The sequence below is a fragment of the Typha latifolia genome, chromosome 12, assembly GCF_019914945.1.
Source record: "Typha latifolia isolate L0001 chromosome 12, TyphaL0001v2, whole genome shotgun sequence".
NCBI lineage: Eukaryota > Viridiplantae > Streptophyta > Magnoliopsida > Poales > Typhaceae > Typha > Typha latifolia.
In genome coordinates, this window is record NC_133097.1 from 5,265,270 (window position 1) to 5,322,547 (window position 57,278).

Consider the following 57,278-nt stretch of genomic DNA (forward strand, 5'->3'; position numbering starts at 1 on the left):
TCTGGCTTGGTCCAACTTGATTCAGCTTGACTTTAATGAGGCTTGATAATAGGCTCACTTCAGACTTGGGTTCAGTATGGCTTGGCTCGAGTTGAGCTGAGCTGAGCTTGAGCTTAATTCTAAGGCTGAAAATTAATTTCGAGTCGAGCCTGAGCCGAGCCTTTTGTCGCTGATGTTAACGGCTCCTTTGTAATCACGGCTCTCGAGTAATGCAATTTATTTTCAAAAAAAGTATTGAAGGTGGGATTTCCTCTCTCTTTCAAAGTCATTCTTAAGAGTGAAAACGAGTCGAACTAATTTTTTTTTTTTTTGACAAACAAAGAGCTGTGACCAGCTATATATTAATGGACGGTCGAGGCGTTGCGGCGTCGACAAGTAACAGATTACACAGCTCAGATGGAACCTGGGTTAGCCGTTCGGCGTAGCAGAAGCCCGAGGCCTCCCTCGCCTTCGCTGCTGCCCAGTCTGCCACTGCATTGGCTTCCCTCCCTACGTGAGCAAGCCGGACTTCCACGAATTCTTTCGCTAGCTCCGCGCAGTCCTGCGCCAGATTGCGGACTCGCCATGGACAGTGGTCCACCTGCTGCATGCATCTGATGGCCTCCGAGCTGTCCGATTCTATCACCAACCGGCTTTCTCTGCTCGCCACCTGCAGGGCCATTCTGATAGCCCAGAGCTCGGTTTGCAACGCCGAGACGCTCGGGCACGGCTCCCATGCCGCCTGGACTAGCTCACCTTCAGCATTTCGGAGGATTGTCGCTGCACCTCCTTGGTATGCGCCTGGCTTGAACGAACCATCTATGTTGGCTTTTGTCCAACCCGAGTCCGGAGGTTCCCACCGCTTCCTCCTCATCCTTGTATTCCCATGCCTCTCTTCTGACTTGGGCCCATACTCCTCCGCCATCGCGACGGCAGATCGGACGACTGCTAGCTCCGCCCTCCTCTGCCGGCCAAAGACCACTTCGTTTCTACTTTTCCATAAAGCCCACAGCGTGCAGGCTATCTTCCCTTTGATCCGGCGATCATTCTCTTTGGTTGTACACCACTCTCTCGTGATCCAGTCTTGGTCTATCAACGCCGCCTCCACCCCTTCTCTGGACCGCAGAAGCTCCCACACCACTCAACTGTATCTACACGTAAACATGAGGTGGTCCGTCGTTTCCGGAAACAACCCACACATTGCGCATCGTTCCTCGGCACCCACATGGATATAGTGGAGGTAAGCCCTCGTTGGGAGCCTGCGCCACAGCAGTTTCCAGCAGAAGACTCTGATCCGTGGGGCGACCGGAAGCCGCCAGAGGTTTCTCCAGCCTTCCCATCGTTGGTCACTCTGAGGAAGAAGATAGTAGTATATGGCTTTAACCGAAGGGGTTCCCCTTGGGTGCGGCCACCAGATCCATCTATCCTCACTGGTGGCGGCACCCATGGGGAATGTTGCTATTTTGTAAGCCATCTCAGCTCCGGCCTCCCTAGTTAGTCTCGCCGAGGACCATTGCCTACCGTTGGTGATCTCCACCACACGCAGATTTTCTGCCATGACTGTATTCACCCATTCCTTCGGCTGTCTGCACCACGGGATCTCGTGCAGCCAGGGGTCGTAGGCGGCGCTCGTGTTTCGACCATTCCCTATCAGAACTCTGCAGCCCATTCTGAGCTGCCTGGCGGTTGTTGTTAGCGCCCTCCACATCCAGGATGGATTTTTGCTCTTCGGGATCAACCATGGGTGCAGCATCCCATACTTGGCCTGCATGATTCTGATCCAAGGCACCGGCTCTCTGTTTAACATCTTGAACACCAGCTTGCCCAGATGCGCAGTTCGAGCCTCTTTTAGACGGCGGACACCCAGTCCGCCCTGCCTCTTCGCCGTAGTCACCTGCTCCCAGTTCATCAGGTGGAGGCCGTGGCCATCGTTATTCTTCCACAGGAAGTTTCGAGCTTTTTTGTTATCTCGTCGAACCCGTCCGGCACCCACGTGCTTCCCGGCCCGATAAGCCGGGATCGCAAGCAGCGCGGCGTTGATCAGGGTTAGCTTGCCGGCTTGGGAAAGGAGCGACCCTTTCCAGCCCGCAAGCCGTCTGCCGATACGCTCCACCAGCTCCTGATGCTCCTTCACCTTCACTCTTCGGCCTGAGATAAGCGCCCCTAGGTATTTGAATGGCATGCCTGCCACCTGCAAGCCTAGTTGGACGCTAAGTCATGCATGCCTTCATCGTCCCCGATCTCGCTTGCGGATCTGACTCCGATTTCTTTGTAGTTTACCTTCGGTTGGTGATGAGTTCATACCGGCTCAGGCTATCAAGAATGCTGCTGGCATTTGTCGCAGAAGCTTCCGCCATGAGCAGCAGGTCATCTGCATAGAGCAGGTGGGACAGATGCACATCTCCGACCCGATAGCCGCTCAGCAGGCCTCTGTCTACCTTCTCGCTAATGATCCTTGATAGGACTTGTGTAACGATGATGAAGAGGTAGGGAGATAGCGGATCTCCTTGTCTCAAGCCGCTCCGGGGCGTGATCCAATTCGTCGGACACCCGTTGATCAGCAAGGCGAACCTTGGGGACTCAATACACGCCTGCACCCAGTTGCACCACCGCGGGGGGAAACCCATCCGCTGCAGCACTCCGGTCACCGCCTTCCAGCTAACTCGATCATACGCCTTCTCCATATCCATTTTGATCATCATAATAGGGTTTCCGCCCTTGTCGGTCACCATAGAGTGAGCCACCTCCTGAGCTGCCAGCGTGTTATCCTCGATACTTCGGCCTGCCACGAAAGCCGCCTGCTCCGGGCCGATGATGTTGGCCAGCATCTTCTTCAGGCGGCTTACCATGATCTTCGCTATTACTTTGTATATGACATTGCATAGTGCAATGGGTCTGAAGTCTGCCACCTTTATTGGTAGCTCCTTCTTCGGAATCAGGGTTATGAAGGTGTCACCCCAAGCTTGCGGCATTTTTGCATTGCTGAAGAAATGGCGTACTGCCTGGCAGAGGCCACCGCCCATGGTGTCCCAGTACTGTGTGTAGACTTCCGCTTGCATCCCGTCCGGGCCTAGAGCCTTTCCTCTCGGCAGGCTCCAGACCGCCTCCTTGACCTCGTCCTCCGTCACTGGCAGCTCTAGGGCCACCGCTTCGTTGCTCGAGATTTCCGGTAGGGCGGGCCATTCCGCGCTCCTACCGTCAGGCACTTCCACCTCCGCCCACAGGCTTTGGTAGAAAGACGTAAAGGTTTGGTTCACTTCCTCCGGAGCCTGTACCCATCTGTCCTCGCCGTCCATGATGCCAGAGATCGTGTTACGCTTTCTTCGGATTGATGCCGAGATATGAAAAAATTTGGTGTTTCGGTCCCCGTCCTCTGTCCACCTGAGCCGAGATCTTTGCAACCATTTGATATTTAGCTGTCTGTTCAGGGCAATTTTGCAGTTGTATAGGCTTCTCATCCTCTGAAAGTCCTCCTCTTGTAGCTGACCGTTGGCATCTAGCTCTTCTAGGTCTGCCAGCTTGGTGTTTGTGGCCGTTAGCCGCCCTTCCACGCTTCCGATCGCCTCCGGCTCCGGTTGCTTAAGGTTTTTCTCAAAACACTCGGTAGGTGGGAGAACGCATGCATTGGATTACCTCCGGCTTGCCTCGCCCAGGTTTCCTTTACAAGGTTCTGGCACTCCTCATACTCCATCCAGAAGAGCTCGAACCGGAATGGTCGCTTGATCCTTTCCATGGCTGCCGGAACCTTGAAGAGCAGCGGGGCATGGTCCGAGGCACCCCTATCCAGTCTTTGAACTCTGCGGTCCGGTGCTTGCTTACCCACTCCGTGTTGCCTAGGGCTCTGTCAAGCCGGACCCGGATGCGACGGGACCCTTTTTGGTTGTTGCACCGGGTGAAAGGGATGCCTTCAAACCCTAAGTCGCACGGCCCCCGTCTCGTCTACAAACTTTGCAAACGCCTTTGCCTTCGGCCTAGCGTAACTTCAAGATCGCCCGCTTCTCTGGCGGGACGGGTAAGCGTTGAAGTCACCTATGATCGCCCACGGCTTGTCTAGACAGGCCATGTTCTTGAGCTCCTCCCGAGTTCTTTCTGGCCTTCCAGAAGGTTGCTGGCATACACGATGGTCCAAATCCAGGATCTACCCGACGTTAGGGTTATGGTTAGGTGAGCTGCATATCTTGATACGGTAGCCACGTCCACCCAGCCAAGCTCCTTCTTCCATAGGATCAGGATGCCTCCCGACCTGCCTTGCGCGGGGATAGCGAACCACGCCCATCCTCTGCCAATCTGTTTCGCCACCTACTCCGCCTCCGACCAGCTGGTGTGCGTTTCTAACAAGGCCAGCATTTCCAGTTTATGGTCTCGGATCATGATTCTACAACGATCTAGTGCCTCTTTCTTGCGGGCACCTCTGCAGTTCCACACTAAGGTTTTTAACATTGTTAAACCTTATGGGATGGCTGGCCGACAGCCTGTTAGTGCAACCTGCCTCTCTTAGAGGTGGGTATGGCATGCCCGCCTCTGTTGGTATTCTCCTCTTCCAGCTCCGTCTCAATTTCCATTGCCCGGGAGTGTCATTCGCTTTGTTTGCCACAGGGCAAATTTGCATGTATCACGGCATCGCCTTCCTTGCCGTCCTCCTCCCGGTCTTCCGATAGTAGGCACCTCTTCACTCTGGCCACCGTTTTGCCGTGATTCCCCGGTGGGTTAGTTTGTTTCGCAGCGGTCGGGGTGAAGTCTGCTGTAACCAGTCCGTCTTGGACGAACTGCGCCGGATAGCCGTTGGTGTTCCACCGCTCTCCGCCAGCACTTTTCTTTGTTTTGACGTAGGCAGACCGTTTTGCCCTCTGGACTCCTGAGCCCAACAAGACAGTTATCCCTTAGACCATTGCAGTTTTTCCCCTCGCCTCCCCGACACCTGGCGAGTTGGGTTCTCTGCCTTCCGATACCCTCACGTCTGGCATTAATTGTTCTGCATCGGTGTCGTCTTCTGGCTCGTCCACCCGTACTTCCTTTTGCTTCTCATCATTGGCTTTCTTACTTGACGTGGGCCCCGCCGTTTGATTTTTTATTCCTTCTCCACCTGACGTGCATGGCCTCTAGTACGAGGCACCCTTCCTTGCTCTTCCTTCTCCTTGCTGCGCCCCTGCCCCCGTCTTCGTCTTCTCTGCGTGCGCATGGTCTGCATGGTACTCTTGCGTTTGACGGGGGGACGTCTTCCCGTACCTAGACCGGCTTAGGGTTACTTCCTTTTCCGCCCGGCGATGGACATCTCCGTGCTGTCTTGCCCTTCTTTCCTTGCCGTGTCCCATGGAACCCTATGGGAATTGATACGGATCGCCTGGCTTTCTCTCCTTCTTTCTTCTTACCCATGGGTTCCGATCTTTCCCATCGCTTGCCGAGGTACGGTATGCGTAATCAGGGTTGCTTTCCCTGCGGGTAGCTGCCGCCACCGCGGCTTCCTTTGGACGGTGCACCAAGGTCCATAGTATCCATTGCCCCTCTTCCTTGTCGGCACTTTGCCGGTTTGGGTTAGCACTTTGTTCACCTCCTCCTCGCCGTCCGTGGTCACCGCGACTCCTTCTTTGCGTCAGCCGAGAAGCCGCACTCTTGACCTTATGCCCGATCCTCCCGCACGCGGCGCGAATTTAGGGAGACTTTCATACCGCACTCTTTGATCAACCCTTTCTTCCTTTCTAGAGCCATACTGTTTTCGGAGGTTTGCTAAGGTCTACCTCGATGCACACCCGAGCGAACTGGCTTCTGGAGTGGTCTAGGGTTGTTTCATCAATGCGTAACGGTCTGCCAAAGAATGCTGCTACTGGGATGAGAGCCTCTAGTTCCCAGTATTCCTGCGGGAAATTGTGCAGCTGTATCCAGACCGGTGCTGTCGTGAAAGCCTCCGGGGACGGCCGGAAGTTATTTCGCCATGGGATGAGGTTGAGCACTTGCCCTTGGACTGTCCATGGTCCATTTATCAGCACATGGTCCAGGTCCTCGGCTTTCTCGAATCTGAAGACATAATATCCCTCCTCCATGTCAGAGACTGAGAAACCTTCAATCCCTGTCCAGAGTTTTGCTAGCATGGCTTTCAGCCAGGCCAGCGGTAGGCCCTTGCCCAGGAATCTACCGAAGAGAGCTAGTTTCCATCTGTTCCTGCAAGTCTTCAGCACCTCAGGGTCGATCACCACGCTGTCCTCCAGCTGGTCTCTTAGTTTTGCCAGGATCTCTTCCGGTATTGCTCCCGGTTTCCGACGGCCTGATCTGCTCCCCGCCGCTACTGAAGCCCAAGTTCTGTTGGCCTCCTTTGGATTTCTTTGCCCCGCTGCGGGCTGGTTTGCTTCCTCCGGCTCCGACACCTTCGACGATGATGCCCTCCGCTGGTGCACATCTTTTCGTCACGATAGATTTCATACCCAGATCTAGATATAATTGCAAATTTGCTGGCGGATCTAGACACGGATTGAGGTTTATAAAAATATCGGAATCCAAATCCAGATATGGTTATTCATTAGTTAGTCGGATCCGGATGCGAATCGGATATCCATTTACCTGCTTATATATATATCCCACCTGAACCCTACCCTCCAGCTCTCTCCCTATTCGATCAAAAATTGACCGGCCTGCGCATCATTTAGAAACCCTTTCACCGGCGTCGGCGGCCTTCGTCTCTCTCCCTCTCCATCCGCCACCGCCTCCGTCTATCTCCCTCTTTGCTGGCTACAAACCCGTCCTCCTCTCTCCATCTACAGTCCTAGGAAGATCTACCATACCATCGGCTGAAGGCGGAGCTCCTCGAAGATCCCGCCTTCGACTTCACCGATGCGTCCCGTCAATGGATCTACAGGGTATGCTCGCACACGATATCTAAGTTGCAAGCCTTAATCTCCCCCGGCCCCGGCCCCCCCAAAAGCATTACCCTCCCCTTTAGGGCAACAGTCATTACCTCCTCAGCTGATTAGAACGAAAATGATGGACCCATCTCTTCAAGAAACTAACATTTTGGATCTTGAATATTTGGGTTGTTCTTATATTAATAGAGTTTGGATTCTAACAAGTTTCAACAGTTGGTATCTAATTTAATGCTGCTATTTCTTGCTGGATGATATGTTTATGCTAGTGACGACTTGGTAATAGCTTTAGGGTTTAGTCTATGAGAAAGGAGGCACTTAACTGCGACTAGGAAAGAGCATTTCTATAGGCTTTAAATGAATGAGCATTTGTATGCTGGATGTGCTAGATGTTTTGTTTCCTGAACTATTATCTGTTCTGTCTGTTAGACTCTATTTATGTGATTTACCTATCTAAGTGTGTTTTGAGGAACATTAATATTTATATATTACTTGCATGAATTGTGTTTGTTGGAAATATCAGATAGATAAAATATAAAAATTCTTAACAGAGTTACTTAGAGCATCTCCAACAGATGCTCCATTGGAGCATTTATGGAGCCAAGAGCCCGATGCACTCCAATGCATCGGGCTCCATATTTATTAAAATAATAATATAATATACATATTTATATTAGCTATTTTAAATTACATCTTTAAAATAAGACTAGTATCCAATAGTTTTAAAAGTAATTTTAAATTACTAATTTTTTAATTAAACACATCGAAATTATATTACACGAAATAAACATCGAAACATTACATGTCATTAACTAAAAATATTAAAATTATATTACATAAAATAAGCAGAAATTAATATTTCATAATAAAAATAATAGATATTTAATAGTCGGGTAAGTCATCTCCGTAGCCATCGATTCCGTAGCTACCTCTATATCCACCTTCTCTATATTGATGCTACCTTCTCTTTCTTGATTGTATCCACCTCCTCTATATTGATGTTACATCCGGATCTTTAATTTAATTTAAATTAATTGACAAGATCTCTCTATCCTCGCGATCACGATCAATATTCAATATTCAATTGCATAGTTCGTAGCTCTAACTTTTGAAAGTTACCTTCAGAGCTAAGTTCTAGATTTCTCCTCTTTACTTTTTCTCATCACCTATGAAATACAAATTTTCACTCTCTGTGTTGAGATCAACAAAATTTATGGTATTCAACTGCGATCCTTTATAGAAGTTTTAGTTTTGATAATCTAACAAAAAAAAAAAAGATATATTTAAAATGATAGGGTAATATAAATATAGAAGTAGATACTTACAATGTCTAATTCAGAACCTCTGCTTGGGTTAAAACGCTCGATCTGTCGAATACATCTACGAAATTTGCTTATGATCTTCTTAATTGCATTCATACGAGTCCTTTGTTCTTCGTGCGACTCTTATATTTTCTCATGATAAACTAATATAATCCTCTCCTTGCGAGACTTCAAGCCATGATAAGCATAATAGTTGACATATGATAGAATAAAAGATTTTAAATGAAAACTAAGAGTTTGAAAGATGATTTGCAAATGAGAATGGTTGAATGCCACTATTTATAAGAAAAAATTTAGATGAAGTTCTTAGATAGGATTCCTATCTTATCATAAAGATATGATAAGATAGAAATCTCTTTTAAAGATATGATAAGATAGAAATCTATTTTAAAGATATGATAAGATATACATCTTGTCGAAAATAAGATAAGAATTTAATAAAGATCAGATATGATAAGAATCTAATGCTCATAAGATGACAAAACTCTTAAGATATGATAAGATAAAAATATTGTAAAGATAAGATACGATAAGAATCCAATGATAACAATACTGCCTTTTTTATAAATATATCCTCAAACTCTTCTCTCATCAATATGGATTTTGAAAAACAGCCATCTCGATCCTCATCCATGTAAGATTGAGAGCTTGAACTAGAAGAGATAGAGGAGGAAATATTAAAACAGTTTTTCTTGTGCCACCGGAACAAGAGAGGAAGGCGCAAGGCGCCGAGGCGGCCAGTTCTAAAAGGTAATGGTTGCTTTAGAATGATTATTTTTCTAAAAACCCTAGAGGAAAATATTTTGGGTTACCGGGCTCCAACAATAATGTTAATGTATTATAGTCATCTAATTTATTCGATAAATTAGCACAAGTTGTTTCTCCTCTTGCTTTTTATACTATTTTAGAAAAAAATTATGATACTGGTTATTACTTGGCTGATGGGATAAATATATCCCAAATAGTCCACCTTTGTACAAACTATATTCCAACCCTAGAGTCCACCTTTTATTTGATGTATTTCATATTTGATGTATTTCATATCTGATGTATTTTAATATTTAATATTTACATTGAAAAATAATTTTGAGTAATTATATTTTAGTAAAATATTACTTAATTTTATAAATAAGAAAAAAATTTAAATTTAAATTAACTCAAAAATAATTTAATATTAGACTCATTTTAAAGGTCTTGATGAGACCTTTCCAATGATACTATTTTTGTTAAAAATCGATTAGTAAAACTAATTTTGTACTCAGTTTAACTAACTAGATTATTTAATAAAGGATACAGATGGAATTAAAATTTTTGAATGCAATAGTTATTAGGCAAATTTAGAATTTTTAAAATGCTCAAAAAAATGGAGTCGGGCTCTATTTTTTTTGTGGGATTATTGCAAGCTCCAAATTTGGAGCTAGTAATAGAGCCCGATTGGAGCTCCACCGGGCTCCAAATTTCAAATTTAGAGCCCGGTTGGAGTTGCTCTAAATGCTCCATATTTGGAGCTTTTGGAGCATCGATTGGAAATGCCCTAATAGATCTATAAGAGCAACTCCAATCGGGCTCCAAATTCTAAATTTGGAGCCCGGTGGAACTCCAACTGGGCTCCATTGCTAGCTCCAAATTTGGAGCCCCACCAAAATATTGGAACTCGGCTCCATTTTTTTAAAAATTCCAAATATGCCCAATAATTATTGCATTCAATAATTTTAATTCAATCTGTATCCTTTATTAAATAATCTAGTTAGTTAAACTGAGTATATAATTAGTTTTACTAATTAGTTTTTAACAAAAATGGTCTCATCGAGACCTTTAAAATGAGTCTAATATTAAATTATTTTTTAGTTAATTTAAATTTAAATTTTTTTATTATTTATAAAAATGAGTCTAATATTTTATTATTTATAAAATAAATATGTTTGTTTTTATTTAAAATCAATGTGTCCTAAAATATAATTACTCAAAATTATTTTCCAATATAAATATTAAATGTTAAAATACATTATATATGAAATATATCAAACATGAAATACATCAAATAAAAATTACATTAAAATTTATATTCCTTAATTCCCGTGCCTCTCAGTGCATTTCGAAGTTCAAAATGAGCCTCTCTATATTTGAAATCGTTCCGTTTATCCTCAATAGTCATATTGTGTAGTATCACACAACCAATCATGATATCGTGTAATACTCGCTTATTTTAAAATCGTGCTAGTTTTTTAATAATGGCATGATGTCATGTAATACTCGCATATCACAAAATTGTGCTAGTTTTTTAATAATGACAAATTGTGTCTAAAGAACTCTAAATGCTCGCTCCACATCTTTTCGATATCCTTTTTGTTTGGCAGCAAAGTACTGTTTGTTTGGACTCTGGCGTTGGAATATAGTTTGTACAAGGACAAGAGTTACCTTCTCTCTTGATTGATTACTACATGGCGAGGAATCGAGCTTCGGTGCCTTCTTCTTTTGTTCTGGTGGCACAAGATCAACTATTTTAATATTTCCTCCTCTATCTCTTTTTAGTTCAAGCTCTCAATCTTGCATGTAGAGATCAAAGGTTTCACCATCGGAAGAAGATGAGGATTGAGATGGCTGTTTTCCAACATCCATATTTGAACATGTAAGATAACAGTTTTGAATTATGAGAGAAGAGTTTGAGAAGATATTTATAAAGAAGACAGTATTGCATCTTATGAGCATTGAATTCTTATTATATCTAATATTTATTAGATTCTTATCTTATTTTTGTAACATTTTTATCTTATCATATCTTTAAGAGTTTTGTCATCTTATGAGCATTCGATTCTTATTATATCTGATCTTTATTAGATTCTTATCTTATTTTCGACAAGATTTATATCTTATCATATCTTTAAAATAGATTTCTATCTTATAATACATTTAAAAGAGATTTCTATTTTATCATATCCTATCTTTAAGATCTTCATCTAAATTTTTTTTCTTATAAATAGTGGCATTCTGCAAATCATCTTTCAAACTCTTAGTTTTTATTTAAAAGTATTTAATTTTATTCGACTATTCGAGGAAAGACATTCAACTACCAAGAAGATAAAGTCTTATGCTTATCATGGCTTGAAGTCTCCCAAGATCTAATCTTACGTACTAATTAGACGAAAGATAAGTTGTGGGAGAGGGTTACATTAGTTTATTATGAGAAAATAAAAGAGTATAAAAGAGTCGCACGGGAAACAAAGGACTCCAACATTGTTAAAATATCGTATGGATGCAATTAAGAAGATCATAAGAAAATTTCGTAGATATATTCGACAGATCGAGTGTCTTAACCTAAGCGGAGCTTCTGAATTAGACATTATAAGTGTCTACTTCTATATTTATATTACCCTGTCATTTTGAATATATTTAATTTTTTATTGTAGCCGGATATTGTAAATTCGTTGATCTCAACAACAGAGAGTGAAAATTTGTATTTCATTGGTGATGACTAGTCTCCTAGTTCCAACTCATCAAGTCGGCCTATTGGAAGAAAGAAGGAAAAGGCAAAGAGGAGAAATCTAGAGCTTAGCTATGAAGTTACCTTTCAAGAAATAAGAGAAATTTTTACTAATATAAAAGAACAACAAGAACAAACGTGTTTTTGTAGGAATAATATGCAACAAATGATGATGGCTAAATTAGAAAATGACAAAAAAAGTTACTACGAGCTATGCAATTGAATATTGATCGTGATCGCGAGGATAGAGAGATCTTGTCAATTAATTTAAATAAAATTGAAGATCTTGATGAACGTGCTTTCTTTCAAAGAAAAAGATATGAAATTTGTAGAAGAAGCAATATTTATTTTCAAATCGGAGGTTCATCGGAAGATCAATATAGAGGAGGTGGATACAGTTAAGATAGAGGAGGTGGATACAGTTAAGAAAGAGGAGGTGGATACAGTCAAAAAAGAGGAAGTGGCTACGGAATCGAAATCGGTGGCTATGGAGATGACTTACCAGACTATTAAATATCTATTATTTTTATTATGAAATATTAATTTCTGCTTATTTTATGCAATGTAATTTTGATATTTTTAGTTAATGACATATAATGTTTATTTATATGTTTATTTCGTGTAATGTAATTTCGATGTATTTAATTAAAAATTAGTAATTTAAAATTACTTTTAAAACCATTGGATATTAGTCTTATTTTAAAGATCTCAATGAGAGTTTTTTTAACCATAGATCTTTTATTAAAAAATAATAATACTAAGGGGACCTATTAAGTAATTTAAAATGGCTAATATAAATATATATATTATATTATTACTTTAAATATGGAGCCTGGTGCGTTGGAGTGCATTGGGCTCTTGGCTCCAAAGCGTTTTTCTCTTTACAAAGCAATGAATGTATAAGAACAGATTGTTTTTCCTTCTTTCTTAATATGATTTAGTGGAACTAATCATGCACTTTTCATGTTGTATCTGCTTTCCAATGTCTGCTACCTTGAAGATCTTTGAGTTGTGAGTGGGAGAGCCAATAGCCCATGAGATTTTAGATCTTCCTTGCTTCTTATGAGTAATCATTGAAAGTTATGCTTTCTTCTTTTTCCCTTTTTCCTGCATCTATTTCTTTCTTATTTGATTCTTACCTAATTGGGGATGGGGTATTAATAAGTGATTGATAGAGTTTTTTTTTAAGCCAGTTGCATTTCAGCTATATTCGTCCTTTTTCTTCAGAATGAGCAATTATTTCTCTAATGCAGTGGAGAGAACCAACTGTAGTCCAATGCAAATTTTCAAGCTTTTATACGAGCTTAGATCATCGATTTAAGCTTTAACAAATAGTTAACCATCGCAAATCTGCTGGAAGCTCCTTTGTAATTGTGAATCTTTACTAAACTAACTTCAGTAAGCTGTAATGTTGTAATTTTCTCTAGCTACCTTTTGTTAAAATTGCATTAGTAGAGTGAGGGATAGATATGTTTAATTTTTTTTAGACTATTAAAAGACCAGTTGATAGTTGTATCCTGTTGCAATCTAATGTATATCCATTTAAGATATATCTGTTTAGTTGGGATATGTTTTTAAATTTTGCTATCTATGTAATATCCATATTCAAATCCGTATCCGGAGCAAAAAAAAATGATTCAAATGTGAGTTGAGAACTAGTTGATCCGTATCCGATTTATTTTCACCCCTAGGACTCATTCTTTTGTTCAATTTCTCTTTTCAATGATTGAGCTCATTTTTTCCCATCAATTTCTTACTTTGAAGTTCATGATTTCTACTACATTCTCTCAAACAAATTGTTAGATATGCTGAAGCATATGATAGCTTTTCTATAATGAGTTTTTTTCTCTATTATGTAATCTAAGAGATTTGGCAAGAGGATGATAAAAAATAAATGAACTGAATTGAAATTTGATGCTGATTCTTTTTCTCTGTCTTGCAGTTCTTGAGCTTGAAATTGGGTCAAATTGAAAGCATTTCAGTTCAAGCTTAGTTTTAATCATCGGCTCGAAATTAATTTTGAATAAAGAAAACTCCGACGCTTATGGACCTCCCATATGGCGGGGGAAATTGGATGATGGTCCCAAATCCAAGCTCAGCCTCTCAAGACCTCCATGCCCTTCAATACCAACAACAACAGCAACAACAACAACAGCAGCAGCAACAGCAACAGCAACAACAACAACAACAACAACAGCAGCAACAACAACAGCAACAGCAGCAGCAGCAACAACAACAACAACAACAACAACAACAACAGCAACAGCAGCAGCAGCAGCATCACCACCACCCATCGCTTGCCTCTCACTTCCACCTCCTTCACGTATGCCCTGATCAGAAACCCTACCCTAATATGTTGCTTTATGAGATTTTTATTAATTCGTTGCTTGTTTTCTTCAAAGATTAGTATGGAGTTAGTCATAAATGCTTTCCTCTGTACAATGAGGCCAAATTCTAGGGTTTGCTACTGGATATGAAAGGATAGATGAGATAATGGAAAATTAGGAAGAAATTACTAAATTCAAGGAGGTGAACTTTTATTCTTCATAATGACATTATTTTGATGGGGTAAAAGTTAGGATTTTGATGATGAATAAATATTAAGATGCACTTTATGGATCAACTGAATTAATTAAATGGGGACAATTTATCTTTTTAAACAGTCACTTCGGCAAGAATTCTTGGTACTAACTCAGTTATGTTTGATCTATGGACTTTCTAGCTTCCTTGTTGAGGAGAGACATTAAGTTAAATGTTTTTTGTTTTTGTTTTTCTATTCGGATACTTTTATAAACTTTTCTAGTGAATATATATCTTGGTAATTGGTGTTCTCTTAACGTGAATCAGGTTTTGACTGTTGACTATGAGCTTTCCTATGCTTGTTTATCTAATTTTGCTCATTGTTTCCCAGTTGGTTGAAAGTCTAGCGGATGCAATTGAAACTGGGACAAGGGATCAACATTTTGATGCATTGGTTAGAATCTTCTTTTTCCCTCCAGCTTTCCAACTTCAGAAAATGGATTTCCCATTTTATCTATAGACTATAATTGAGTCATTTAGCTTAAACTAATGCTAGCTCTAGGAAATATCTTAATGTACCATACCATACGAAAGGCAATCATCATAAAAAACTTGAATCATGAATCAGATATGCATGCAAGACATCAAATGCTAGATAAGAAAATACTAAACTCTGTACGAGATGCAACATCCTTTAGAATCTATTGTGTTTTATGAAATTTGCTTGTCAAAGGTAGAATTTGCACCATCACAGTAGTTCATTAAAAATGTACTATTAGGTTTTTAATTATTTATAGATATATCTTGAATGAGCGTTATAAATTCTCATGTTCATTACATTGATAATTTAGACATCCTGCTAAAGATTATCTTGGATTAGGTTTGCAATTAACTGTGCTACCACTTTCCTACACTCATGCTCTTTAATGTGGACATCACTCATTTCGTCCTAATATTTTGTTAGGTTGATGAATTGACCAACACATTTGGAAGGTGCCAACAATTACTGAACTCTATATCAGGAACACTAAATACCAAGTCTGTGGTAAGTATAACTAAGATATTCTTTTTAATCCTTACTTTGTACTAATTGGACTTCAAATGTGGCTTCCTAAAAAGGAAAAAAAAATAGTAAATGGAAGCAGTCTTGTTGGCGGTGGTTGCAGACTTGCAGTTATTATTTGCTGTAGATAATCTACTATCCACCTTCTATCAGAGTTGTTTTTTTTTTTTGGAGAGAAGTGAACTTGATAGTATCCCAATTAAACCAGTGCCATTGGGATTCGGATCCGAGAACACTCTTATAATATGAGCCTCTTTAAGCATATGAGCACTATCCCATTGACGATTTGTTGATGTTTGAAACATGGTTCACCATATCGGCTGATCCCGATATGGATCGGCCGATCCAGGCCCGATCCAAACTCTTTCTCTCTCTCTTTCTTACTTTTTTTCTTTCTTTTACTCTTTCCTTTTTTTTCTCCTTACATATAATCATTGTTTTCCTTACGGAGAGATCTAGCTTCGGTGAACTCCGACAAATTCTTCTTCTTCTTTACTGCATCATGGTTTTTTTTTGTTTGATTTTCTTCCACTCACTCTTTCTAATCTCTTCTTTTTTTTCAATTTTTATTGCACCATGGGTTTTCTTTTTTCTTCTCTTATTTTTGGTAAGCTTTTTTCTAAATTTTTAGAAGTTTTCTTGCATTTTTAAATAATATTTAAAATTTTATGTAATTAAAAAGTCCGATCCGATCCAGGCGGCCGATATGGCCGATACGGCCGATATGGCCGATCCGGCCGATACGTATCATTTTTCCGGAAGGCCAATCCCAATTCCGATTCCGATTTTTCGAACCTTGGTTTGAAAAATACTTTTTCTAATTAATTGCTATTTGCAACTTCATTGCCCATATATATTTATATACACATCATATAGGTCTCAATTGTTTGCTTGTGATGATACTAGACAGTTGAAGGACAAAAGCGGAAAGTAGAAGAAACTGAGCAACAGCTGAACCAAAGGAGGTTTGTATTTGTCCTTACTACACTCTCATGTCAAGTGTTAATAGTTTCTACTTGTACTTTTTCTATTGGTTTTCATTGATAATTTGATTGTTTAATGTCAGGGATCTGATTGGCAAGTACAGAAGCTGCGTTGAAGATCTGGTTAAATCTGATAACATTCGATAATTCATTGATGTCATCCTTGATGTTTGTACGGGACTTGGTTTGTCCTTGTGACTTAGAAATTAAGAGTTCATTTACTTTGCCACTTAAAAATGGTTATCTTCGACTTTTATGGGTAACTTCTTACTTCAAGAAATTTCTTTGCTTTGCTCTCTGTCAAAAGGTGTTACATCCTATGTTGTCAAAATGTCCTCACTTGTTGGCTACACATCATTACACCCAAAATCTTGTGATTTTTGGATTTAGGGTTAATAGTATATTACAGTGTCGATGAGGCTTATCGTCTCTCCTTATGAGCTTCTTTATATACAAAAAAAGAAAAGAAATCTAAGTATGCCTCCTAGGTTTACTTTCGTACATAGACATTTCGTACATGTGCAACTATGGAAGTGGTTGTTAACTTGATTTATCATACTTACATGACATGATTCAGTAGTCTTGGGCAATGGAACCGTCTCTCTTTTACTTTCTCTGATTTCGTTGAGGCTTTTTTTTTCAATTTTTGGGTTAATAGTTTGTAATGGAAGACAACTCTGGGTGATGGGTTCTTGAAATTTGTCAATTTGATATGATTTTTAGGTTAAGATCCTATAGCTCATATTCATCCTCCTGCCTCCATTTAGTGACCATTATAGTTAATTTTTCGATGCAATGCTGGATAATACACATTTAATTTCCTATTGATTTTTGATGAACGGAGAATGATGTAGCAGTAAGCTATCGAATTAGACTATAGAGGGTAAGACCAGAAAAAAAAAATCTGGGTGAGATGATTCTACATGGCTGGAAAATGCATTGACAAAATTTGAGCAAGATGACATTTTGCATCATGCACAATGGATTTTCATACTTTTATTTGGCTTCTATTGGAAGATTTGCATTTGCTAGTATATTTTTGTAAAGCTATCAGTATTCTGCAACATCATGCAATGGGCTTGGGTAATGTCATTCTCAGGACGAGCATAATTAGATCATGTATTGTGATGACTACTTGAGATTTATGTCAATCCTGTCACAGTGATATCCCTTGGTGATAGGACTAGAACCTAGGAGTCCTGTTAATGAGCAGATTGCTATTCATATTAACTGATCAGTATCAATAGCTCTCTAACTGCTTGATATTATGAAGATATAAGAACATTTTGGTTTAGGGAATTTTCTAGTTTATTTAAAAGTCTGATTCTTCTCCTAGCATGGTTCATCTCTGATTTTACCCTAATGTAAGCAAGAAAGTATACAAACATATAGGACATTTTAGAGGAAACTGAGGATGACTATTCTACATAATTTGTTTTTAACAAAATCCATATTAGTGTCTTCTTTTATTCTGATAAAAGATTAAGCATGGTGTTGACTTGTTATGTCTAGTTAGAAGATTAACTTGTCAACCTTTTAAGTTCCAAGAAATAAGATTAAATAAATGATTTGGGGCGATTTGGTGGATCTAATGATAGTGCTGAAGAAAATGGGAATATGAATCTGACTTTCATTTTGTAACCAGCAGCCAATAGTAGTATTAAGTTTTGTTTTGGTGGAACATATCTCTCTATAAATAGAGGCACAAAGAGATTTAATGAAGAAAATTTTCCAGCACGAGAAGAGAAGTGGATTCTAAGATTTATTTCCTTTAGGCTCAGGATGTAATGCAACTATTAGGGTTTCAAGATTGCTTTGCTCCAATATAGCAATTACTGTTACTCAGAAAGAGATAAATTTTATTATAGATTCTTGTAGCAAAGATTTCGGGATAATATCATAGGCATGACAGACTTGGGCATGGCAACCCAGCAATCAGTCTTTTTGCAAGATCCTTTGTAGGATGCTTGGTCTTCTTGTTATTCCAAAGTTTATAATGTTTTCACCTTATCATTCTTGTTCTGAAGGAAGAAGCTTTGAAGGATCGGGTGGTGGAAGTTTTTCATTTTCTAATTTGTTCTTTTTATTTTATGGAATTGTCATGTGGTGTAATATTGTTAAGTTGTTTTGGAATTAAACCATTATCTGCTTGCTGTGTGAATCAATAATGCTTTATTCTGAGGGTTTATATTGTTGCAAACCAATCATTTGTTGATGAGGTAGTTCATATGTTTTGAAAGTTTATTCCTGTCTCTTGACATAATCTTATCTGAAACATATATCATTTATATCCTTGACATAATCTTAGCTGAAACATTTACTATTTCATATCACCTTCTAATTGGTCCTTTTTGGATCTTATTGTCAGTTTCATGCAGCTTGGAGAGCTTCCGAGAAGATTGGCTTTTGTTTTGATGGAGAGCCCAAGACAAATGGAGAACCAACTTAAAAGTAAAACAATTCTATTGCCAGGGAGATTCACTTCACATGTCTTCTGACTGATAGCCATTGTATTGCATAAATTATTTAAAATAGTGATGTGATCTCAACGTGTAGATGTTTATATGTATTTTATGTTAAAATAAAATCTTTCTTTTGATTAATTTGTGTAAATTTTTCAATATGCGAATTTGGGATAATGAAGTAATGAACATTATCTCTCTTATTAGGAACTATGGATTCAGCTCATCAAAATCCTTGTCATAGTAGTGGAGAGACTGAAGGACTTAATATCAACTATAAAGCTTAGGCCCTAGATCTTAACTTGATAATTCAAATTAAATCAAATATAAAGTTCACATATGGTGGTGGAGTTTTGGACCAAACAAGCCTTCCTGAAATAGACTACCTTTAAACTTTATACCAAACAGGTTTTTTCTTTTTACTGTAGTTGTTCGTTGAATGTTAATCTAAGAAGAGGAAATGTAACAAATTCAGCATCTTCTTACATATAAGACGATCTAATGAGAAGGAAGAAAAAGGAGAGGGAAATAGTCCACCTTGATGGAGTAGCCCTGTGCCCCTGTGGGCCGACGAACCCTATGACAATCTGGTGGCAATTTTGGGAGATTGTCTACCTTTTTTTCTTTTTTCTTTTTTCTATTTTTTTTCCTTGTTTTTAATCATGCAAACCACATGACTTTGCTAAAAGATAATCTCTAATTTATTCATGAAATATTTTCAGACTTTTCAAGCAACCGCTTAAGCAATAAGTGGAGGTTGATTTGGATGCTCTTTATGGGCTTGACAACTTAAATCTCACTTCAATGGGCTAGTCTTCTTTCAATGAGGTTAAGATTAAGCGGGCCATTTTTAACCTCTGAGGTGGCGAGGCTTCTAGACCACTACTTTCTTCGCCCTCTTCTACAAGCATTACTAGATCGTGATCAAGTAGGATTTGTTACGGGTTATTAACATCTTCACCTCCTCTCACTATCAGGATAGGCTAAGGCATTTCTGATCTTAATCCCTAAATGTGAAGTCACTAAGGAGCCTAGGGATTTTTGACCCATTAGCTTGATTAATTGCTCCATCAACATTATTTCGAAAGTCTAGGCGAATGATCTCGCCTTTTTTTTCTCTTCTTCTGAATGACCTAATTCTACCTAGCTAGTCTGGTTTCATCAAATGCCATCACATCCTTGATAATTTTGTAGCACTTCATGAGTTGATTCACTAGATAAGCCAAACCATGTTTTTTGATCTAATTATCAAACTTGACTTCAGCAAGGCTTTTGACTATGTCAACCACTTTCTTTGTAGCACTTCATGAGTTGATAATTTTGTAGCACTTCATGAGTTGATTCACTAGATAAGCCAAACCATGTTTTTTGATCTAATTATCAAACTTGACTTCAGCAAGGCTTTTGACTATGTCAACCACTTTCTTTTGACGACCTATTAACATTGGATCATTGCCATACACATCTCAGCATCGAATGCAATTCTAGTTAATAGTGCCCCTCTGGCTTCTTTGGCATGGATTAGGGGATATGATAGGGTGACCATTTATTTTCGGTGCTTTTCATCATCCCCATTGACCTTCTCACTCGTATGATCAACCTCGCCTAGCTTAATAGCCTCCGAAGCATTAAGACTAGAGAAGAACATCTCTATTAATCAATTTTCTAATGATATGATTCGATTTTGTAAGGCAGTTTTTACCTCAAGCTCTAACCTCAAAATGATTCTCCACCTCTTTGAGTTTGTTTCAAATCTCAAGATCAATTTTTAGAAATTGACTGTGCTCTACGTTTTGGATAATCCCAACCTCCATTAGTGGGTGGCCATGTGAGGCTTCTCTAAGGTATCCTTCCTGATCAAATACCTAGGGCTTCTTTTAAGGCCTGGCCCCTTCTCGAAGGGGAATTGGACACCAGTGATCAACAAGCTTGATTGGTGCTTTGGAAATTGGAATTCCAAGACTCTTTCAATTGATGGAAAACTAACCTTTCTTAGCTCAGTCCTTGCGACCATCCCTTCTTAATTCCTCCCAATATTTTAGATCCATTCTGACATCTTGTACAAGATTGACTGCATTCAAAGATCCTTCTTATGGCAGGATGGGCAGCATGCCTCAGACTTCCACTGTCTTGTTAACTAAAAAACTATTTGCAAGTCTAAAGATAAGAGAGATTTAAGAGTTATCAATCTTTGTAACCAAAATTTAACTATGCTGAGTAAGTGGTGGTGGAAGATTCTCATCCTTCAAGCTAACCTTATGTTGGAAGAACTTCAATCCTCCACTCCAATAAAGCGCATCCCATTGAAAGAATCTTCATATTTTTCCTGTTCACACTTTTGAAAGTGTGTTACTAAATCCAAAAGAAAAGCTTTCAAATATGGTGTTTCATATCAAATTGGCAATGAAACTTACTCACTTATCTCTAATGTCCCTCTGCCTCTTAGCATTCCAAGCATCTCGAATTCTGGATTCCATTACTGTTGAAGAGCTAAGGATGAGAGACATGTTGAGATATGTTTTCCTTACTTTTGGTATATACCTAGAAGATCCGGTCAGGTCAGGAGCTATCAGAGATCAGAAGCCTAGCCCTTCTTGATAAGCTTGAATCAGTGGAACATATCTTTTTTTCACTATCCCTATACTCTCATGGTGACTAACAGCTTCAACTCAAAGTTGGGATTTACTTCGTTCGACTGCCAATTCGAGTCATTACTTCTATGGCAGACCGAGTAGACCCTCTTCTTCCCTCCATAAGTCTTAAGTGCTTCTCCTCTTTATTATCTAGTGAAAAGTTTAGAAAAAAAAATGCAACAATAGATTCTTCAATTTTATCTAATTATAACACGCTAAGCTTAGTTTAATCTATCATTATTTCATCTAATTGTAATCAATGATAAATCAAAATCACTGTTTTATTATTATTATTATTATTATTATTATTTTCATTTTAGGTAAGGTTACTATTTTATTTGGTCTTCTCCAGTATGTAATGCTATATTATTTTTTAAGAAAATTCTTAGTATTACAACATTCGATAAGAGTAAAAATAAGTAGTAAGCTCACAACTTCTTATTAAGACACCTCGACTTATTATGAACTTACTTAGTAAATTCTAAAAAAAAATTTCTGAGAAAATATATTTATTTAAAAAAAATTATTCATTATTACTTTAATATGATAAAAAAAACTGGAAGAATATTAAGTTTCTAGGAAATTATATATCACACACATAAAACCAAAATATTATTATATAAATCAAGAATAATTTTAATAAAAATTAATAAAAAAAATTCTCTCCTTTTTCTTCCTCAATTAAAAATGACAAGAAAGAAGTGTTTCCCAAAACCAAAAACCACCTTGCAATCTACTTATCATCCATTTTACATTAAAATATACAATTAATTGATGACTGCCATCAAATTAGCCAACAATTATCTTAATTTGTCCACAAGAATACTATCACAAAACCCATCTTTTATTTATCCAGCATCTCTAGGCTGTAGCTCATATATACACAAAGCCCATGCACACACAAACATAACAACGACCATCCTAATACATCCACATGCATTAAAAACCCTGTTACATAACAAAAGATCTACAGTCCATGCACACACTCTAAACCTTCTCATTTTCCTCCTCCAAGATTTTTCTTTTTAGCCATTCACAACCACTCCACCTGCACACCATCAACAACAAAAAATCCACATAAATACATATAAATATATAACCACGTAAGAAACCTTCATCACTGCGCCGCAAAGAATGAAACATCGTTCGTAATAAAAGAAATATTTTTTACTTTTAAAGATCCTTCAACTCTTCAATAAGATTCTATTATAATGTTGGATTAGTAGTATTTCTCAGTGATTTGTGAGTTACCAACTTACCATTAGGGTGGAGGACTTGTCCAGTGATATAAGAGGAATCAAAGGAGGCCAAGAAGACGTAGCAAGGAGCGATCTCTGTCGGCTGCGCCGCCCTCCCCATGGGCACCTCCTTCCCGAAGTTGGCCACCATCTCCTCCGGCATCGACGCCGGTATGAGCGGCGTCCAGACCGGGCCGGGGGCTACTCCGTTGACGCGGATCCCCTTGTCGACGAGCTGCAGCGCCAGGCCGCGCGTGAACGCCACGATGGCGCCCTTCGTCGCCGTGTAGTCGAGCAGCTTGGCGTTCCCTTTGTACGCGTTTATGGACGTCGTGTTGATGATCGACGCACCTTCCTTCATGTGCTTCACCGCAAACCTTCAAGCGAGAGAGACGAGGAAATTTATAAAGAACACCCTCTAGTTTGCAGTTATTATCATATCATATTATATACCCAGTGAGAGATTAAAAAAAACTTAAATATCCAAAATATCCTTTCAACCTGAAATTCCATGTCACCCCTAAATTCTGTTACTTCCAAAAATTAAAAATAAAAAACAAATAAATTGGAAATAAAAATGCCTTAGATCCTTTAGTTAAGGTTAAAATCTCAAGAGGAATAATGTCAGGAGAAAGATAGGATCATTTCAAAATTTTCTTCGAAAACTGTAGAAAAGAAATGTTACTTGGTGACGAGGAAGTAGGAGAATATGTTGGTCCTGAACACGCGCTCGAGCTGCTCTTCAGTGATGTCAGTGATACAGGTCTGCACGTACTGCTCGGCGGCGTTGTTGACGAGAATATCGATACGGCCGTAGGCGTTGGCGACCTCTTCTACCACCTTCCGGCAGTTGTCTTCGAAGCCGAGATCGCCGGGGATGGCGATGGGGTCCTTAGCGTTGGTTCCCCTCTTCACCTCCCGGAGCATCTGGAGCGTGTCGTTGGCGTCCTTGTCCTCGTGCGACTTCACATAGGTGAACGCCACCGTCGCTCCCTCTTGCGCAAAGCAGTGGCACACCGCCCGCCCTATGCCGGAGTCGCCGCCGGTCACCAGCGCCACCTTACCCTGCTTGCAAAACTTAGATCTAACTAACCACGAACCGAATCAAAAATCATGTGAAAAAGAGCGAGAGAGATAGGAAAAAACTGACATGGAGTTTGTTTGCGGGCTTATACTCATGGCTATGGGCTTGAGGAGTGGGCTCCATGAGGTGCTCTTTCCCGGGCTGGGTCTGTTGCTTCTGGGGAGGGAACTGCTGGCCTCCGGAAGCCATGATACTTCGATGTGAGCAAGGTCTGGAACACGATACCTTAAAGGAGAGAGGAAGGACGAGGAGAAGACGAAGAGTGGTAGTAGTCTTAGAAGAGGAGGGTAGCAGTGTGGTCTTTGACGCAAGAGAAGAGAGCATTCAATGATCCTAAGAGGAGGACGGAGAAGAGAGAAGGTGGAGTGAGCACGTGTGATGGTGCGTGGCATCACGATGTTAGACGTGAGAGAGAGATCTACCAATGTATTCGCACGCGTCGCCTCCTCATTAAACGTACACTCTCTTCCTCTTTACCGCTTAAGAGACCCTTCTCATCGGTTTTTTCTTAATCACTAACTTTATTCCTTTATTACGGTTCAAACTAATTAATGTAGAACTGTTAAACTTACCAACTAAGCTCTTTATATAGATGACCAACTTACGACAGTTGAAAGAGTGCTACTTCATGTGTCTTTGATGGAGTAAATGAATTCATATTATATACGTATCCATGTTACACCACCGTTATCATCTTAAAAATAAATTTAAAAAAAAAGGCGAAGTAGTTATCTAGAACTTTTGCAGCTGACATTGTTACTTCTAATGCTCATTTGATCACAGAGACTGTTGACAAGAAATTGATTTTTCTAGGAGGGCATTGTTTGGTTTGAGGTTAAGTGCTGAACTCAATTAATTAGTTTTATTTTTTATTAATATTTTTGAAGAATAAATTTGATTAGATATAAAAAAGATTAAAAAAAATTTGATTACTTAATTAGTTTAGAGGTCACTGAATCAATTTAGGGGGTTCTAAAACTTAAAAGCAAACAATCCTCGAACTTGGTTAGTTAGTCTTATGATTAAATATGAAAAAGATAAAAAGATATTTGATTAGTGAACTAGTTTAGAGGAGATCCCTAAACTCAACAAGACATTAATCTTTATAAAATTAACCAATTCTAGTAAACTTTAGTAGATATCTTTCCCTACGACTAAGGAGGTTATAGGATCAACTCCAATCCTAAATAATTTTCACCCAACCACATTATTTAGAGTTGGAGTTGATCCTATGACCTCCTTGGTCATAGAGAAAGGTACCTACCAACTCTATAAGAATTGATTTTTGAAAAATTTAGATTTCACACGAGCAAAAGTTTTTTCTTTAGAGGGCGCACCTGGTACGAATTAGAGATATTATCGAGGCATCCACCCCATTAAGTTTTGCTATAATCCGGTTGCAATTAAATTCTAAACCTTCTTTTAAGCTTGCTTGCTCTACTAGCTTGAAGGAAGGATCAATGAGTAGATTGCTCAACATCTTAGTCTTAATTCCAAGAGAGCATTAACAAAAAAAATGGGTTGTGGCTTGCCCATCATCTTCCATGATTCATCTTCATTTCCTATGAATAAGGTCAAACTCGGCTAGTTTTCTCCTCATGAACAAATGCTTTGTGAATAATTAAATCTAGGACTATATAATGAACCTTCAACATCATAGGCATTACCATGCACCAAGTTTTCCTCTTCATTTTCTTCTATGGGCAAAGTCTGGTCGCGGAGAGTGCAGACTCATATAAGAGTATATATGCTTTTGTTTTTGTCTCATACCTCAAATATAGTAGAGCTCCAAATTTCAGGCTAGCTATAATAGAGCTCTAAATTTGGAGTCCCATCTAAAAATTTAAATCCCGGCTCAAATACTATTCAACTTTTTAAAATTTCAACTTTGCCCTATAAAAACTCAATCGAAAATTTAAATTATATCTATATCTTTTATTAAATAATTCAATTAGTTAAACTAAATATATAATTAGTTTTATTAATCAATTTTTAACAAAAATAGTATCATTAGATCAAGAACTTTAAAATGAGTCTAATATTAAATTATTTTTAAATTTTTTATTTTTATTTTGTGTAATATATTTTTAATGTGTTTAATTAAAATAGTATTAATTTAAAATTATTTTTAAAACTATTGAATATTAGTCTTATTTTAAAAATGTCGATGATAGTTTACTAATCATATATTTTTTATTTAAAATAATAATAATATTAATATAACCTATTAAATTATAATATATATTATATTAATTAAATAATAAATATAGAGTCCGATGCAAATATAAATGAACCTTATGGGGTGCAATGTTTTAAATTGGAATAGCCAAGCAACCTCCACTTAGGCAATATACATATACATATATATATATATATATATATATATATATATAGAAGAATTTTGTACACGGAAAACTGAGAAATGGACACTTATCTCCATTCTCCACAACAATACAGTTGAAAGATGTAGTTTGATTATGGTAATCGTTATGAAGGGTATATACATATCTTGATATAGAATGGTTAATTTGGAGAAAAAAAGTGTCAAAAGCAAGGAAAGAAAAGAAATGAAAATTACTGGACAAATAGGACTATCATTAGGTTCTATGGCACCACATATATACATATACCTAGTGACACAATAATATGTGGCACACCAACTCCCACAAAGAACTCTTATGCAAAAGCAGTTCAATTCAAGAAGGCAAACTATCACTTCTTTTCTTTTAGTTGGAAAACTTTCATACTTAAAACTTTGGATTGACTTTCATAACACAACAACTTCAATAATATAGGAAGAGGTGATGGCAAAAGAAACATAGATTCACTATCTTAAAGGAACTTATTATTGGAATTGTGAAGTCAACCAATACAGGGATGACAAGAGCAAAAGAAAAGACTAAGCTCTCTCTTCTTCCTAATGCATAAAGAAAAAAACCACCGTGATAACTGATTAGAAATGTGATAATTGATTAGAAATGCTAACATTTATGAGAAAATCAAGATAATTAGGTGAAACAAACTTCAAGACCTTTCCCTCCAGCTTCAACTTTCAAGCAGTGAAATCCATGAGACTCGAGCTCAGCAGTTACCTTGTCCACAATTATGCTTGATAATACTGATTAATGTGTCAAGGGACCAATGAATGTTAAGATGTAGAGCACAGGTAAGATGTAGAGCACAGGAACCTTAGACGAAAAGCAGGTGCAACATGAGAAAAATAAAAAACCTAGTACATACTAGCATCATGATTTCCCATGAACATATAATGGAATAACTTGCCATTTGTAATAACCCAAAGAAAAAAAGATTGATAGTTCTATTGTGCTTGTGCATGCCACATTTAGATGGCACATACATATCAGCCAAAGAATTATATGACTATTTAAAACACATTCATGGAAAGGAAGAGGAGATAGCAATAACTCAATAACAATAGAAATCTCATACCACTGTTCGTGCCTACTGACTACTATTATATAAGCCTTTATATGGTGAAGAGGGTTATGTGGCCATAAATGAACAGAGTAAGAACATATCACCAGGAAAAGGTACTTTTCTGGTTCATATAATATAACTTATTAAATTTTGATCTAATTCATGTGTTAAGATAATATCATGAAAATCAAAGTCATCATGTATGTATACAGTATATCTAGTTAACTCATATTAAATATTCTCACACAATGAAGGATGAGCAACTGAAACTGTCAATAACCCTAGTTCTGAACTAATAACATGCTTTATCAACAAAAAAAAAGAAGAGGAAAAACTAATAACATGAGGAGATGTTAACATGTGGCCTTTTCAAAATGGAGAACATGTTTGTCATTGACAGTTACTTAAGGTGATAGACAATATATATTCAAAAGATTATCCAGTTCTTCATAATTCCAACAGACCAAATCCTTGTGACTGAATCCTCTTTGACCAAAGAATAATTTAAATGGCATCCTTAGAGAATACACTGCAACATACTTACAATCTGCAACATGATCCCCTTAACTAATTTATCATGTTATCACTTACCTCTACTATGCCTATGATTTTTTAAGAAGACAATAATTCCATCTCAGAGTAACTTAAAAAAATTAATAAAGAGCTTAGCCATCTTGCTAGAATCAAATGAAAGCAAGAGGAAAACAGTAATTCAAATTTGCAAAACAGTTCCTTCTCCTCTATATTTAAAGTATATACAGAGACCAACATCCAACAAAGGATGTTAGAGGCCATCATGAACTAAACTAACCAAACCATTTATCTGGTCCTCTTAGAAAGGAGTTTTGGAAAGGCATCCAGTATTCCACTCCCCAACCAAAATTTTTATTTCAAACAATAAATGCATAAATCAGTGAAATTGCTGTTCCTGAACAATCACTTTTGATAGAGAGACTCTGTATATAACAACATAATAACATATATATTCAAATGGCTCAAATAATTTTCATTTTACATGATTAAAGCAAGATCAGAAGAAAAGAATATAAAACTATTCCCTATGTTTTAATGACCAAAAGAAACATAAGGTTCTTGTACATAATCAGTTCAATAATTACTTTAAAGAGACTAATGACAACAAAAGGGCTATCTATCTGAGGCTTAGAAATGCCACTAAACTGGGAACTCATAAAAGTTTTATCTTGTATAAGGTGTATGACTTCATCACAAACAAAAATCAGATTGCACACAAGAGTTGAGCAATTAATGAGGGGTCATATTTAAGGAAGTCCAACAAAATGAATAGAAAAGAGTCATAGACACCTGTCAATATGTCAAATGAACTTGGTGTCAATTCTTATAAAGGATGAACCAAAATTCAGCAAATGTGCATAAGCTGTAATTCTGCAGTTTCTATCAAAGCATAAGCAGTAGCTCAAATATAGATGAAATGTAAGATCAAGGCTGTAAATCACATTATGAAACTGAAACGAAAGGTAAACTAAGATAATCAAAGCAAGGATACATGTAGGGAGCAAAGTCAAAACACAGCCTCCACCTCCAGCTCCAGTTAGCTTAGAAGCCAATTTATACTTCAGAGTCGTTCGAAGCACCGTTTCTATAGAGGCATGACTAACCCCCATGCACTGGAGTAATCCTTGGTTCATCTCCATTAACTCCTGCAACTTCTCTTCCTTTGCATTAATCGCTACTTCATCCTGCGCAGATGACTCAACAATAGCCGACAATTCCTGGCTAATTAAATCGACTGCAATAAACACAGAAGCCATTGCATCTGGATGCCTGGATGCTCTTTCTGATACACCGGCAACCAACGCCTTAGTGTTCCTCCCAACCCTTGTATTAGTGATGAGCATTCTGATAGGCGTGCTAGATTTAATGTTAGTCAATTCCCCCTTCTTGAACTTGATCATGCTACCTGACATATGAAATGCACTGACATAAAACTCTATAATGCAATATTCCTAATTAAGAAGCAAGATAGTAAAACATAGATATCATTCTATACCAAAGGTGCTGACAGTGTTATCGATACCGGAAGGCTTCCCATGGATAATCTTTTCACCTTCAAAAGCCCATTTATTCACCAACTCCAGCTCACTCTGCCCAAATGCCAACCAACCTCGCTTCCCATTCTTCTCGACGCAAATGGCATCGGAAAGTGCAAGAAGAGCCCCTGAAAGCGACACACAGAACGCCGCCGATGACCCCAAGCCTGAGCCCAGCGGAAGATCGGAATTCACAACCGCTTTCCCAGGCTTAAATCTAGAACCAGAAAAAAAAAATGAAATTTTAATAGCTAAAATAGAAAGAGAGTTATGCAGAACATAGATTAGTACCCGTGGATGGAGGTGTAGAGAAAGAGGAAAACTGAGACGCCAGACGAGAGCCAAATCTTGGCTTCGGGGATGTTGTGTTCGTCGACCAGGGTAGAAATCGAACTCCAGATTTGTGGCGTGCACGGAATTGGGTTCCAATCCGGAGAAGGAACAATTCTACCACCACCAAAGGCTTCTTTCAACCTCGAGCATGGCCAGGAGAAGACTAGATTCATGTCCTTCAAGTCCAACTCCACGGATCCTTCACCAATCTCTGCGAAAAAAAAGAAAGGGAACTTGGCATCTCTAATCTTAATATCAAAATCGAGAAGAAATTGGTAGAGATCGGAATGGGACCGGAGGGGGAGGGGAGGAGGCAATGGACGTGGGTGTAGAGGTCGATGGCAGAGGCGACGGCGGTGGAACCGTGGACGACGGCGTGCTCGCCGGAGAGGATGATCTTTCCCGGCGCGCGAGATCGGACCTCCATTTCTTCTTCTTTTCCTTTTTTTCTCTTCTCTCGCCCGCTGATTGCTTTCGTCGGTTGCACAGCAAGAGAGTGGGAGTAAAGAGCAAATCCAGAGAATCTCTGTACGGGCCCACAGGTCAAACCGCACACTACTATCGTTTTATACCAACCGATGGTACTTACTCTCTCGGTAGCCTCACGCTCTCTAACTCTAAATAATATAAGAAAAAATTATTTAATAGTTTGGTGGTTTAGTTTTATTTGATTGATGACTCGATAGTACGATTAATTTTGAAAGAACAGCTTGATAGTGCAACGGTTTGGATTAGATCTTGGTGACATTTAGTTTGAAGCAATTGTTCGGCGACGCATGTAGCTTGAAGCCTGTCTAGACTAGGCAGCTAAAAATTCGGTGAAGTCTAAATGTCTCTATATCTAAAGAGGGTTAGTCCTTTATCAAACTCATATCTTAGCCTTCGAGCTAATAAATAATTATAAAAGACAAACAAATATCATTTTATTTTTATTTTTTTATCTCTTTTTTTAGGATCACCACCCCCCCCCCCCCCAAAAGCCACATCAGCATAGCAAATTGCCCATAAATTTAAGAAGAATTATGATCTAACAACCATCATAAATATACTCCAACATCTACCCATATGAAATCAACTAACTCTATACCCTTACTGAGAGAAATTATTTTTTTCTTTTTTTCTTTTTGACAAAGGAACGTGGCCTTGTTTCATTCGTTAACATAATTACTTCTTCCAAACTTTTTTTTTCTTACTAAATTTTCTAAATTTTACCAAGAATGTAAAGTCTTATGTTTACTGGGAAGCTAATTAAGTTGTTGATTGACTTACTAAAACGTGCTCGAGAAAATTTGTAGTTAAGGCCTTGTTTAGTTTGAATTCAGAGATCCAACTGAATTAGTTTAGAAACTTCTAATCTAGTTTAGTAACAAAACATCTTTTTATTTTTTTTTCCATATCTAATTAAGTTTATTCTTAAAAAAATTAAGACTAAAAAATAAGACAAACTAATCGAGTTCAAAACTTAGCCTCAAACCAAACTAGCCCTAAACTCTCTTAAGTAACTAACTCATGCTATAGTTTAATTGAAAGGCAGATTGATGATCATAATGGCACAGAGTAAAATGTCTGATTACAAGTTACTACACTTGCATAAAATTATAAGTTTATAATATCAGAAGGAAGCTTTCTCTTAAATTTCCTTATAAAAAGTAAGTGCATTACATACTCAAGCTGGCCCATTCTAGCACCTCAAAACTTAAAAGGCCAAAAAAAATAATGTAACAGAGAAAAGAAGTGTTGCATATCAAAACTTTAGTGGTGTTACGTTCCTAATTGTAGCAAAAGATTCCATACAAGCACACTACAATTAACTTTTGAATCTAACACTGCGGCTGATGTTTGTGTTAATTCCAGATAATTCACCACCATATGGACCTGTGGGCTTCCTAATGTCACGAACTTGCCCTTTCCGTCGGACAACCGCCTTTTGGTGCTTAATCTGAACAATAACATAAAGAAAATGAATACATCGTAATGAATCTGCAATTGCATTCAGACAGTCGATTTCAATTAATAAGACATTAATACCTTGTATTTCTTTCGTGGAATTTTTGCAGTTTTCTTCCTAGATCGAGTAAGCCCTCGGTTCTTCTCCATCTGCAAATATTAAATATAGGTTTACAACTACAAGAATTATCTAACTTACAATGTTCTCCCAGGAATAGGCCTAACCTGATATGTGATCTGCCTCTTGCCATCTGCTTCATTTTCCTCCAATAATGGAACAATGGGTGTCCTGTCACATATTTGATGAGAATTCTCCAAATATCAAAAAATCGTAATATTACCACTATAAGATGAACAAACAGCATCTGATATTTTTCTCATTTAAGAAACATACTTTGCTTTATAGAAAAAAGAAACATACTTTGAATATATTTGCTCTTTCGCCATGAGTTTTTCAGCCCGTCGTCTCTTGACCTCCTTGTAAAATTTATCTTCTGACTCTCCTGTTTCATCATCTTGGGGAATTAAGTCCATGGACTCTCCTTCGAGATGTCCATCTCCATCTTCCATATCTTCATCATCATCATCATCATCAAGAGACTTGGTCCCTACTCTTGCAAGAACACGAAGCTCATGTTTCCTCCGCCTTTCCCCAATATTGTCTCGCTTGGGCAAGTCATCATCACCGGAAGCAAACTAAAGGATATGACATTACAGTACATGTTAATATCAATTCATTATAACAATGTGATGGCAGTCTATGGACTCTTCTGGAAAAAGAAAAAAAAATGTGATGGCAGGATATTACCAAAATGCACATAATTCATAACTACTATATCTTGACGGGAAGAAATTATGAACCAGAACCAATTGTAGAGCACTGCACACATGGAATGCTGCCAAACGTGTTTTTTTTTTCAAAAAAAACATGAGGCTTTAAGATATTTTAGCTACATCCTCAAAGAAGCTAGGTATAGTTAAAAATATGCACTGCAAATGCAGATATATCCAATAATATCATATAAGGCCATGTTTGCTTTGAGTTTAAAGACCCCTGAACTCGTTTAATGACCTCTAAATTAGTTCAGTAACTAAACATCTTTTTATCTTTTTCATATTTAATCAAATTTATTCTTAAAAAAAATTAAGACTAAGAAATGAAACTAACTAATCGAGTTTGGGACTTAGTCTCAAACCAAACAAGCCATAATCTACTAGTGCATCATAGCAGCATTGACAACTATACAGGAATTGCTCTACTCCCCACACATCCACTTTGGAAGAAATAATCCTGAAAGATCAAAGAAGAGACTATATTCTTTTGAAATGTTCCAAAGTGAAATTCTAAATTCAATGAATTAAGTTCTAGAAATCTATTTATATTACAGAAATGCCTAATAGCACCTGGTGCAAAAATACCAGGGAAACTCTTAAGTTATCCTGATGGACAGTAAAACAAAAATTTACAGAACTCCTTGCTAGATGATACAGCAAAATATAATATAGGGTAACTAAAGGCCTGAAAACTGGGATTTCTTTTCAACTGAAGGTGTGAAAGAACATTGTCATTCATTCAGCTGTTAATTCATCTAGCTTTCAGGGAATCATAAACTCATGGATATGACTATTGTACTTTTTTCATCAGCGAACAGTTGTAATATGTTTGGTCAGTTAATTTAGTAATATCATTGTCAACAAAATAAATGGTAACATTTGTTATAATTATCAGATAGGACAGTAGTACTTAAAAATGGGCATGTACAGCATATTACTTCAAGCTTTAGAAACAATTGCAGTCTGAGATTCAGTCATTCAGAAAGGTTTCTGTGTCATTGGTCAAGGCAGTTCTAGCCGAAGGAAATCCTTTGACAGGAAAATATTGCCAAAGCAATAATTTATGTGAAAGGTAGTATGTGCTATGCTGCTAAGCAAATGCTACGCTAACTTGGTACCCAGCATGGTAATGCAGCATGTGCACCCAGCCTTCCTTGTCCCCTGTTGGCCATCCAGCATGCATTTTCTAATTAATATTTAAAAAGATTTTAAACAATGTAAGTAAAATCTCTTGGATATATTATTCCGATTATTCCTAAACAATGAATAATCTTTATGTATATTTATATAAACAGATTACCAACGAGGGCCGTGCCGACTGGCACTTACTGTGACAACGGCCTACCGGCACACAGCACGAGGGGTGCCACACGGCACCCCTCTAAGAGGATCCGCAACTTAAATTTTTATTTCACTCGATCCGACCCGACCCATCACTCCTTCCTCCTCAGTCTAGGGCATCCCGTCTCGTGCGATTGGCGATTCGGGGGTGACGAGACGGCGGTGAGACGATAGCAAACGATGATTATGAAGTCGACAAGGAGCGGCGATAGCTAGTCTATAACGAGCGGCGAGTGGTGAAAGGTGAAGGTGAGTAGTCTCCCTCATCTTTTTCTCTCCCTCTCTTGCGGCATGGCCGGCACGACCTACAAGTGCTATGACACGTGCCATGCCGATCGGTGGTTGGCACGGCCATCTATGGATTTTACCCTTTCTTCATTTGCAACACATGAATAACTTAGGTAATAAGAATCTAAACAAAAGCTAAAGATTAGTCCCAGTACATGCTTCTGAATCCTTCTAGTCTGACAATGTAAAGACTAAAGAAAAGGAATACCAGAAAAAAAACCTCCAAGCATGTGATTTGAAGACCATAAATACTTTCATCTCAATTTTGATTACCTTAGATTTGCTTGCTTTAGTTGCAACCAGTTGGGAGAGTTTACTTAGTTGTGTCACATTTTGCTGCACCTCATCATCAAAATCATCTCGTGTTTCAAGGTTCCTGTTAAGATATCCACAGTATCTTATATTAGGACATAAGCATGTTTTAATTTTTAACACAGAATATTATTCAGTCACAATGAAAGAAAAGCACCTATTAACTGGCTTTGAAGCATGACTCGGCAAATTTTCTGGCTTTGACTTTGTGAAATTATATAAGCCTTTCTGCTTCAACTTAGCTTCTAGATTTTCTCTTACTTTCAGCATTTCCAAACTTTTCAGGCCCATTTGAACATCCTGCTTGGCACAAATCTTTGTTAGTTAATCACATTAGACTAGTATAATGTCAATGATGGATAGGTTTAAACCTTTGCCTCAGCTCTCTGCACAACCTTGACCTTCTGATTGGTGCTTCTTTGATGATCATCCTTTACAGACACATCCTTTTTTAGTTTGACAGATTTATTTGCCTGCAGTATTACTCGTAATGAGGCATAGAAAATTTCACTACTAATAAACAAAAGAACACATCACAGAGGAACTACCTGGCTTATTTCATCTGCTGCAGCTGATCTGTTTAATGCATCTGTAGTATCTGATGGAGACATTTCCTCAGCTTTTGAATTACAGAAGCCATTTACAGTATCCTGGCTGACAATGCCAGTCTGAGAAGGAAAGTTCTGATCAATTTGCTTCATCTGTCAAAAGACCATCTATTAAAAGGTTGGCAATGCCAGAACCTATGAGACTAAGTGAGTTATTAAAGAAAAAAAACTCGCATATGAGAACAAGGTACTCTAGAGTCTAGATGCACCCTGTTAACACAAGTTTTGACAAAAAAGAAAGAAAAAGAGGAAGAAGCAAAAGAAGATAACTGGCACACAGAGAAGGACTGGAGGGAGAGAAGGGGCAAGGAGGAAGAGCTAGTACAAGGAATAAGCTAATGTTTTCAAGAAAGGGGCAAAACCTTTTCCAGCATGTTTTTAATCTCCACCAGACGGGTAATTACTGGATGATCTCGAATAGGGTGTCCCTCAGCTTTGAGAAGAAGATAGAAACCAATTGCTTGACAATAGGTCAAAAGCAGAATTTGTTTCACCTTCAAATTTTGCATTTTACCTTGCTCTGTATCATTTTCTTCTTTCACCTTCAGAATAAAAATTATAAAACATCTTTGTTACAACAGAAGCAAAGCACTAAAAACATCAAAACCATCAGTAAATCAAAGAGAACCTAAAAAAAGAAACATGGAGGAGAAGAATACCTTTTATATTTATGCAGATAATAATTGGAAATAAATATTTATAGGAGAAAATACAACTCATAGCAACAAAAAGAACAGCTTACCTGCTGTCATGAGCATATATAAGTTTGTCCAGAAATTAAGCAGTAAACAATTAACTGTGTAACGTAAGACCAAAATAACTAACCTAGAAAATAAAGAAAACAAGATCAACAGTATGTCGTGCAGACAAGTTGACAAGAAAAATAAAACTTGTATGATTATGAATGTTGGAGTTGCTCCTGTTATAAATATAAATATCAAATTGAGTTTCATCGAGCCTTGTATAAGCTATTGTCCAAACTAGACCAGAAACCTGGCGTCCAGTCATTTCCAGGGATATGTGCAATTATGTTTGGCTTCCAACATTGGATGGCCAGATCTACTACCAAAGACTTGGGAATATCAAATAATTGATGTCCTGAACCAAGATCCTCTTTCTCTATTTAATAAAAGACATATTAAATGCAACTTGTATAGAAAGGAAATGAGTACCAATATCAGTCGTATGAAAGAACATTTGGCCGAAAACAAAGAAATATAGTAACTTGCATTCAAGTGGTCATAGAAATCAAAAAATAAATATCGGCTCATCTAATAGACAAAAAGAAGGATAAACAATTTGCACAACAAAAATAGTTAATAGTTCAGCAAGAATTAATACATAATTCTGTACATATTGATGATGATAGCAGTGATCAGAGTAGAAAGGATGATAAGGAGAGACAGATGATCGATGTAATAAAAGAGAGCAGAAAAACACATAGAGAGGAGAAGAAGATGAGAAGAAGCAATGGTGATAGCTTTCAAAGATCTAAATCAGTTCACATGTAGGGAGAAAAAGAATATGAATACAACAGTTCTACACCTAAGATTCCTGATGTTAAAGCGAATTCTAAAAATATTGGATCAATAAATACATATCTTAAGAAAAGAAAATGAGCCGTACAAAGACAACTATCAAGATAACTCTCAAAGAGATAAAAACTACAAAGAAGCACATTTGAAGGGTTATCATTAAATTTTTCTTTTATAACCATATTACTTTTAATATAGCTGATAGTTTTTATTGTCACACTACGGTGGATGTTATATAATTAGTAAGGCCTGATGTTTCATCTCCTAGTTTAAATCATATTACTACTAAATATCTTTAGTCAGAGTTAGATGAGCTTACACTTACATTGAAGCATTTAAAAAATATTCGACATGAATTTGATTGTTGGTATGTGATAGGTGGACTACACAAAATAAAATAAATATAATTAATTTCTTAGTGTACTCGGGCATGAGAATAATACTTTTGAAGTCTATAAATGTCATTCCTCATTTTAAAAGTGCAAATTATATTTTTCGATTGCCGGATGTAGTAAAAGAAATAGGTGAAAAAAAGGTGATCCAAGTGGAAACAAATAATGAGGAAAATCAATGTTTTGAAAGGTGGCTACGGATGGCGGGCGGGTCACCCTACTTGCCTAGCACCAAGGTGAAGGTAGGTGACAAGGTAGTCTAACATTTTTTATATAAAAGAATAAAAAAAATTATATATGGTATATTTATAATTTTAATTACTAATATAAACTAGTAATATTATACGATTGTTTACATCACAGAAGTGGTCCATAAAAGTTAAGAACATGAAACTCAATGATCAAATATTAGGTAAAACTTTGAAAAGCATAATTCTTTGAAACACATTTTGAGATAATATTACAATAGCCTATAGTATGAGTCTCTTGTTAAGGTATTATGACTTGTAAACAAAATGAGGATAAGTCTAAAATGAATTTCTTATATGAGGCTATGGACATAGCTAAAAAGTCGATCAAAAAATATATATAGGCAAACATTATAGGATGTGAAAGTTGGTTGACTCAAGGTGAAACAAACAATGCATCGAGATATACCCACTACTAGTAGACATATTTAATTCACTAATTTATTTTTTTCTAAATATTTTAAAATTTAAATTCTTGCAAGTTTCAAATTACATTTTATTTGTTTTAAGGTTCATCAATATCTTATAAAATATATGTAATATTATATTTCAGGTAGAGAGATATAGACTGAGAGTTAGGCAATTTAGTTTTGCTAAAGTTATTGCAATCATATCTTAGAATAATACAACTAAATAGTGGTCTATTTATAGATAGGAGAAGGCACCAAATTTGACAGTAATAATAAAAAAGATCTTAAGTCAAACTATGTCTTCATCATAATATAAAAAAAATTAAACTATCTTCTCCTTGATTCACACCACAATAAATAGGTTAGTAAAATTAGTTTTCTATCATTATAATATAAGATTGAGGGAGAAAATTTTAAAAAAGAATCAAGACAGAAAATTATCAACTAATTGATTTAAATCACGTTCTTGATGAAGACCCTTTGACTCTATAAATGAAAAAAAGTGGATGATAGATTATTAGATAATAGAGATAACTCATAGTTAAATGTGGCATTAGGGAAGATTGCGACGATAGCAAAGGCTGTTACAAGTTATTCAGCAGTGAGAGATATACAGCTACCAATAGCAAAGAGAGAAGTCAAAGAGACATAGGGATTGAAGACGGAGAAATTAGTAATGTACAAACATATCAGTGATGTCATAAAAATATTGCTTCCTATAACTATAGTATATCGAGTATTCATTATTTGGAGCTGTCACAAGATCCATCTGTTGATTATCGTCCTCATTATTACCAGATATAAAATTTATATATTGATTATTAATTCCACAACAAGATTCATTTGATATGACTAGTATGATACAATCACTCTTTTGAGTAAGTTAATATTTTTTTATTTTTACGCTTTATATTTGAGTAATTATTATTTTCTTATTTTATGTCATTGTTTCTAAATTTTTAGAAAATTTTCGTAATTATTTTTATATAATATTTAAAATTTACGTAATTAAAAAATAATACAATCCGATACGGACGGCTGATACTATCAACACGTGTCGTTCTTCTGGATTGCTAATCTCAATCTAGATTGAGCTTTAGACCCTTGTTAAATAGTAGGAGAGAAAGAGAGATAAGAGAAAGAAATAAAAAACGATAGAGTAAAGATTTCAAAGTTACTTTGTAAGTTCCTTTCCAAAATGATTGCAATTGAATACTTCATGTTTCACAAAATCTTAAGAATATCAAGGAAAATAATTGGGCATTGTTTCATTATATGGAAGCAGCAAAAAAAGGAATAAATTAGTTATAATGCATGCAGTAGCAGATAAGCAATATAATCCAACGTAACAATGGATAATATTAATAACTACACATACTAGAGACTGATTGAGTCATTGACATCTGACAATATGTATTTGTCATACGTTTGAAAATGCATTCTTACATAAGATATTTATCAACTACCTTGGTTAGAGCTGGTTTAACGTTTTCCAGCTGCTCGAGCGCCTCATTCAATTCTGACAGCAAGCCAACTAGTTCAGGAGCAGAGCTGCAATGAAAGGAAATAAGGAATAAGATACAAATGCCAATAACAATCCAATTTTACACTTCAATAGAGTAAGAACATAGTATCCAAACCAATATAAATAATAGATGTAGTGGAAGACAGGCTAAACATATATTCAACTCAGCTAGCTACACATAAGCCATTACCAGTTAAACATTCAGAAAGAGTTACCAAATACTGTTGGTATAAAACCTTTTGAATTTTCTTAATTAAATTCCCTCAGGAAGACTTAAAAGAGAAAATTTATTTTCCTACTACATAGAAATTCAAGGGACCACCTATGCATTTAGGTACCATATAAATAAAGACAAGATACGATAAGTAATTAAAAGATAGTTTTTGTTCCTTTAGATTGTGGAAAGTAATGTACAGCAATTTGCCAAAAAAATTGAGAAAATTATTTCACAAATTTGGTGAAATCAGCCATCAGTTTGAATACTCTCCCAATTTTAGCCAAGATTTTGAGATAACACTTGAGGAAATTTGGTGATATAAATAACAGATATAGATTTACCACAAACTTCAGTGTGAACCCCAAATTATTTGAGACCATTGAAAGTTACGTCAAAAAAGTTGTACAAAAAAAAAGTTTTCTCAATTTTTGAATGGTTTAAATCTTATTTTCCATGACACTAGCTTATGAAGACTGATCAATGGAAAGTAACATGTGCAAAACCTAAACATAGCATATTTCAAACTTTAAGCATTATTTCATTGGGGTCTTTGTTTTTCATGAAAATGAGATAGAAGAGAGGCTATACTTGGAAGCAAAACACATGAAAAGCAAGCAGAAATTCAAATCAAAAGCCTCCCTAAGCCTCCTCCCTTTCTCCCTAATTCTTCCTTCTCCACTCTTTTAGCTCAAAATGAAGTTCCCAACCTCAATCAGAGGCTTAAACCTCAAGTAGAGCCAAGCAAGAAAGTGCATGGAGGCACCATTTTTTTAGTTTTCTCAATACTAAAATGGTTTACCTACATTTATATAATAAAGAACCAAAACTGGAACCACCAAAAGCAGAGCCAAAACAGTGGAAACCAACTGAAGCTTCCCAATATTTTGTTTTTTCAAAAGATCAAGACAAAAACTGAACAATGAACTGGATCGACAAACATCCTAATTGAGACCTATACTAACCAATTGCTACTCATATTATTTCAAACTGGGAATCCAAATTCCAATTAATGTTAAAAAGAAGCCCACAACAACCAAGTACATAAAAATTTCCCAGTAGACCTCTTTTTCTCTCCCGCATGGGTTATAGTCACTATACTTATATTTTCAATCAATGCACCAAGTGGTCTCAGAAGAAACCAAAGACAACTAATATGATTATCCCATATAATCCAAGGAGATGCTATTCCTTGGTTGTCTCAGGTATATTTGCTTCATATACATCGTCTCTACTGAATAACTAACATCATCATCTAAGCAACAATATTTCCACCCAATTGTTTTCTAACTGTCTATTCAATTATCATAATGTATGCTCAATGAGGAGAGTAGCTTAGAAGTTAGAAACAATTAAGAATTCTCAATGGTATAACAGAACAGATTGCATATAGTATTCCAAGTCATAAACCATTTTCTAAATGAGATGATAATTTATAGACTAAATGGTGTTTTGTAACAAATGCAAATATATATCTTTCAAAGTAGGTTTGAGGTGGAACCCAACTCCAACTGGTCTCCAACTTTTTATTATATTCAATTAGATTTCTCTAGATTCTTAGCATCTCTGTTCTTTTCTTTCCTATTTGAACTAGGGCTAGTTTGGTATATGGCTGTCAAAATAATCAAGCCGGCTCGAGCTCAGCTCGATTACACCCTAATTTGGTATCAGAGCTAGGCTCTATCAAACTCGGCTCAATTACACCCTAATTTGGTATCAATAAACAGCTGTAGTCTCACGATGCAAATAGAAGCTTTTTAGTTTTTTCTTTTAAACCTTGTTTATCTTCTGTCTCGAGATTTTTGTCTACTATGACAAGATCTAGCCTTTTACATCTGAATTTACATACCAATAATGATATTTTCCTTTTCTAAAACACCTGAGTCACAATCACATCACAATATTCTAACATAAAAAACCAGAAAAGAGAAATTTGATAAAAGAATAACTGCTCTACTGTCCATGATTTTTTCAAAAAAGAAAAAAACAGAATTTTTTAGCTACCTATGTAATTGAAGGAGATATCTAAAGTGCAAAACATCCTCTGATGATATGGATAAGCAAATAAGTTATACAAGCTATATAATAGAAAGGAAGAAAAGCATACCTGTATACAATATCCATTTGCTCGTCTTTTGACAAGGAGCTGACATCTTTCTTTACCATCTCATAACTTTCAAACGAGCTCCCCTCAAGTGTACCTTTTATCTTACGCTTTGTCATGACTCCTTTTACAAGCAGGCCATCCTATTTATGAAAATCCAACTTTCATTAAAGTTAACCTAGTGTAATGATCCATATAACATGTACCCCCTAGTTTGTAAATATTTCAGAATTGTAGTTGGCCTATGTACTTAAAGACACCTCGAAGTACATACAGTAGGTTACGTGATGTTCCATCCAAGATTCAATCTCGAATCAGAACTTACCCTCATGCTCGCATCAGCCATAAAAAAATTTGTTTTCTATGCATATTTCCAAATGTTAAGAGAACAGAAGAGCAATTATCATCACCTTAGGGATTTTGTCCTGCATGTCAGAATCACTTTCATCTTCGGCAGCTTCTAAGCCAAAGTCTTCCATTGAAAGAGATTTTGCCTTCTCACGCTGGATCCTCAACACTTCATCCTCCTCCTCCTTGGGGAGATCCTCATCACTTGATTGAAGCTGTTAATTGGCATAAAATACATTACTGACTAATAAAAGAACTGGTGGAACTCATCAACAGTGCAGTATATGTATATATAGGGAAGCCACTGAAAGTGACAGAAGTTCCTTACCTCATAGTCAATATTATCAGCATTATAATACAAATTCTTGTTTCTACCCCACAAAACCTTCCCCTGTCGTCCTTCTTCCTCTTCCTGATCATCTACCATCTCATCATCACCTCCTCCAAACTTTTGCTTTAAATACTTTGCCTGTCTTGCAACTAAGCATATGAACTCAAGTCAGAATGTCACTGAGCGAATTCTCTCATATTATTAAATATGAAGTGATTTTTAGATATATTAATTTAAACATACTTCCTTGAATCCATTGCACCAACCAAAATAAGTAGAACCACTCTCCTAAATACCTAAGAGCAATTGCAATAATCAAACTCCACCAGTAGATATATATTATTTTATCAACCTAAGGACTGTCATAGCTCTAAATCAAAAACTTCTGCCTCTTATTTATGGGACAAGCCAATCAATCGTTATAATGAGTACAAGTTCACCTATCGCTACTTACCCTCTTTGCCTACGAAGAATATTTCCATGTCTGCAAAGGTTACTACGAGTCTGCAATCTATCTCTAGGATAACTAAATGAAATGACAATATTCAAATGGCACAGCATGGTAAAGTGTTACTAGATAAATCAACATCTCTCTTTGCTTGCTCTTCTTATGTCCAAGAGTTTATTGCGAGAAGGGGACCTTCATATTTCTTGTGCAGTTATAGTAAATAACAGTGCAACAAAATCTCAATAGGTTGATACAAGCATGCATAAACGAAATATTCAAGACTTTGGGAAAGGAAACCATAATCAAGTGAAATATGACGCACAACTAGGCTTGACTAGGAGACTTACATTATAACAACTGCAAACAAGAAGGAAAATATGGAAATTTAAGGATATTCTTGTGCAAACAAGAAGACAAATTGAGAAACCCAATTCAATGTAATTTATTGACATCACTTCGATAAAGAAAAGGAAACTGGTTCTCCAACTCACAATTTACATAAAATTATAAAAGCAAATCAAGCGCAATGGCCTTCATGCGAAACTCTGAACGGCTGGGTTAGAAAATGCAAGTCCAAGAAGGCGCAGCAGGAAGGTAGATCACATCAAGGATTTTTAGTATGGTAGAGTTCGAAGCCAACATTAAATTTACATAGTACAGAATTCCAATCTTTACTAGAGCACAAGCAAAAGCAACCTGGAGAACTCCAACCTAAGGTACAAATAACATTTGTCCTCGTAAGCGAATGAGGAAAAGAGTTTACTACTATCAAAATTATTTTAAGGAATGCTACATTAGAATCACAATGACTGTTAAATGTTAAGAGGTTTTGATGTTGATAACTAAACAAATCAGGCTTTACTTATGATATGTGCATCTGATAAATGCTTAAATATTTTGTTATACTACCTTAGACGTGCTTGAATAATCTAGTCATGCCTGTACTAGATATTTTATCAAAGGCAACACTCACCAAAGAGTTCATGTATTTGGGTCATTAGTTGTTCCATAAGATTTCTTTTTCATTGAAACTTGATACTTCAAGATACTAATTGGAAGAAATGAAAAAAAAAAAAGATATGGCTCAAAACCCTCAACATTCTTGAGAAAGAGGTTTCTAATATTCTTTTATGATAAAAGTCTTATGAAGAGAAGTCACACTAAGAGAGACTACCAAGTAAAGATTTCAAGGATAAATGATACCTTAAATACTACTTTATACTTGATAGGTAATGGTGGTCCAATTCAAGCTTATCCCAACATAGGCATCTTAAGGAGCACCCTAGAATTTTCATTATCAACTATCATAGATCTAGCTTACCAGATGTAATAGATGTATATTCTTTCGATAGCTTTCAGCCATAAAACTATTTTTCATGTCTAGCAGAGTAACAGATATGGCATTCCCTACCTACTAAGAAGCAATTGGCAGGCAACATGCTGTGAATAATCTGTTGTTTTAAGAATGCCTAATATAGTATTAATATGACATGTAAAAAGTCAATAAATATATCCATTAACCTAGATATAAAAAATAGAAAATGCCTCAATTAACCTCTTGCATGAGAATATTTCCAATTTTCCGCAAGATGGTTTATTACGAGATTGAGAGAAGGATAATTATCCATGTTCTCTCATGTGTCCTTGTAAACATTTTTAGGACATCAAACACAGACATAAAATAGACCAGTTTCCTTACTCTTTGCAGCAAAGCCTTTAGGTGGAGTACCATCTTCAATTCCATCATCAGCCTTGTCAATATCATCACCATCCTCACTTCCACTATCATCACTGTCGTCATCAACACCCTACAAAATTATCAAATACTAAGAGAGAAGGATCATGATTACAGATATACTATGAAATATAACTAGGACGAAATTATTATTTGTTAAAAGAGCAGTAATTACACTTACAAGGAACTAATAACTAGTTACTTTAACCAGCTATAGAACATCAAGGTTGTACATATTATTATTAGCATTGGTGGATTATGTAGAAAGTTATGAAACTATAAAATAATAGTACTCTACGATATATACAGTTTGAAAGCAGAAAAAGGAAGAAGAAATAAAAAGGAACAGTCAAAAAATGAAGGAACTTAGTTCTGGACCAATAGCAAGTAAAAATCTAGATATGCATATTAATTCTACGATTTAAGTATTTAATTAACGAAAAGAGCTTGAAACTCCTGTCTATCTTAGTTGAGGCTAACCAACTTCAACTATAATGTGTGTCCACTTGCATATAGCACCATTGAACATATAATGGCAATTGATAACCATAAGGCTTCCTAGTTGTAAGACTAAAGATGGATAGATTATTTACTCACCTCAAAATCAAATACAGGTTCCTCCAAGTCCTCATCCTCAGAACCGTCATCTACAATTATTTAAAACCCAATTCAGAAAACAAAACCTACAAATCAAATAACTCAAAGCAACATTATCCCAACAATAAGAAATTCATTATCTGCAGACAGACCGTCGTTAGCGTCGAGAGGAACCACATCGCGTTGCTTATGAACTGCAAGATTGGATTTTATATTTTTTAAGACAGAATTAGAATCTGTGATCCTGGAAAACCTAAAACTCGATGATCAAGCGGTTCTATCGATTTGATTTTCTCTTACAAGCGTCTATCTCGTCGTCGCTGCTGTCTTCCCTAAGCGTGCGGTCCTCTTTCTTGTTGCTCTTGTGCTTGGAAGCGCTTCGCGAGAAATCTCTCCGCTGCCTCTTCGACCCTTTCGCCATTGCTCCGACTGCTCACCTCTGCTACAAGAAGAGAGAGAGAGAGAGAGAGAGAGAGAGAGAGAGAGAGAGAGAGACAGCGGGACTGGAAGAGGGGGTCGCGTGGAGAATTAAGTAGGGTTTTCAACAGAGCGAAGTAAACGAGCCGACCTCGAACGAGCTGAGCAGATCTCGGCTCGGCTCCGCTCGAGATTATAAATCAGCAAGCTCGAGCTTGAATCGAACCGCAGAAATCCTAGCTCAAAATTACCCAGGAATGACTGTCAGATGACGGCAATTACAAAGGCATTGACGAAAAAGCGATGCCGCCGACGAACGAAGAAAAGATCAATTTTGAGATTTTTACCAAGTAAATTACTGTTCAAACTAATTTAAAAACTGCTATAATTTTTCCCATCTCACCACCATCACCATATGAAAAATTGTTGCACAGTACGACTATTCTCATCAAATTTATCATAAACCAATCAATGAATCGATTATTTGGAAAGGCAATTTATAAATCGCACTCACCAAAACAATTATTTTGTTCAAGATCTCTTATAGCTTCTAAAAAGATTTTGCTAAAGCGAGTTCTTTTCAGTAGCGGTATGCATATGTATTGATAGATAGAGAAGAGAGACCTATATGAAACATATTTAAAGTAGAGCTTATAAAGAAAGGCCTCAGTCCCTGTTTTACTGGAGTTTTTAGTAAAATTATGATCTTATTAGTATTTTATCTTTTAAGTAAAATATTTATTTTTATTAATATTTTTCTTTAAAAAAATTATTGAGAAGCTTAGTTTTTTTTACTGGGAAAAAGAATTTTATCTTTGGAACATAAAATGTTGAATAATTAAATATCTTTGTAAAAAAATATTAAATTACTAGGACTTCGAATTACATAGTTTTTTTAAGATCATAACTTTCTAATTAATAGTTCATTTTAGATATATAATATATTATTATGAAATGAATATAATAATTTTAATTAAAACTTAATTAAACTTTAAATAAAAATAATATAGATATAAATATAAAAAAAGTGTAAAGCATTGTAACTTTATGCTAATTATATTTAACAAAGATATGAGAAATATATATATATATATATATATATATATATATATATATTAAAATAGCGCTATGAATCCTCGCAATAAACTGTGATTAGAAATGCAGAAAATAAAAAAAGAAATCAATAGCTCCTTTAAATTTTCTAATTTCTCTCGTATAAAACGCTACAAGAACTTTTTATTATTTTTATCTAAAAATAAAATATTGAATTTATTAGCGTTATGTGAACCGAATAAATAAAACAGATATATTTTAGTATTAAGTTTGATGTACGATCTATTTTAGTAAATAAAATTAAGGTGAGGGCTAATTTGGTCAAAAACCAAAAAAATTCTGACTCAGGCCACCCTAACCATCCCACTAGGCCTCTATATATTCCATTTTGGGCATAACGTCAAATGCCTACAATAAATATGTTGGCGGACGAATCAGGACAGCTAGACTTGCACCGAAATCTTTCCTCCCCGCTGATTCGAGCCATTTTTCGCTTTATTTATTAGGGAATTTTACACTTCACACCCTATTTTCTTATTCACACCTTGTATTTAAAATTTTATAATTTGACCCTTATATTTTTCTTATAATTCTAATTTAACACTTTTGTTAATTTAAATGGTACCGCTAAAAGAATATTCTGTTTCTTAAGAGAAGAGGCACTAAGGAGAAGCGAGAAAAAATAATAATAAGAGTATTTTAATAATTTAATTAATTAGTTAAAATAATATTAAAATATTAAATAAGAATTATAAATAAAAAAGTGTCGGTTACAAAATCGTCCAAAATAGGTGTGAATTATAAAATAAGAAAAATATAATTAGTGATTTGAAAATTAACTTTCTTTTTAATTTCAATTTTCACGTGCCGAATAGTTTTCCATTTTAAGGTTGGTGAGTTATTTGGGTAGTTATAACTCTGAAAGTTGACGCGTTATATAAAAATAGATTCAGCTTTTACTACCCAAAGATCCCCCACGGAAACTTGTCTACCCTCACGATGCCGGTGATCAACTCCGCCTTCCATCCTCCTCCCTTCCTCTCCTTCGACGACGACGACGACAACGATTTCGGAGACTTCGAGTTCGCCTCGAATCCCCTCCAGTCTCGATCCAAACCCCAGGAAGACGACAACTGGGGGGAGTTCGTCTCTAGCCCAGTCGCTCCGAAGTGGGAGAAGCCGAAGGGAGCGATACCTCTCTCGATCTTTGGCGAAGAGGAGGTAGAAGAGGAAGAGCCGCGAGATCTCGTGCCTCCGTCTCTTGCAGGAGGTGGGATCTCTTCTACCCCTTCTTTGGGCACGGCGGGTGGTAATGGCGGGATTGGATCTGGGGGTCTTAGGGATCTGATCGTTAACCTTTACGACGAGGCAAGTTCTTCTACTGATGCTGGTGGTGGAATGAATAATGATTTCGATGATGATTCTTGGGAATTTAAGGATGCGTTCTCGCCGACTGCGGAAAATAAGGTAATCTTTCTCGGTGATTTGATTCGTTGGGTTGACCTTTCTGTGGTTCATCATGTTAATTTCGTATGATTTATTGAAGCTGATGAAGGAAATAATGCATCTTGCGATCGATGTTGAATTGTTGCTGATTTGCGCACCTTATCTTTTCATCCTATTCTCTAATCTTTCTACGAAATTTGATAGTTCACGCTTGTTGGTTTCCGTGCTTGCACTTTTAATGGGGGTTATTTTGTTCTTTTTGTTAATAATATGAGGGATTTTCGCATGTATACCCCTCTGAGACATTCATTTATATTTCTACATCTCTATATTCAATATTACGTTTATACCTCTCCATATAATTTGAGATGAGTATCGGGAATTCAGGGATGTGTTGATTCATTTTGCAAAATTTTATAGGTAGCATCTTTTGGTTGTTTTGTTAATAATTTGATGTCAAATTGATTACTCGCAGTTTTTTTCCGTTTTCTTTCCTTTTTTTCTTAATTTTATCATATGCCTTTTCTTTGAAGGTCATTGGCAACGGGTTGGATCATAAAGCTGCTGATGAGAAGGATCTTGTTGATGTAAATGGCAATAATGAGGCCTTGAATGGGTTGAACTTTTATTTGCTTGCTGCTCCTCGTAATGATACAGCCTCTGAAACTTCTGAGCTAAAACCTGTTGGTAATGATAATGGATTGCATCTCATTCTCGAGAATAGGGATGGAAGTGCAGAGGAAGAGAGCTGGGATTTCAAGGATGCCTTCTCACCTACTGCAGGCAATAAGGTGACATTGATTTTGGGTTATACTATCCTCTGATATTTTTATCAGGTTATGATATGGCTAATTTTATATGAGGTATCTGATAAATTTGATATTTCATGTTGTAATTTCTATTGGTATCCATGCTTGCATTTATAATGCTGCTCTTGTTTTATTGATAATCATGATGTCAGATTGGTATCTTAGCAGTTGATTTCTTTTTCACTTTCTCAATGTTCCCTTGTTTTGAAGGTTGTTGGCAATGGTTTGGTGCATGAAGCTACTAAGAAGCAAGGTCATGTTCAAGTAAATGGTCAACATGAGGGAATCCTAAATGGGTCGAACTTTCTCTCCATGTCTGCTCCTCATAATGATATGATCTCTGACACATATCAGCAAGGACACGTCACTACTGAAAATGGACTGCATCCCAATTTTGAGAATTGGGTCAGAAATGTGGAGGATGAGAACTGGGGATTCAAGGATGCATTCTCAGAAAATGGAGTCATAATGACGTCTCAGGGACTACAGGTGATCTTTTAACTTGTTCCTTGAGTTAGCATAGGCTTTTCTTACCATTCACATTCTGAAAGATGCATTTCTGTTTTTTTGCAATGAAGAACAGAAGACCTCAGACACTAAAGCCGAACTGCTCACACCCTCCACTGGAATTCAGGTTGGTTAGTTATTGATAAGCATTAATAGAGTGATGACTATCATACAAAATGCAGATCCCTTTGGTCTATACTTTATGTGCTATTTCCGTCATTATGTACGCTGCACTTTTATGATTTAAATAGACTACTGCCCTTATGAACTTGTATCACCATTACTACTTTGATTTAAAAATTAATGGGAAATGTGTGTACTGTTACATCTTACAAATTATGAAATTTAGATGACCGATGAGGTTTTTAGTTTTATGTTGCAAAGAAGAATAATGAAATGAAGAAAGGAATGAAGTTCAACTCAGTAAGAAAAGGTGGGACATCAAGAAAAGAGGTTTAAATGCATGGATGGCCGTGCCGGCGGCATACCGGCACATGGCACGAGGGGTGCCACACGGCATCCCTCCTAATAGTTCTACCGCTCACCGTCGAGCTACCCATTGCCAATCGCCGTTGCCGTTGCCCGAGCACGTCGGGTGCCCTAGTGGCGACGGCAAGTGAGCGGTGAGCGGCGGTCGGCAACGACAAAGGTGAGTATCTCTTTTTTTTTTTTCTTCTCCTCTTACGGCACGGCCATCGTTGTTTAAATGATCAATGAAATGAATAATATCATGGCTTTATCCTGATTAGCTAACTGCCTTTGGCATCTTTGCCATATTCTAGTATATAGGTTGGCATGAAATTCAAACTTGTTGCAAATATAGCTAGGTTTGCAAATTTTTAATGGTTTAGTATGGTTCTCGGTAGAAATGCATGAACTTACCTTTATATATATATATAGTTTTAACTATATATTTTTTTTGGCGGTTCATTTTTGAACCACCATGATTTCTGGGAATCTATCTAAGCATGCATCTAGCTCTTGGGTGTTAGGTGGCAATTGGTCCCTTGTTCGCCTGTCTGCCATTTGCATTTTTAGAACCTTGCTCGGTAGAGAATACTTCTAGATGATGGGGCTTGCTAGAGTTTCATAAAGGTAAGGATAAAAAAGAACTGCAGGATGTAATCATGAAAGTGATGCTACACAGTCTCTATAATCAGCAAACTGTTTTATATTGGTGTAGAGATTTTGCCAACATTGTCTAACGTGTCTATTAGCAAGATTGGTAGATCATGTTACAAAGAAGATGTTTACTAATGCCATAAATTCGTACCTAGAGATTTCCTACCATTCAATGAGCATGCACATTGTTACATCTATTATTAACAAGCAAGTTAAGGTGACCTGGTGTGACATTTTAACTTGCTAATCAGATGACTGTTGCACTTCCAAAGGGCTGGAAGGATTCTTGTCTATTAGCTCTGCTAGACATTGTGTTTCCTTGATTTGATAGTAATGTGAGTAATAATTTATTGGATATTGCGTCTCCTTGTAGATATCCTTTGCTGGCAGAGGTGTGATTTAATGACAACTAAGACATGCTTTATTGTAATAATATTATTAAGCCGTACCAACTATTCTTTACCTGACCTTTTATAGAAGTTACTTTTCTTTCTGCAATTTTCCTGGTGAGATTTTGTTTTCATGATGTTGGTCTGCAATATTAAATCCAGTTATCCACCATCACCAGATAGGTGTTATTGGAGATTGTCTTCACAATATTTCAAAATTCTAAGCCAGTCATCATCAATGATGTGTTAATCACTGTTAAAACTCTTTGAACATTAGACCATTCAATATGCATTCAAAGATTGAAATTTTGATTTGAATTTACAAAGAAAGGTGATAACAAGCTAAAGAGCTAAATAGACTTAAATCCATAGGACACCATAGAAAACTAACATGCAGGAAAAGCTGTTATATATATATATATATATATATATATATATATATCTTTTGAATTGAGTCTCAAATTATAGGAAAACACTTCATTCTCATGAGAAATCATCTTTTCTCCAATTGTCTAGATCACGAATTTGGGCCAACTTCTTACAAGTTGAGAGACATCAACCTTGTGGTTTCTTCTTCTGTTGTGTTACAAGTTAATCTTCCTCTTGAGTTATGTGGAACATTTGGCAATTTATTTTTTCGTGTGGAGAGCATCTTCACAGTAGTATTTCATCAGAAACATGACACCCTGTTGTAGAATTGGGACAGTTGACCCTCACCTCAACTTTAAGGATGGAATTCTTTAGAATGTGGAATGTGATCTGCAAAATGTCATACTTCCGAACTTAAGAGCTTATGTGTCAAGCAATGCAAACTCAATATCTTCAATTATCCTTGTGAGAACTTGGTATGACTTCTTGGTGCACACGAAAAGTTACTGTTTTCAGTTATAGGCGTTTAGACCTTGTAGATCACATACAGCGAACTAGGCTGGATTTCCCAATCTTCTGCATGAAACTATGAAAGTGTGGATTTTCATTCACTCATATGTGAGGTATAACCATAAGAATTTTGTTTGAAGAAGGGGTTATTTTTAGTTCAAGTGCTCTATTTGAGTGAATTAAAGTGAACTTCTGTGGAATTGGTTTTTGAAAGGCTGTCATAATTCTTGAATTAAGCAACCTGTGCAAAACACTTAGCAAATATCTCAGTTTTGTCTACTTAAAATTGTGCGACACAGCAATTTTCTGATGTGAGCTTGTTGTCGGCATGGAGAAAGAAAGTGGACAAGCTTGGCTCCTCACTCAAGTGGCATTGGATAGAACACTTTATTTTTCTACGACAAGCTCGATGTTAATGTAGTATCTAAGATCTAACTTGTGTAGTGCAGGTGGAAAGTTTTTCAAGTTCATCAGTTGAACCTTTTGAACACACCACATCAGTACTACATATCAGGGAATTAGTATCCAAAGAGGAACAGCATGCTTATGTTGCTGCATGGTCCAGTATGGTTTTGGCCTGTGCTGAAGAGTTGCAGCATGGTGCAATGATTTGGACAGAATCAATTCGTGTGAACGCATCTTCACAAATATTATCTCGAGGTACATCATTGAATTATCTGAATTTTAGTTATTCGAAGTTCCAAACACAACTTCTGGATAATTGCCTTAACTGAAGGTGGAAAATACTTTTCATGGCCTAGTTGTATTAATGTATAATTGTATATTTGTCCTATCAATTTTCTGCATCTTGCAGGGGAAGATATTCTTGACATCCTAACATTTCTGTATGCCCTGCAGGGGAGCAATATTTTCTTGCCCTTGGGGAGATTTACAGAGTTGCTGAAATTTTACGAGTCTCATCGGAACTCTTTAAACCTTGGGTACTATCAGATCATGGGAAATGGAATGAAATGCAAACTTGTTTTAAAAAATGTGCTGAAGTATGGGCCATTGGTCTGGAGATAGCTCTTAAAAGGATTTGCAGTAGTGATGCTGAACATAAAGCTCCAGCTAAAGTGCTTCTTGGATCAATCAAGATGATTCATGAACTTGACATTGATCATCTTCAAAGCCATGTCTTTGTTGACGAGAAGATATTCTGCAGAATATCCCTGCTGCCTATGCCAGTTTTGCCAGGTACTCTCAGAACATATAATTTAGTAACGTTTAGTTTCACAATATTGTTCTTATATATCCCTTCAATGGTTAACTAATTTCTTAGTCACTTTAAGCAGACATGAAATTTGTGGTTTGGAACGGAGAACATTATTGTGTAAAGCTTGCCAACTTCTGGTCCAACCGGATATCTCATGAACCTCCTCAGTTGCCTTGGACACATCATGGTTAGTTTTCAAGAGGACAGAAGCAGTTCCTTTTAATATCTAGAGTATGATTCTTTTTTGGATAGTATGGTCTTTTGGCTAATTTAGGCTAAAACACCGAGGAGATGTTCCAATTTGAAGGCATCAGCACCTATCTGGAGCTATCCATCTTAAGTGCATTGTTGAGGTCTAGGAAATGCTCAAGTTTACAGCAGGCTATTAATCCGCTTTTGCTGATTCATTGTCTATGTCATTTGTTTGTAAATAACTAATTTTTTACTTGTGTAAAACACTGTATAAACTATCCATTTGTTGGACATTGATTTTGACACGAAATGCATGTCAAAAATCCAGGCTAGCAACTTATGTTTGTTCTGAGTGTTATCTGGAGGGAAGTAATAAGTATTTACAATGATGGTTTCTTATTTTTAGTTATATTAAAAGGGATTATTATTATTATTTACCAATGACCTTTTTATTTTATTTTATATAATGACCCTTCAATTTTAGTTTTTGGTATATAAAAATCTTCAAATGGAAGAGATCAAGTGAGGTATTTTTGATCTAAAAATAAAGCAATCCAACCACTAAAAATATCTTCTTTTGGTCAAGCATATATAATTGTGTAACTTTAGGACAAAAGAAGGAAAGGAAACTGAAAGCCAAAATGTTTTGGCCATTTACAATGTTAACATTCGAGATGAACTTTGCTTCTCTTCATGACGTAGACAGCAGATACAACTAGAATATAATCTAAACAAAATTTTCCTTCATGTTGAAGGAGACAACTCAACTTTTAAGTTCATTATTCTAGTATCCAGGCACCAACACTTGTAACTAGAAACAGACATTTCAAGTAGATCATCAGTTGACATCTTCTCCAGTTCTTTCGTTCTTGTGGGGTCAAAACTATTTATTTTGTTCATATAATCGGTCTCATTGCTTGTTCTTGAAGGCGAAGATCTATCCTCCTGGTGTATCTGAGATCACATTCTTTTGTAAAGCCTCAGTGCTGCAACGCAATCTTCAGAAGGGTCATGAACACCCGTTCGGATCTCATATACCTGGAAAAATTTTAAAAGGATACCATCAAAGAGCTTCCACACTCAAGTTTGCCACATGGGGATTTTCCTTGATATCCCTATTGAGAACATTCAATCTGCCAGGAAACAGAGTATCATATAATGGAGAAACTACAGACCTTCAGGTAAATAAATCTGCTCCAATATGAAGGAAAATAGCATCAACAACAAGATACTATTATATTGCTCCAATATAGTAAACAAGCAAGAAAAAAAAAAAAAATTTAAATATTATTTCTCATGTCTCATGCTTGTACACTTACTAGTTCCATGGATACTATGCAGATAGGATCTATATCTATTGATACAGTAGAGAGGGAGGGAGGGAGATATAAGATAACTTAATGTTAGATTGGTACAATGATAAAAGTTAGAAGGTATCTTTTTTGCAAAACATAGATAGAAAGAAGTATTTCTTGTTGCAAACAATTGATGCTGGTTGTTAAAGGAAAAACTATTGTGAATGTCACTTGCCCCAAATATGTCCCAGTTAGGTACTTGAGAGAATAACTGATCAGATTTGTTCTCATCAATGGACGGTACTTTGCTGTATTCCTGTGTATAGAACAAAGAATTAAGATACAGAGTTACAGGCAAAATCATATCGTCTCCTATAAATTCAACATTTCTTCAGTGATAGTGATTTATTAAGAATATTGTCAGTTAACCTGATCAAGTGCTTGGGATAATCCATTTTCAGACAATCTAGATCATGACATAAATCATGGCCAACAAGAATTCTGGCTTTTCCACCTTCCAGGCGAGCCCTCCATAGTGATTCTCCATTGTACAATATCTTCTCAACTTTCTTTCTTTGTTACTTCCATCAGAGGCGTGGCATCTACCAAATGATCTTCTATTATACCAGTTAGTTCATATCTGGACAGTTGAGATCCGAATTTTATCTAAGAATCATAATAAATGTACCCAATGCTATTTATTCGTTTAATACTATGTATACCTGTAATTGGTGACAGGGAGGAGAGGCTTCACATAAGAATGCAAGATTACTTCTTCATTTTCATCAATTAAGCACACGCGTGCATAAAGATCAAGGGAAGTCCATAGCAATCACTTGAGTAAATTGGTCATTATCAATATCCATACTCAAGTTGGATATTTCTGTTTCAGGCTGCACATATTTGTTCACAAAAACTCCATCACGATTAATGGCATAATAACATACCGGAAATAACATCAGCTGAGCAAATATTTTTGCACATTGCCCTTTTAGTAGAGGACCCAAAAAATGATGCCAATAAACCAGCCAAATAATGACAGACATAAATGATGTTAGATATGCATGCATAATTCTAGTTACAAGAAACTTACTCTCACTATGTTCTTTGGAGTTGAAGGTTTAAAATCTAGACTCTTCACTGGATAGAATATCTATTATCCAGATACATTAAATTGGATACACCAAATTATAGCTACGAAATGGCATCGAATTAGTACCTGTAAGATGTTCCCCCCACTGACTCTAATAACTTGCAATGCTTTTTGCACACCCCACATTTGGGGTCATGAAACGAGTGATGTGATATTCTCATATGATCAATAAGATGTTCCTTTTTCTTGTATTGCTTGTAGCATGCTGAGCATTTGTGCCTGCTGACAGTTTAGAATTTCTAAGAAACTATATGGACAAGGACTGTTTCAATACCAAGAAAAAGAAGAAACTCATATACAACTTTGTCAAGAAATAAAGTAGGAACTGAAACTTATGCACTACAGGATATTGGATTTGGACTTCGAGATAAAGGAGTTATATAACAGATCACTGCTTTGTATATAACTCATTAGAGAAGTATACATGAATGAAATACTAGATAATGGAGAAGTAGGAAAAAAAATGTAAACAGAAGTAAAGTACAAAGTATGACCTGAAGTAATTAACAAATCCAAGTCACAAATTGCATAAAAACTAGATATTTCAATCTAAGGAGAAATAAAATCAAAGCCTGCATAAACATCATGCCAATGTAATAATAAATACCATTGACTGAGATATATTATAATTAGTATAAGAGTAGATAGCAACCAATTACTCATAATTAAACATTCTATGTATTTTCTTCTTCAGAATTCAAAATATCAGTTATAGTTTGGGGTGGCTTAAGACATTTCCAAAAGCCCATAACAAATTCTTCAAAGGATTACATATATCACTCAAACTACTCCACTAATGTTTTCAGAATTCTCTTGTTTAATCCCATTAGAAACAAATAATGGACTAGAAAAATCTTTCCCTTTGTTTGCAATGGAATTAGTACACAGATTAATTCATACATATATACTAACCGAACATCTTAAAATGTCCAGCCATATGATTAGATCATTAAACAGTTAGCCGTTAACCAACCAAGAAATAACCATTAGATACATGTGATTGAGAAGAAAAATTACGTATTTTCAAAATTAAGTACAAATTCCAGATTCGAACTAAGAGTTAAATCTCGCAATGCCATCTGAGAAGATTTTCTGAGAGTAAAATGTGCTGCAATTTTATATTCCTAGCATTAATGAGGCACCTCTGCGAACCCTCGCCGCACCGAGCATCGACTGGCATCATCTTTGCAGAGCTCTTTCTCTCACTCCCAAGAACCCTAAACCCTAAAAATAGAAAGAATTCTCTAGTCCCATCGGCAATATAAGATATCCGATTCGATAATCAAGAGTAACTTGACCCGATAATCCCACTAAATTCTGCATTTGGGTCTAACGAGTTTCATGTTTGCAAACTGTTTCCTCCTTTAGATCCATTTTATTTATTAAACGTTATGTGTTTATTATAGCTTTCTTTTTTATGATTATTTTTTTCCTACAGAAAGTTCATTACGAAACAATGATCCAAATTACCTCTGCTCGTTACGGTAGGAATAACAACTATACAAGTATCACAAAATTTTATCATTCAGTAGTTTGAGAGTTTGTATAGAAGTTACTGTAAATACTATTATCCCCCATAACCTCACATCATCTAAGATATAGAGATAAAAAAAAGTGGAAAGTATTATATTTCCACACAACAACCTAAAAACTAAATTCATGCCTCCGCTACCAAAAAGAAACGCTATGGCTTTCCAACATCAAGTCTAGGATCACACTACTTTGATTCAATCTCCTACCATACACCGGAGTCTTTGCTTTTTCCTGGTTCTCCATTCCTACCAGTTCCTACCCACAGATATAAAGACGGAATTAGTATAGTGGAAGAGATCAACAAGTTGCTTATGAGTCAGCTTTTGAACAATCTTATTATTTTGCTCCAACCAAGTACATCGATAGTGCGCCGCTATCCAAAGTCTTTAAGGCTCCGTTCACTTGTAGAATAAGATTAATTTTAGAATAAGTATTCTAATTTTTAATACTAGAAGGAGATAGCTAATTATTATCTTTCGCAACCCTATGTACTTATCACAAAATCTAGACATCCATCGGCTTCACAGGACTTCAAAATGACCTCACACCTCAGCTTTCTTAAGTATGTCATATTTACATTTTAAAAGGAGATGA

The 57,278-nt window shown here is 36.7% G+C and overlaps 5 protein-coding genes and 1 long non-coding RNA gene across 9 annotated transcripts; 2 read left to right on the forward strand and 4 right to left on the reverse strand.

The window, feature by feature from the left end:
- The first annotated feature begins 6,568 nt into the window (after positions 1-6,568).
- On the forward strand, positions 6,569-18,802 carry LOC140799126 (mediator of RNA polymerase II transcription subunit 9). 3 transcript variants are annotated; one of them, XR_012110951.1, is made up of 7 exons: positions 6,569-6,827; positions 13,576-13,956; positions 14,545-14,607; positions 15,118-15,198; positions 16,123-16,181; positions 16,283-16,458; positions 18,568-18,802. XR_012110951.1 is itself a non-coding variant. In XM_073153277.1 (7 exons), the coding sequence occupies exons 2-6, from the start codon at positions 13,678-13,680 to the stop codon at positions 16,344-16,346; spliced, it is 546 nt and encodes a 181-aa protein (XP_073009378.1). In that variant the 5' UTR covers positions 6,569-6,827; positions 13,576-13,677; the 3' UTR covers positions 16,347-16,383; positions 18,568-18,802. The 3 variants fall into 3 exon arrangements, 2 of the variants coding, with proteins under 2 accessions (XP_073009378.1, XP_073009379.1); XM_073153277.1 differs by having other exon boundaries at positions 16,283-16,383; XM_073153278.1 differs by having other exon boundaries at positions 16,283-16,371.
- A 3,426-nt stretch (positions 18,803-22,228) lies between these two features.
- Positions 22,229-23,835, reverse strand: LOC140799208 (glucose and ribitol dehydrogenase-like). Its single transcript, XM_073153388.1, has 4 exons — positions 23,683-23,835; positions 23,218-23,597; positions 22,554-22,909; positions 22,229-22,342 (listed from the first exon to the last, which is right to left on the reverse strand). Exons 1-4 carry the CDS (start codon positions 23,803-23,805, stop codon positions 22,320-22,322), a joined length of 882 nt encoding a protein of 293 aa, XP_073009489.1. The 5' UTR covers positions 23,806-23,835; the 3' UTR covers positions 22,229-22,319.
- A 2,604-nt stretch (positions 23,836-26,439) lies between these two features.
- LOC140799226 (mevalonate kinase) lies at positions 26,440-29,990 on the reverse strand. Its single transcript, XM_073153427.1, has 5 exons — positions 29,751-29,990; positions 29,415-29,667; positions 29,084-29,340; positions 28,580-28,993; positions 26,440-26,734 (listed from the first exon to the last, which is right to left on the reverse strand). Exons 1-5 carry the CDS (start codon positions 29,881-29,883, stop codon positions 26,625-26,627), a joined length of 1,167 nt encoding a protein of 388 aa, XP_073009528.1. The 5' UTR covers positions 29,884-29,990; the 3' UTR covers positions 26,440-26,624.
- Positions 29,991-31,059: 1,069 nt separating this feature from the next.
- Positions 31,060-45,384, reverse strand: LOC140798783 (protein THALLO). 2 transcript variants are annotated; one of them, XM_073152825.1, is made up of 17 exons: positions 44,974-45,384; positions 44,826-44,867; positions 44,674-44,723; positions 44,041-44,149; positions 41,891-42,042; positions 41,625-41,777; positions 41,218-41,357; positions 38,838-38,922; positions 35,149-35,328; positions 34,727-34,879; positions 34,556-34,651; positions 34,336-34,478; positions 34,140-34,242; positions 31,825-32,099; positions 31,629-31,692; positions 31,485-31,553; positions 31,060-31,395 (listed from the first exon to the last, which is right to left on the reverse strand). In XM_073152825.1, the coding sequence occupies exons 1-17, from the start codon at positions 45,092-45,094 to the stop codon at positions 31,264-31,266; spliced, it is 2,067 nt and encodes a 688-aa protein (XP_073008926.1). In that variant the 5' UTR covers positions 45,095-45,384; the 3' UTR covers positions 31,060-31,263. The 2 variants fall into 2 exon arrangements, with proteins under 2 accessions (XP_073008926.1, XP_073008925.1); XM_073152824.1 differs by having other exon boundaries at positions 34,550-34,651.
- A 1,729-nt stretch (positions 45,385-47,113) lies between these two features.
- On the forward strand, positions 47,114-53,043 carry LOC140799364 (uncharacterized). Its single transcript, XM_073153673.1, has 7 exons — positions 47,114-47,610; positions 48,123-48,380; positions 48,609-48,887; positions 48,982-49,032; positions 51,745-51,955; positions 52,154-52,492; positions 52,591-53,043. Exons 1-7 carry the CDS (start codon positions 47,143-47,145, stop codon positions 52,701-52,703), a joined length of 1,719 nt encoding a protein of 572 aa, XP_073009774.1. The 5' UTR covers positions 47,114-47,142; the 3' UTR covers positions 52,704-53,043.
- Positions 53,044-53,293: 250 nt separating this feature from the next.
- LOC140799365 (uncharacterized) lies at positions 53,294-56,453 on the reverse strand. Its single transcript, XR_012110988.1, has 5 exons — positions 56,294-56,453; positions 55,218-55,370; positions 54,721-54,891; positions 54,428-54,638; positions 53,294-54,314 (listed from the first exon to the last, which is right to left on the reverse strand). It is a non-coding gene; the product is annotated as an uncharacterized lncRNA (long non-coding RNA).
- Positions 56,454-57,278: the final 825 nt, after the last annotated feature.

What these genes read in the sequence shown, in the direction of transcription:
- LOC140799226 (XM_073153427.1), bottom strand. Translation starts at nt 29,883, where the DNA reads ATGGAGGTCCGATCTCGCGCGCCGGGAAAGATCATCCTCTCCGGCGAG. An exon ending in CCTCCTCCCCTCCCCCTCCG is followed by an intron (nt 29,668 to 29,750) that starts GTCCCATTCCGA and finishes TTTTTTTCGCAG; the next exon opens with AGATTGGTGAAGGATCCGTG. An exon ending in TAACACTGTCAGCACCTTTG is followed by an intron (nt 28,994 to 29,083) that starts GTATAGAATGAT and finishes TTCATATGTCAG; the next exon opens with GTAGCATGATCAAGTTCAAG.
- LOC140799364 (XM_073153673.1), top strand. Translation starts at nt 47,143, where the DNA reads ATGCCGGTGATCAACTCCGCCTTCCATCCTCCTCCCTTCCTCTCCTTC. An exon ending in CACCCTCCACTGGAATTCAG is followed by an intron (nt 49,033 to 51,744) that starts GTTGGTTAGTTA and finishes TGTGTAGTGCAG; the next exon opens with GTGGAAAGTTTTTCAAGTTC. An exon ending in TTCACAAATATTATCTCGAG is followed by an intron (nt 51,956 to 52,153) that starts GTACATCATTGA and finishes TATGCCCTGCAG; the next exon opens with GGGAGCAATATTTTCTTGCC.
- LOC140799208 (XM_073153388.1), bottom strand. Translation starts at nt 23,805, where the DNA reads ATGGCTTCCGGAGGCCAGCAGTTCCCTCCCCAGAAGCAACAGACCCAG. An exon ending in AGCCCGCAAACAAACTCCAT is followed by an intron (nt 23,598 to 23,682) that starts GTCAGTTTTTTC and finishes TTTTGCAAGCAG; the next exon opens with GGTAAGGTGGCGCTGGTGAC. An exon ending in ACAAGTCCTCCACCCTAATG is followed by an intron (nt 22,343 to 22,553) that starts GTAAGTTGGTAA and finishes GATGGTGTGCAG; the next exon opens with GTGGAGTGGTTGTGAATGGC.
- LOC140798783 (XM_073152824.1), bottom strand. Translation starts at nt 45,094, where the DNA reads ATGGCGAAAGGGTCGAAGAGGCAGCGGAGAGATTTCTCGCGAAGCGCT. An exon ending in TCCTCTCGACGCTAACGACG is followed by an intron (nt 44,724 to 44,825) that starts GTCTGTCTGCAG and finishes AAATAATTGTAG; the next exon opens with ATGACGGTTCTGAGGATGAG. An exon ending in CAAATGGATATTGTATACAG is followed by an intron (nt 38,923 to 41,217) that starts GTATGCTTTTCT and finishes CTTTCATTGCAG; the next exon opens with CTCTGCTCCTGAACTAGTTG.
- LOC140799126 (XM_073153277.1), top strand. Translation starts at nt 13,678, where the DNA reads ATGGACCTCCCATATGGCGGGGGAAATTGGATGATGGTCCCAAATCCA. An exon ending in CACTAAATACCAAGTCTGTG is followed by an intron (nt 15,199 to 16,122) that starts GTAAGTATAACT and finishes TGATGATACTAG; the next exon opens with ACAGTTGAAGGACAAAAGCG. An exon ending in CAACAGCTGAACCAAAGGAG is followed by an intron (nt 16,182 to 16,282) that starts GTTTGTATTTGT and finishes GTTTAATGTCAG; the next exon opens with GGATCTGATTGGCAAGTACA.